The sequence below is a fragment of the Pristiophorus japonicus genome, chromosome 23 (assembly GCF_044704955.1).
Source record: "Pristiophorus japonicus isolate sPriJap1 chromosome 23, sPriJap1.hap1, whole genome shotgun sequence".
In the NCBI taxonomy this organism is placed as follows: Eukaryota; Metazoa; Chordata; class Chondrichthyes; family Pristiophoridae; genus Pristiophorus; species Pristiophorus japonicus.
Genome location: NC_091999.1, coordinates 59717927 through 59790015, shown reverse-complemented (window position 1 = coordinate 59790015; position 72089 = coordinate 59717927). Strand labels below are relative to the sequence as shown.

Genomic DNA, 72089 nt, shown 5'->3' with positions numbered 1-72089 from the left:
ACACTCTTTTTGGTGCATGGCTGTAGCTCCGCCCCCCGCTGCTTCTCTTATGCTCAGTCCAAAGCAGGCCAGATCACCGTGGAGAATCCCGAGGTAAGTATAAGGCCCACTTTTCCTTCGAGAAAGTCGGCGGACCTCTCGGAGGTGCACCGTTCTACGGGTCAGTCGAAACTTGGCCCCCTAGTTTCCATGGAACATTCTTTCCTCTCTTGTTCTTCCAAAGCTGTAAATCCCTGTCCCACACATTGCCCCTCCTGCTGTGCTGATATTCCAAATCAACACACAATTCTAAACTGTTTCTCCTCCACTCCCAGTTTTCAACACCAATTCTGACTGGGTTCAGAAATACACTCACTGGTACACTTCCTTCTCCTATAGGAGTGGACTCTGGCTGGGTTCACTTGTACACTCACTGGTTCCCCTCCCTTGAAGGTACTGACTCTGGCTGGTTTCAGTTCCACACTCACTGGTTCGCCTCCCCTGAAGGTACTGACTCTGGCTGGTTTCAGTTCTACACTCACTGGTTCCCCTCCCTTGAAGTTGCTGACTCTGGCTGGGATCATTTCCATACTCACTGGCTCCCATCTCCTCCCCTGAAGATACTGACTCGGTCTGGTTTCAGTTCTGCACTCACTGGTTAACATAAGATAAAGGAGCAGCAGTAGGCCATGCGGCCCCTCGAACCTGCTCCGCCATTTAATACGATCATGGCTGATCCGATCATGAACTCGGGTCCCTTCCCTGCCCGCTCCCCATAACCCCTTATCGTTTAAGAAAGTGTTTATTTCTGATTTAATTTATACAATGTCCCAGCTTCCACAGTTCTCTAAGGCAGTGAATTCCACACATCCACATCCCTCAGAAAATAAATTTCTCCTCATCTCAGTTTTAAATTGGAGCCCGTTATTCTAAGATGATGCCCTCTAGTTCTACTCTCCTCCATCAGTGAAACATCCTCTCTGCATCCACCTTGTCAAGCCCCCTCATAATCTTATATGTTTCGATAAGATCACTTTTCTATCTTCTGAATTCCAATGAGTAGAGGCCCAGCATATTCAACCTTTCCTCCTAAGTCAACCCCCTCATCTCCGGAATCAACTTTCTGAACCTTCTCTGAATTGCCTCCAAAGCAAGTATATCCTTTCGTAAATAAGGAAACCAAAACTGCACGCAGTATTTCAAGTGTGGACTCACCAATACCCTGCACAACTGTAGCAAGACTTCCCAGCTTTTATACTCCATCCTCTTTGTAATAAAGGCCAAGATTCCATTGGCCTTCCTGATCACTTGCTGTACCTGCATACTGATCTTTTGTGTTTCATGCACAAGTACCCCCAGGTCCCGCTGTACAGTTGCACTTGGTAATCTTTCTCAATTTTAAATAATAACTTGCTCTTTGATTTTTTTTTCTGCCAAAGTGCATGACCTCACACTTTCCAACATTATACTCCATCTGCCAAATTTTTGCCAACTCACGTAGCCTGTCAATGTCATTTTGCAGATTTTGTGTGTCCTCCTCACACATTGCTTTTCCTCCCATCTTTGTATAGTCAACAAACTTGGCTACACTACACTTAGTCCCTTCTTCCAAGTCGCTAATATAGATTGTAAACAGTTGTGGTCCCAGCACTGATCCCTGCGGCAACCCGCTAGTTACTGATTGCCAAACTGAGAATGAATCATTTATCCCGACTGAATATTTCCTTATAAGTCAACCCTCTCATCACCGGAATCAACCTCATGAACCTTCTCTCAACTGCCTCTCCTTTCCTCCCCTGAAGATGCTGAAACTGTTTGGTTTCAGTTCTGCACTCACTGGTTCCCCTCCCTCCCCTCTGTCCCCGCACCTTAAGGTGCTGTCTCGGGCTGGAATCCGTTCTACACACACTGGTTCCCCTCTCATCCATTGAAGATGCTGACACTGGCCGGGTTCAGTTCGACACTCACGGGTTTCCCTCCATCTCTTCCCCTGAAGGGACTGACTCTGGCTGGGTCCAGTTCTACACTCACTGGTTCCCCTCCCCTGAAGGTACTGACTCTGGCTGGGTTCAGTTCTCCACTCACTGGTTCCCCTCCTTCTCCTCACCTGATGGCGCTGACTCTGGCTGGGCTCAGTTCTACACTCACTGGTTCCCCTCCTCTGAAGTTACTGACTCTGGCTGGGTTCAGTTCTGCACTCAGTGGTTCCCCTCCCTCTCCTCACCTGAAGGTGCTGACTCTGGCCGGGTTCAGTTCTCCACTCACTGGTTCCCCTCCCTCTCCTCACCTGATGGTGCTGACTCTGCCTGGGTCCAGTTGTATACTCAGCCGTCCCCCTCCCTCCCATCTGCCCCATCCCTTAAGGCGCTAACTCTGGCTGTGTTCAATTCCACGCTCACTGTTTCCCCTCCCTCCCCTCTGCTGCAGGCAGAGGTTAGGAAGTTAGAAGAGAGATTAAAAAGCAGGACCTCAAAAGGTAGTAATCTCCGGATTCCTCCCGATGTCACGAGCTAGTGAGTACAGAAATAGGAGGATAGAGCAGATGTATGCGTGGCTGGAGAGATGGTGCAGGCGGGAGGGCATTAGTTTCCTGAGGCACTGGGACCGCTTCTGGGGGAGGTGGGACCGGTACAAGCCGGACGGGTTGCACCTCAACAGAACCGGGACCAATAACCTCGCGGGGGCGGGTGTTGCTCGTGCTGTTGGGGAGAGTTTAAACTCGCTTCGCAGAGGGATGGGAACCTGAAAATAGATTCAGTAGGGAGGGGAGTAAAGCTGGAATTAGAAAGCAAAAAGAAAGAAAGTGAGTTTGAAGCAGAGAGGAACAAGCAGTAAAAAAACAAACTTAACGGCACTTTGTCTAAATGCACGTAGCATTTGTAACAAAATAGATGAGTTAACGGCACAAATAGATACAAATGGGTATGATTCGATAGCCATTACAGAGACGCGGTTGCAATGTGACCAGGACTGGGAACTAAATATTCAGCGGGACTGGACAATCCGGAAGGACAGACAGAAAGGAAAAGGAGGTGGATTCGCTCTATTGATAAAGGATGGAATCACTGCAATAATAAGAAATGATATTGACTCAAATGATAAGGATGTTGAAACAGTTTGGGTGGAGATAAGGAACAATAAGGGGAAAAAGTCACTGGTGGGTGCAGTCTAAAGGCCCTGTAACAATAGGTACTCTGTTGGTCAGCGCATAAACCAGGAAATAGTGGGGGCTTGTAAAAAGGGAACAGCAATAATCATGGGTGATTTTAACCTCCATATTGATTGGATAAATCAAATTGGTCAGGGCAGCCGTGAGGAGTTGTTCATAGAGTGCATAAGGGACGGGTTCCTTCAGCAGTATGTAACGGAACCAACCAGGGGGCAGACTATCTTAGATCTGGTCCTGTGTAATGAGACAGGATTAATAAATAATCACCTAGTAAATGATCCCTTGGAATGAGTGATCATAGCATGATCTGAATATGAAATTCAGATGGTGAGTGAGAAAGTTGGATCTCTAACCAGCGTACTAATCTATAATAAAGGAGATTATGTTGGTATGAGGGCAGAGTTGGGTAAAGTGGACTGGGAAAATAGATTCAAGTGTAGGACGGTTGATGAACAGTGGTGTACATTTAAGGAGATATTGCACAACTCTCAAGAAAAATATATTCCAGTGAGGAGGAAAGGGTGTAAAAGAAAAGATAGCCATCCGTGGCTAACTAAAGAAATAAAGGACGGAATCCAATTAAAAACAAGGGCATACAAAGTGGCCAAAACTAGTGGGAGGACAGAAGACTGGGAAGCTTTTAAAAGCCAGCAGAGAATGACTAAAACAATGATTAAGAAAGGGAAGATGGACTATGAAAGTAAACTAGCACAAAATATAAAAACAGATAGCAAGAGTTTCTATAGCGACAGAACAAGGAAAAGAGTGGCTAAAGTAAATGTTGGTCCCTTAGAGGACGAGACCGGGGAATTAGTAATGGGGAACATGGAGATGGCAGAAACTCTGTAAAATATATTCCATCAGTCTTTACGGTCGAGGACACTAACAATATCCCAACAGTGGACAGTCAAGGGGCAACAGGGAAAAGGAACACAATCACTAAGAAGGTGGTACTCAGTAAGATAACGGGACTAAAGGCGGATAAATCCCCTGGATCTGATGGCTTGCATCCTAGGGTCTTAAGAGAAGTCGCAGCAGGGACAGTGGATGCATTGGTTGTAATTTACCAAAATTCTCTGGATTCTGGGGAGGTCCCAGCGATTGGAAAACTGAAAATTTAACGTCCTTATATAAAAAAGGAGGCAGAAAAAAAGCAGGAAACTATAGACCAGTTAGCCTCACTTCTGTGGTTGGGAAAATGTTGGAGTCCATTATTAAAGAAGCAGTAGCAGGACATTTGGAAAAGCAAAATTCGGTCAGGCAGAGTCAGCATGGATTTATGAAGGGGAAGGCATGTTTGACAAATTTGCTGGAATTCTTTGAGGATGTAACAACCAGGGTGGATAAAGGGGAACCAGTGAGTGTGGTGTATTTTGACTTCCAGAAGGCATTTGACAAGGTGCCACGTAAAAGGTTACTGCACAAGATAAAAGTTCACAGGTTTGGGGGTAATATATCAGCAAGGATTGACGATTGGCTAACTAACAGAAAACAGAGAGTTGGATAAATGGTGCATTCTCTGGTTGGCAACCAGTAACTAGTGGGGTGCTGCAGGGATCAGTGCTGGGACCCCAACTATTCACATTCTATATGAAAGGACTTGGAAGACGGGACTGAATGTAATGTTGCCAAGTTTGCTGCCGATACAAAGATGGGAGGAAAAGCAATGTGTGAGGACACATAAAATCTGCAAAAGTACATGGACCGGCTAAGTGAATGGGAAAAAATTTGGCAGATGGAGTATAATATTAGAAAGTGTGAGGTCATGCACTTTGACAGAAAAAAAATCAAAGAGCAAGTTATTATTTAAATGGAGAAAGATTGCAAAGTGCTGCAGTACAGCGGGACCTGGGGGTACTTGTGCATGCAACACAAAAGTAGAGTAGACAGGTACAGCAAGTGATCAGGAAGGCGAACGGAATCTTGGCCTTCCTGATCCATGTTTATGAAAGGATATACTTGCTTTGGAGGCAGTTCAGAGAAGGTTTCGGGGATGAGGGGGATGACTTATGAGGAAAGGTTGAGTAGTTTGGGCCCCTACCCATTGGAACTCAGAAGAATGAGAGGTGATCTTATCGAAACGTATAAGATTAAGAGGGGGCGGGACAAGGTGGATGCAGAGAGGATGTTTCCACTGATGGGGAGACTCGAACTAGAGGGCATAATCTTAGAATAAGGGGCCACCCATTTAAAACTGAGATGAGGAGGAATGTCTTCTCTCAAAGGGTTGTAAATCTGTGGAATTTGCTGCCTCAGAGAGCTGTGGAAGTTGGGTCATAGAAACATAGAAAATAGTTGCAGGAGTAGGCCATTCGGTGTTTTTGTGACTGGAAGGCTGTTTCCAGTGGGGTTCTGCAGGGTTCAGTGCTGGGTCCCTTGTTTTTTGTGGTATATATATCAATGACTTGGGCGTCAATGTTGGGGGTATGATTAAGAAGCTTGAAGGTGACACTAAAATAGGCTGTGTGGTTGAGAATTAAGAAGAAAACTGCGGACTGTAGGAAGATATCAATGTACTGGTCAGGTGGGCAGTAAAGTAGTAAATGGAATTTAATCCAGATCAGTGTGAGGTAATACATTTGGGGAGGTCTAACAAGGCAAGTGAATATACATTAAATGCTACAACACTGAAAATTGTAGAGGAACAAAGGGACCTTGGAGTGTAGGTCCACAGATTCCTGAAAGTGGCAGGCCAGGTAGATAAGTTGGTTAAGATGGCATATGGAATACTTACCTTTATTAGTCAAGGCATGGAATGCAAGAGCTAGGAGGTAATGCTTGAACTGGTTAGGCCACAATTGGAATACTGTGTGCAGTTCTGGTCATCACATTACAGGAAAGATGTGATTGTACTGGAAAGGGTACAGAGGAGATTTACACGAATGTTGCCTGGACTGGAGAATTTTGGCTATGAGGAAAGATTGGAGATGCAGAGTCCATTTTCTTTGGATCACAGGACACTGAGGGGAGACCTGATGAAAGTGTATTAAATTATGAGGGGCGTGGATAGAGTGGATAGGAAGGATATGTTTCCCTTGGCAGAGGGATCAACAACAATGGGGCACAGATTTAAAGTAATTGGTTTAGAGGAGATACGAAGGGAATTTTCTCCACCTAGAGGTTTGTGGGGGTCTGGAACTCACTGCCTGAAAGGGTGGTAGAGGCAGAAACACTCAGCACATTTGAAAAATACTTGGATGTGCACTTCAAGTGTCATCACCGACAGGGCTACGGACCGAGAGCTGGAGAGTGGGATTAGTCTGGATAGCTGTTTGTCGGCCGGCACGGACACGGTGGGTTGAAATGGTCTCCTGCCATGCTGTAAATGTCGATGATTGTATGATTAATGACCTAGATGAAGGGACCGAGTGTAATGTATCCAAATTTGCTTCGGATACAAAACTAGGTGGGACATTAAGCTGTGAGAACACAAGAGTCTGCAAGATATACATAGATAGACGATGTGAGTGGGCAGTAAGGTGGCAGATGGAGTATAATGTAGGGAAATGTGAGGTTATTCACTTTGGTAGGGACAACAGAAGAACAGAGTATCTTTTAAATTATGAGAAACTTTTAAACATTGGTGTTTAGAGAGGTTTGGGGTGTCCTTGTGCAAGACACACAGAAAGTGAGCATGCAGGTACGCAAGCAATAAGGAAGGGACATGGTTTGTCCTTTATTGCAAGGGTTTGGAGTATAAGAGTAAGGAGGTCTTGCTACATTTGCACAGGGCCTTGCTGAGACCACACCTGGAGTACTGGGCACAGTTTTGTTTTCTTATCTAAGGACGGAAACACTTGCCTTGGAGACGGTGCAACGAAGGTTCAAAAGATTCCTGGGATGAGAGGGCTGTCTTATGATGAGATAGTGTGTAGAATGGGCCTATACACTATCAAGTTTAGAAATAATGAGAGGTGATCTCATTGAAACATACAAGCTTCTGAAGGGGACTGACAGGTTAGATGCTGAGAGGTTGATTCCCCTGGCTGGACTGTCGAGAACTAGGGGCACAGTCTCAGAATAAGGGGTACACCATTTAAGACAGAGATGAGGAGGAATTTCTTCACTCAGAGGGTTGTGAATCTTTGTCATTCTCTCCCCCAGAGGGCTGTGGATGCTCAGTCTATTCAAGGTTGAGATCGATAGATTTTTGGACTCGAGGTGAATCAAGGGAGATGGAGATCAGGCAGGAAAGTGGTGTTGAGGGCGATGATCAGCCATGATCTCATTGAATGGGGGAGCAGCCTCGAGGGATCTTATGGCCTCCTCCTGCTGCTATTTCTTGTGTTGATATCCAGGGAACTCTAGATTTATTATTCCCACCCTTTTTCTTTAAGGTAACATTCTTCCTCTGAACCCTCATTATCTCCTCCTTGAATGACTCCCACTGCTCTGAGACTGATTTAACTTCAAGATAAGAACATAATATTTCAGAGCAGGAGTATGCCATTCGCCCTTCCAGCGTGCTCTGCCATTCAATGAGATCATGGCTGATCTTCTAACTCAGCTCCACTTTCCTGCACTATTCCATATCCCTTGATTCCCTTAATTTACAAAAATCTATCGATCTCTGTATTAAATATGCTCAAAGGCAGAGCCTCCACAGCCCTCTGGGGTAGAGAATTACAAAGATTAATGAGTGAATACGTTTCTGCTCATCTCAGTCCTAAATGGCCAACCCCTTATTTAGAAACTGTGACCCCTGGTTCTAGACTCCTCAGCCAGAGGAAACATCCTCCCTGCATCTATCCTGTCACGCCTTGTAAGAATTTTGTCTGTTTCAATGAGATCATCTCTCATTCTTCTAAACTCTAGAAAATACATGCCTAGTCTACTCAATCTCTCCTCATAGGACAATCCTCCCACCCCAGGAATTCAGTTTGATGAACCTTCGCTGCCATCCTCAACGGCAAGTACATCCTTCCTTAGGTAAGCAGCCAAAACTGTACACAATACTCCAGCTGCAGTCTCACCAGGGCCCTATATAATTGCAGTAAGACTTCTTTACTCCTGTACTCAAATCCTCTTGTAATAAAGGCCAACATACCATTTGCTTTCTTCGTTGCTTGCTGAAACTGCATATTAACTTTCAGTGATTCGCGTACAAAGACACCAAGGTCCCTCTGAACAACAACGTTTCCCAATCTCTCACCATTTCACATAGCTGTTTCCAGTCCACTTTGGCTAAATCACATCTCAGCTTAGTAAAATTGGCTTTTCCCCAATTGAGAACTTTTATTCCTGGTCTGTCTTTGTCCTTTTCCATAACTACCCTAATTCAAACTGAATTATGATCACTAGCACCAAAATGCTGTCCCATCGATACCCCTTCCACCTACCTAGCTTCAGTCCCTAATACTAAGTCCAGAACTTCCCCCTCTCATTTTGGGCTTGCTACGTACTGGCTAAAACGTTCTGCTGGTTGCTGACCCCTCTGTGAAGGGAAATAAGTCCTTCCTCTCCAATCTTAATAGGCCGTTCATAATTTTATACACGTCATTAAGATCTCCGATCAACCTCCTTTTTTCCAAAGAGGGTTGGTGGGCTGGAGGAGGTTACAGAGATAGCGAAGGGTGAGACCCTGGAGAGAGTTGAACAAGAGAATGCGTATTTTAAAGGCTGATGCCACAAGCCATCACACCCAGCACAGAATGTAACTCACTACCAACAGGAAGGATGTTATTTTAAATACTACGAATGCATAATGTGGGGAAATCAATCTCTGTCCCTTTAACTAACAGCGTCATGGAAAGAGGGAAATCAATGACATTTAAACACCTGATTAACTTGGCACTGATGTGTCTGAAACTCATAATAGGAGCTCCAGGAAAACAAAAAACTGAGCAATGTTACATTGTTTTGTTAACAAAAGAAATCTCGATTTAACTTTTAAAAGATAAATTGTTTAACAGTGGTTCACACAGACTCACCTGACAGGCCGACTCAGGATCCACCCCTCAAGCACTGCGATTAGTTGCAGAACTCGCTGCCCCCTGGGCGCTCCGGCCTCTGACCTCTCTTCCTGTTGGTTCCCAGGGCAATCAATCACTACTCGCCAACATTACACTGCCAGATTAAGTTGAGGGGCTTGGAGGAAGAAATAAAACAAGACCGTGAACCTGAGTGAAGAAATAAAATTAGAGAAGCATGCTGAAATAAACAAGGATAGACAATATAAACTGAAGGGTACAATCCGAAAGGCGGTGCATGAACAGTGAGACCTGCGGGTATATGTGGACAAATCACTGAAGGTGACAGGACAGGTTGGGAAAGCAGGTAAAAAAAAGCTTACAGGATCCTGGGCATCAGAGAGTACAAAAGCAAGGAGGTTATGATGAACCTTTGTAAAACACTGGTTCGGCCTCAACTGGAGCAGTGTGTCCAATTCTGGACATCGCACATTAGGATGTGAAGGTCTGAGAGAGGGTGAAGAAAAGATTGGCAAGAATGATTCACGAGATGAGAGACTTCAGTTCCATGGATTGACTGGAGAAGCTGGGGTTGTTCTCCTTGGAGCAGAGAAGGTTGAGAGGAGAATTGATAGAAGTGTTCAAAATCATGAGAGGTGTGGACAGAGTAGAGAGAGAGATACTGTTCCCACTGGCAGAAGGGTAGAGAATCAGAGGAGATGGATTTAACGTGAATGGCAAAAGAACCAGAGGTGACATCAGAACATCTATTTTACACAGCGAGTGGTTAGGATCCGGAAAGCACGGCCTGAAAGGGTGGTGGAGGAAGACTCAATCACAGCTTACAAAAAAAAAAAGTTGGATAAGTATCTGAAAGAAAACATTTGCAGGGCTGGGGGAAGGGCGGGCAGTGGGACTAGTTGGGAGCAGGCAAGGGTTCGATGGGCCGAACGGCCTTCCGTGCTGTAAACATTCTCTGATTGTGTAAGCAGAACCACTGTTCCCTGAGTCAATCTAAAGCCTTCCTGATTGTGAGCACCTGTTAAACCTGCCCTGCACCTTCACTGCTCCAAGGAGAAACACCCCAGATGCTGCAGCCAACAGCTTATTGAATGGCGGCAGGCTCGAGGGACCAAAGGGCCGATTCATCTCCTATTTCTGATGTTCTCATGTGTTCATGTCACTGGTCCCCATCCTGCACCTTCTCCCTGCAGTAAGATGGCCGCCGCGCATGCTCCCTGCCCTGCAGCGGGACAATGGAAAGTATTGTGACGTCGAGGAAGCCCCGTCCCCCGTGTCGGGTGGCCCCGTGTTGCCCAAAGATGGCGGCCGAACTCACGGCAAACCCCGACAGTAACCAAGGCCCGTCCCTGCGCGAAGGTGCCCCACAGCTGCCACCTGCCGTCTCGGCGGCCAAATCTCACCGCCCGCGAACAATGTGTCGAGCCAGGGTATCCCTGGAGATTGAGCATGCAGTGTCCACCGGTAGACTCGTGGCCTTCCATGAGAGGTGAGCACCAGAGCGACTGGGGTGCATGATTCCAGAGGGAACAAAATTGTAATTTTAATTCATTTGATTTGAGTTGACAAAAGTTACCTTTATGTTGAATTATTAATTTGTGTTTTTGATTCCCCCCCAAAAAACAAGGGGGCACTTTAATGAAAGTTTCTGGAGTGTGACCCCCCTCCACCCTTTAATCAGGAGGAACCTGATTATTGTTCTACTTAAAATAGTTGTGCACAATGTGGCCCACACAATGCAGCTGGTCGAGTGTGGTCAGTGCTTCGATGCTGGGGATGTTAGCCTGATCGAGGAAACACCAGGACTGGTTTGATGAGAATGACCAGGAGATGCAAGAGCTAATTAATCACAAGCACAGGGTATTTCTGAACTTAAAACAACAACCCAACTCGGGAGCAGCAAAGCAGCATTACAGACGGCTTGAGGTTGAGGTCCAAGAAAAAAACCTGTGACCGAAAGCATAGATGGTGGGTGGAGAAATCACAGGAGTTTCAGCAGCTGGCCGACAGCCATTATGTGCGAGGATTCTTCATCGCAGTCAAGGCCACCTATGGTCCAAGCACCCAAGGCACCGCCCCACTGCTGGCCAAGAATGGAGAAACACTCATCAAGGACACTGAGGCAGCCAGGATCCGCTGGAAGGAGCACTTCGAAGATGTCCTTAACCGAGACTCTGCCTTTGACTCGAGTGTCCTCGACTCCATCCTGCAGCATGCTACCCGCCAACATCTCAGCAAAACCTCAGCCCTGCACGAGGTAGAAAAGGCCATCCGCCAGCTCAAGAACAACAAGGCAATGGGAGCAGATGGAATCCCTGCTGAGGCACTAAAGTATGGTGGAGAGGCAATATTGGCATGGATGCATGACCTCATCTCTCTCATCTGGAAGGAGGAGAGCAGGCCTGGAGATCTCAGAGATGCAGTAATTGTGACCGTCTTTAACAAAGGGGACAAGTCCGACTGTGGCAATTACAGATGAGTCTCCCTGTTCCCAGCCACTGGGAAAGACATCGCTAGAATCCTCCTCAACCGTCTTCCTCTGTGGCTGAGGAGCTCCTCCTGGAGTCACAATGTGGATTTCGTCCTCTACGGAGTACAATGGACATGGAGTAGATACAGATTAAAACTCCCTCTACACTGTCCCATCAGACATTCCCAGGGCAAGTACAACATGGGTTATGTTATGTATGCAACCCTATGTAACCAGCAATCTACCGCCATCAGAGGGCATATATGTTGGAGTCCCAAGGGATCCCAGCATCCCTTGGGAGCACTGTATATAAGCAGGTCTCCCATGCTGTACGTGCAATCTGGAGTTATAAAAACGAGATCAAGATCACACTTACTCATGTCTACAGTACTCAATCACGTTACTTTATTCTGGACATAACAATTGGCGACGAGATAATGAACGATCATGTCAAAATGCAGAGAACTGTTGGTATCCTGGAGACATTCTCAGAAGGGGACGATTGGGAGGTCTTCATGCAGCTACTCGACTAATACTTCATGGCCAACGAGCTGGCAGGGAATGTGAATGTTGCCAAACAAAGGGCAATCCTCCTCACTCTCTGCGGGGCAACAACCTATGGCCTCATGAAGAATTGTCTTGCTCCGGTGAAACCAACAACCAAATCGTATGAAGAACTGTGTACACTGGTCCAGGAGCGCCGAAATCCGAAGAAGAGCATTCTGATGGCAAGGTATCGATTTTACACATGTCAACGGTCTGAAGGCCAGGAAGTAGCGAGCTACGTCGACGAAATAAGGCACCATGCAGGATATTGCGAATTTGATGGATGCCTGGAGTAAATGCTGAGAGATGTTTTGTGCTTTGCATGGGGCATTAGGATATCCTTCGCAAACTATTGACTGTTGAAACACTGCACCTGATCAAAGCCATAACGATAGCCTAGGCGTTTATGTCCACCAGCGATAACATCAAACAGAGTTCGCAGCGTACAGATGTTTCGGCAAGTACTGTACACAAAGTAACATCGTTTTCAGGCAGGAATGCATATGGCAGAATGTGCACACCTGCAGCTGCATGATCTCAGATGACTCAGAGTCTGACATCAAGCATTAATGCGAGGCAGTTAACAGCTTGTTGGCACTGCGGAGCTGATCATCGAGCCCATCAATGCAGCCTCAAACACTATGCGTGCAAAGGCTGTGGAACAATGGGACACCTCCAGCGAATGTGCAGATGAGCTGCAAACACTGCAAAGCAGCACATCGCAGTGGAAGACCGATCCATGGTGGATCAAACTGAATTAGAGACTCAATCCGAGGAGGCAGAAGTGTATGGGGTACACACCTTAATCAGGAAATGTCCACCGATCATTTAAATAATGAACTGAATGGAATTCCAGTATCCATGGAATTGGACATGGGTGCGAGTCAGTCCATCTTGGCAAAAGGGCCTTCGAATTTTAAAAGATAAATTGTTTAACAGTGGTTCTCACAGACTCACCTGACAGGCCGACTCAGGATCCACCCCTCAAGCACCGCGATTGGTTGCAGAACTCGCTGCCCCCTGGGCACTCCGGCCTCTGACCTCTCTTCCTGTTGGTTCCCAGGGCAATCAATCACTACTCGCCAACATTACACTGCCAGATTAAGTTGAGGGGCTTGAAGGAAGAAATAAAACAAGACCGTGAACCTGAGTGAAGAAATAAAATTAGAGAAGCATGATGAAATAAACAAGGATAGACAATATAAATTGAAGGGTACAATCCGAAAGGGGGTGCATGAACAGTGAGACCTGCGGGTATATGTGGACAAATCACTGAAGGTGACAGGACAGGTTGGGAAAGCAGGTAAAAAAGCTTACAGGATCCTGGGCATCACAGCGTACAAAAGCAAGGAGGTTATGATGAACCTTTGTAAAACACTGGTTTGGCCTCAACTGGAGCAGTGTGTCCAATTCTGGACATCGCACATTAGGATGTGAAGGCCTGAGAGAGGGTGCAGAAAAGATTGAAAAGAATGATTCACGAGATGAGAGACTTCAGTTCCATGGATTGACTGGAGAAGCTGGGGTTGTTCTCCTTGGAGCAGAGAAGGTTGAGAGGAGAATTGATAGAAGTGTTCAAAATCATGAGAGGTGTGGACAGAGTAGAGAGAGAGATACTGTTCCCACTGGCTGAAGGGTAGAGAATCAGAGGAGATGGATTTAAGGTGAATGGCAAAAGAACCAAAGGTGACATCAGAACATCTATATTACACAGCGAGTGGTTAGGATCCGGAAAGCACGGCCCGAAAGGATGGTGGAGGAAGACTCAATCACAGCTTTCAAAAAAAAAAAGTTGGATAAGTATCTGAAAGAAAACATTTGCAGGGCTGGGGGAAGGGCGGGCAGTGGGACTAGCTGGGAGCAGGCAAGGGTTGGATGGGCCGAACGGCCTTCCGTGCTGTAACCATTCTCTGATTGTGTGAGCAGAACCACTGTTCCCTGAGTCAATCTAAAGCCTTCCTGATTGTGAGCACCTGTTAAACCTGCCCTGCACCTTCACTGCTCCAAGGAGAACCACCCCAGATGCTGCAGCCATCATCTTATTGAATGGCGGCAGGCTCGAGGGGCCAAAGGGCCGATTCATCTCCTATTTCTGATGTTCTCATGTGTTCATGTCACTGGTCCCCATCCTGCACCTGCTCCCTGCAGTAAGATGGCCGCCGCGCATGCTCCCTGCCCTGCAGCGGGACAATGGAAAGTATTGTGACGTCGAGGAAGCCCCGTCCCCCGTGGCGGGTGGCCCCGTGTTGCCCAAGGATGGCGGCCGAACTCACGGCAAACCCCGACAGTAACCAAGGCCCGTCCCTGCCCGAAGGTGCCCCACAGCCGCCACCTGCCGACTCGGCGGCCAAATCTCACCGCCCGCGCGTGTCCGTGAGAATGTGGGTCCTCAGGGAGGCTGAGCGTACTGCCCAGGCTGCTCATCCATCCTCCGCGTGGGGGCAAAACATCGTCCGTTCGCAGCTAATCTCCCACAATAGACTGGCCCCACGCCTGGGCACAACTCCGCCTCGCATCACCTGGGCCCGAGCTCAAAGGCTGCGAGCGGAGCCCACCAACAACCCCCGCAACACTCAGCCCGCAGCCAATGGCGTGGCGGCGCGGGGCACCAGCTCAACCAGCGCGCTGCTCCGCGCCAATCAGTGGCGGGGGTGGGGGGCCGCGGCACCAATCAATCACTGGTCCCTGAAGGTACTGACTCTGGCTGGGTTCAGTTCTACACTCACTGGTTCCCCTCCCCTGAAGGTACTGTCTCTGGCTGGGTTCAGTTCTACACTCATTGGTTCCCCTCCCCTGAAGGTACTGACTCTGGCTGGGTTCAGTTCTACATTCACTGGTTCCCCTCCCCTGAAGGTACTGACTCTGGCTGGGTTCAGTTCTGCACTCACTGGTTCCCCTCCGCTGAAGGTACTGACTCTGGCTGGGTTCAGTTCCAGACACTGACATCATTCACTTTGTTCCTGCACCAAGATGGCCGCGCATGCGCGGTGCTACTCACTGAATCAAAATGGCTGAGCGCTGAACCTGTCTTCCTGCACGAAGATGGCCGCCGTCAGCCTGGACTTGTGACAGGGAGAAAGCCCCGAAGTTGCAACCGCCGATATTTCCGTTATTATTCCGAGCTTGCGGCGGGCACCGGTTGTTTATGAAACCTCCGCGACTCTCTGCTGGTCGATTACTCCCCTCTGCCCCGCCGAAATGGACAATTCTCAGGAACCTCTGAAAAACTTTTCCCTCCGCCATTAACTGCACCGCGCATGCTCCAAACACTGTCTGGGCCCGCGCCTGCGCACTGAATTCCTGTAGTCTGGGTACGGCACATTCTCCCCCGCGGGGCATGCTGGGTACATAGGACCATGAGAAATCGGAGCAGGAGTGGGCCAGATTCTGCACGGTTATATACAGAGTAAAGCTCCCTCTATGCTGTCCTAAAGAATCCCAGGGCAGGTATAGCACGGGTTAGTTACAATTTAAAGCTTACTGTACGCTGATTCATCAAACACTCCCTGGGCAGGTGCAGCACATATTAAATACTCATCAAGGATCCATCTGCACTGTCCCACCAGGTATTCCCAGGGTAAGCACAGCACAGGTTCGACACAGAATAAAGCTCACTCTGCACTGTCCCAAGAAACAATCCCAGGGCAGGTACATCACAACTATTTTGTTGTTGACCTGTAAATCAAAAGAATCCTGATTAAAGGAGGGAGGGTAACTAAATCTATTAAGCTTTGGAGGGTAAACTTAAATCAAATTAAAATTTTGCTTGCTGGAGGTGATGATGCACTCCAGTCCCTCCGGTGCTGACCTCTTACAGAAGGCGGCAAGCGTACTGGTGGCAGGTACAGCACATGTTAGATTCAGAGTAAAGCTCCCTCTACAGTGACCTATCTAACACTCCCAGGGCAGGTACAGCACGGGTTAGATACAGAGTAGAGCTCCCTCTGCACTGTCCCATCAAATACTGCCAGGGTATGTACAGCACATGTTAGATACAGAGTGAAGTTCCATCTACACTGTCCCATCAAACACTCCCAGGGCAAGTACAGCATAATTTAGATGCGGGGTAAACCTCTCTCTAAACAGCCAATCCAAAAATGCACAGGACAAGCACAACACAGGTTAGGTACACATCATCATCATCACAGGCAGTCCGTCAAAATCGAGGAAGACTTGCTTGCACTCTAAAGGTGAGTTCTTACGTGACTAAACAATCCAGTATGGGAATTACAGTCTCTGTCACAGGTGGGACAGCCAGTCGTTGAAGGAAAGGGTGGGTGGGATTGGTTTGCCGCATGCTCCTATGCTTGGTTTCTGCATGTTCTCGGCGATGAGACTCGAGGTGCTCAGAGCCTTCCCGGATGCACTTCCTCAACTTAGGGCGGACGTTTGTCAGGGACTCCCAGGTATCGGGGTTTGTTGAATTTTATCAAGGAGGCTTTGAGGGTGTCGTTGAAAGGTTTCCTCTGCCCACTGTAGGCTCGCTTGCCATGTAGGGGTTCCGAGTAGAGCCTTGCTTTGGGAGTCTTGTGTCAGGCAGGTGAACAATGTGTCGAGCCAGGGTATCCCTGGAGATTGAGCATGCAGTGTCCACCGGTAGACTCGTGGCCTTCCATGAGAGGTGAGCACCAGAGAGACTGGGGTGCATGATTCCAGAGGGAACAGAATTGTAATTTTAATTCATTTGATTTGATTTGACAAAAGTTACCTTTATGTTGAATTGTTAATTTGTGTTTTTGATTCCCCAAAAAAACAAGGGGGCACTTTACTGAAAGTTTCTGGAGTGTGACCCCCCTCCACCCTTTAATCATGGGGAACTTGATTATTGTTCTACTTAAAATAGTTGTGAACAATGTGGCCCACCCAATGCAGCTGGTCGAGTGTGGTCAGTGCTTCGATGCTCGGGATGTTAGCCTGATCGAGGAAACACCAGGACTGGTTTGATGAAAATGACCAGGAGATGCAAGAGCTAATTAATCACAAGCACAGGGTATTTCTGAACCTAAAACAACAACCCAACTCGGGAGCAGCAAAGCAGCATTACAGACGGCTTAAGGCTGAGGTCCAAGAAAAAAACCTGTGACCGAAAGCATAGATGGTGGGTCGAGAAATCACAGGAGTTTTAGCAGCTGGCCGACAGCCATGTTGTGCGAGCATTCTTCATCGCAGTCAAGGCCACCTATGGTCCAAGCACCCAAGGCACCGCCCCACTGCTGGCCAAGAATGGGGAAACACTCATCAAGGACACTGAGGCAGCCAGGACCCGCTGGAAGGAGCACTTCGAAGATGTCCTTAACCGAGACTCTGCCTTTGACTCGAGTGTCCTCGACTCCATCCTGCAGCATGCTACCCGCCAACATCTCAGCAAAACCTCAGCCCTGCACGAGGTAGAAAAGGCCATCCGCCAGCTCAAGAACAACAAGGCAATGGGAGCAGATGGAATCCCTGCTGAGGCACTAAAGTATGGTGGAGAGGCAATATTGGCATGGATGCATGACCTCATCTCTCTCATCTGGAAGGAGGAGAGCAGGCCTGGAGATCTCAGAGATGCAGTAATTGTGACCATCTTTAACAAAGGGGACAAGTCCGACTGTGGCAATTACAGATGAGTCTCCCTGTTACCAGCCACTGGGAAAGACATCGCTAGAATCCTCCTCAACCGTCTTCCTCCGTGGCTGAGGAGCTCCTCCTGGAGTCACAATGTGGATTTCGTCCTCTACGGAGTACAATGGACATGGAGTAGATACAGATTAAAACTCCCTCTACACTGTCCCATCAGACATTCCCAGGGCAAGTACAACATGGGTTATGTTATGTATGCAACCCTATGTAACCAGCAATCTACCGCCATCAGAGGGCATATCTGTTGGAGTCCCAAGGGATCCCAGCATCCATTGGGAGCACTGTATATAAGCAGGCCTCCCATGCTGTACGTGCACTCTGGAGTTAGAAAAACGAGATCAAGATCACACTTACTCATGTCTACATTACTCAATCACGTTACTTTATTCTGGACATAACAATTGGCGACGAGATAATGAACGATCATGTCAAAATGCAGAGAACTGTTGGTATCCTGGAGACATTCTCAGAAGTGGACGATTGGGAGGTCTTCATGCAGCTACTCGACTAATACTTCATGGCCAACGAGCTGGCAGGGAATGTGAATGTTGCCAAACAAAGGGCGATCCTCCTCACTCTCTGCGGGGCAACAACCTATGGCCTCATGAAGAATTGTCTTGCTCCGGTGAAACCAATAACCAAATCGTATGAAGAACTGTGTACACCGGTCCAGGAGCACCTAAATCCGAAGGAGAGCATTCTGATGGCAAGGAATCGATTTTACACATGTCAACGGTCTGAAGGCCAGGAAGTGGCGAGCTACGTCGACGAAATAAGGCACTTGCAGGATATTGCGAATTTGATGGATGCCTGGAGTAAATGCTGAGAGATTTTTTGTGCTTTGCATTGGCCATGAGGATATCCTTCGCAAACTATTGACTGTTGAAACACTGCACCTGACCAAAGCCATAACGATAGCCTAGGCATTTATGTCCACCAGCGATAACATCAAACAGATTTCGCAGCGTACAGATGTTTCGGCAAGGACTGTACATAAGTAACATCGTTTTCAGGCAGGAATGCATATGGCAGAATGTGCACACCTGCAGCTGCATGATCTCAGAAGACTCAGAGTCTGACATCAAGCATTAATGCGAGGCAGTTAACAGCTTGTTGGCACTGCGGAGCTGATCATCGAGCCCATCAATGCAGCCTCAAACACGATGCGTGCAAAGGCTGTGGAACAATGGGACACCTCCAGCGAATGTGCAGATGAGCTGCAAACACTGCAAAGCAGCACATTGCAGTGGAAGACCAATCCATGGTGGATCAAACTGAATTAGAGACTCAAACCGAGGAGGCAGAAGTGTACGGGGTACACACCTTAATCAGGAAATGTCCACCGATCATTTAAATGTAGAACTGAACGGAATTCCAGTATCCATGGAATTGGACATGGGTGCGAGTCAGTCCATCATGGGAAAAGGGCCTTCGACAGGCCCAAGCTGAGCCCCATTCACACCAAATTGAAAACTTACACTAAAGAGCTGATTCCTGTAATCGTCAGCACAGTATTAAAAGTCTCTTATGATGGAACCGTACACGAACTACCACTAAGAAGAGATTCAGTAGATGGCCCCACACTATTCGGCAGAAGCTTGCTGAGAAAAATACGCTGGAACTGGGAGGACATCTGAGCGCTTTCATCCACCGATGATGCCTCATGTGCCCAACATCTGAGCAAGTTTCCATCGATGTTTGAGCCAGAGATCGGAAGTTTCTTGAGGGCGAAAGTGCAGATCCAATTGATTCCCGGAACATGACCCCTCCATCACAAGGCAAGGGCAGTGACATCTATGATGCGAGAGGAAGTGGAGATCGAGTTCGACAGGCTGCAACGAGAGGGCATCATCGCACTGGTGCAGTTCAACGAGTGGGCCAGTCAGGTTGTTCTGGTTCTCAAGGGAGATGTCACGGTCAGAATTTGCGGGGACTATAAAGTAATGATTAACCATTTTTCGCTGCAGGACCAGTACCCTCAACCAAAGGCAGACGAACTATTTGTGACACTGGCAGGAGAAAAGACATTCACCAAGTTGGACCTGACCTCGGCCCACATGATGCAGGAGCTGGCGGAATCTTAAAAAGGCCTCACCTGCATCAACACGCACAAAGGTCTGTTCATCGACATTAGATGCACATTTGGAATTCGATCGACCGTGGCTATTTTTCAAAGGGAAATGGAGAGTCTGCTAAAGTCGGTTCTGCACATCGTGCTTTTCCAGGATTTTATACTGGTCACAGGTCGGGACACCATCGAGCACGTGGAGAACGTGGAAGAGATTCTAAGTCGGCTAGGTCATGTGAGACTCAGTTTGAAACATTCGAAGTGTGTTTTCCTGGCGACAAAGCTCGAGTTTTTAGCGAGAAGAATCGTGGCAGATGGCATCAGACGCACTGACAGCAAGATGGAGGCAATCAAGAACGCGCCGAGACCACAGAACGTGACGGAGCTGCGGTCGTTCCTGGGTCTCCTCAAGTATTTTGGTAATCTCCTACCCGGGTTAAGCACCTTGCCAGAACCTCTACATATATGGCTGCACAAGTGAGATTATTAGGCATGGGGAAGATCAAAAGAGACTGCTTTTGAGAAAGCCCAAAATCTGTTATGTTCCAACAAAATGCTTGCCTTTATGATCCATGAAAACGTTTAGTGCTAGCTTGCGATGCATCTTTGTACGAGCTCGGGCGTGTGTTACAATATGCAAACGAATTGGGAACATTGCAACCGGTCGCCTATGCGTCCAGGAGATCGTCCACGGCCGAAAGGACCTACAGCATGATTGGAAAAGAAGCTCTGGCATGCGTTACGGGGTGAAAAAATGCACCAGTATCTGTTTGGACTTAAGTTCGAGTTAGAAACTCACCATAAGCCGCTCATATCGCTATTCACAGAGAGCAAAGGTATTAATACAAATGCTTCTGCTCGCATCCAAAGATGGGCGCTCACGCTGTATGCATATACGTATGTAATTCACCACTGGCCAGGCACAGAGAACTGCGCTGATGCCCTCAGTCGGCTACTTTTCCCACCACCGGGTGGAAATGGCACAGCCTGCAGACTTGCTCTTGGTGATGGATACATTTGAAAATGAAAAGTCACACATTACGGCCGCTAGATGAGGACCTGGACCAGCCAGGATCCTTTACTGTCCCTTGTAAGAACTGTGTCCTCCATGGGAGCTAGTGCTGCGCCCCAGCGGAGATGCATGAAGAGATCAAGCTGTTCCAGCAGTGTAAAGACGAAATGTCCATACAGACGGACTGTCTTTTCTGGGGTAATCACGTGGTTTTGCCCACGAAAGGCAGGGAAATGTTCAAACGCGACCTACACTGTGCCCACCCAGGCATAGTAATGATGAAATCTATAGCCAGACCACATGTGTGGTGGCCCGAAATAGACTGAGATTTGGAGTCTTGCGTGTGCCAATGCACCACTTGCTCACAACTGAGCAGTGCACCTAGGGCACCCAAGTTTGTGGTCATGGCCCTCCAAACTGTGGTCTCTTATCCACGTTGACTTTGCCGGCCCATTTCTAGGCAAAATGTTCTTCGTTCTTGTGGATGTTTATTCTAACTGGATTGAGTGTGTAATAATGTCTGTAAGCACGTCCACTGCCACCCTCGAAAACCTACGAGCCACGCACGGCCTGCTGATGTCCTTATCAGCGACAACGGGCCATGCTTCACCAGGGCTAAATTCATGGAATTCATGACACGCAATGGGATCAGGCACATCACATATGCCCCATTAAAGCCCGCATCCAAATACCAGACAGAACGTGCAGTCCAAACCATCAAGCAAAGCTTGAAACACATGTCAAAAGGCTCCCTGCAGACCCACCTGCCCCGAGTCCTGCTCAGCCACTGCACCAGACACCATTCTCTCACCGGGGTTCCCCAGCTGAGCTGCTCCAGAAAAGGATGCTCAAAATAAGGCTTTCTCTCGTTCACCCTGATCTCCATGATCAAGTCGAGGGCAGGCGGCATCAACAAAGCATGTACCGTGATCGCACAAATTTGTCACGCAATATTGAAGTCAATGACCCTGTATTTGTACTTAACTATGGATCTGGTCCCAAATAGCTTGCTGGCACTGTCATAGCCAAATAATGGAGGAGGATGCTTCAGGTCAAACTCGCAAATGGAATAACTTGCAGAAAGCATTTGCACCAAACCAAACTGCGATTCACAGACAGCCACAAGCAACCAACTTCGACCATTCGACACACACACAAGTGGCAACCAACATCATGGTTGACCACGAAGCTGAACTCATCATCCCCAGCAGCCCAGCAAGGTCAGCTGCGCAGCAGACCAACGAAGAACCAACCAACTCACCTGCACCTGCATTTGTACCGAGACGATCGACTCGGGAGCGAAAAGCCCCAGATCGACTCAACTTGCAAATAAGTGTACTATTGACTTTGGGAGGGAGTGATGTGATGTATATAACCCGATGTAACCAGAATTCTACCACCACCACAGGGCGTATCTACTGGACTCCCAGTGGATCCCAGTGTCCCTTGGGAGCACTGTATATAAGCAGACATTCCATGTTGTACGTGCACTCTGAAGTTAGAATAAAGAGACAGGTCACACTTACTCACGTCTACAGTACTCAATCACATTACGTTTTCTGGACTTAACAGGTTAAATATAGAATAAAGCTCCCTCTATACTGTTCCATCAAACGTTTCCAGTGCAAGTACAGCACAGGTTAGAAACAGACTACATCTCCCTCTAACTTGTCCCAGCCATTCCAGGGCAGATACAGCATCTGTTTGATGTCGAGAAAATCTCCCTCTACACTGTTCCAGTGGATATTCGCGGAGCAGGTGTAGCACGGGTGAGAAACAGAGTAAATCTCCCTCTACACTGTCCCATCAAACACTCCCAGGACAGACACAGCATGGGTTAGAGACAGAGTAAAGTTTCCTCTACACTGTCTCAGTAACCATTCCCTGGGCAGGTACAACCAAGCTCATGGTCGACAGGGCTGCAGTAATACCCGCCCTCCTGTATGGCTCAGAGGCATGGACACTGTGCAGTAGACAAGTTTTCTCGCTGGAGAAATATCACCAATGAAGTCTCCGCAAAATCCTACAAATCACCTGGCAGTACAGGCACACCAACATCAGCGTCCTCGTCCAGGCTAATGTCCCCAGCATTGAAGCACTGAGTACACTCGATTAGCTCCGCTACGCAGACCACATAGTTCGCATGCCAGACACGAGACTCCCAAAGCAAGTGCTCTATGCGGAGTTTCTTCACGGAAAATGAGCCAAAGGTGGGCAGCGGAAACGTTACATGGACACCCTCAAAGCCTCCCTGATAAAGTGCGATATCCCCACTGACATCTGGGAGTCCCTGGCCAATGACCACCCTAAGTGGAGGAAATGCATCCGGGAGTCTCATCGACAAGAGCATGCAGAAAACAAGTGCAGGCAGTGGAAAGAGCGCGCTGCAAAGCAGTCCCAGCCACCCCTTCCTTCAACGACTACATGTCCCTCCTGTGACAGAGTCTGTGGCTTTCGTATTAGACTGTTCAGCCACCAAATAATTCACTTCAGGTGTGGAAGCAAGTTTTCCTCGATTCCGAGGGACTGCCTATGATGATGATGACGACAACACAGGTTAGATGCAGAGTAAAGCTCCCTCTACAATGTCTCACCAGACATTCCCAGGCTGAGACAGCTTTGGTTTTTGAAGTTTAAATCTCCCTCTAACCTGTCCCAAACACTCCCAGGGTTGGTACAGCATTGGTTAGATACAGAGTTAATCTCCCTCTACACTGTCCCATCAAGCACTCGCACAATAGGCACAGCATGGGTTAGTCAGAGCGTAAAGCTCTCCATAGACTCATCCATCAAACATTCCCATCGCAGTTACGGCATGGGTTAGATATAGAGTACAACTCCTGCGACATTGTCCCATCAAACACTCCCAGCGCAGGTACAGCACAGATTACATACACTGTAAAGCTCCCCCGACACTGTCCATCAAACAATTCCAGGACAGGTAAAGCACGGGTTAGATACAGAGTAAATCTCCCTGTACACCGTCCCATCAGACATACCCAGGGGAGGAACAACACGGGTTAGATACTGAATAAAGCTCACCCTACAAACTCCTATCAAACACTCCATGGAAAGATGCAGCACGGATTAGATAAGAGAGAAAAGCTTGCTTTACACTATCGCATCAAGAACTGCCAGATCAGGTACAGCATGGGTGAGACAGAAAGGTTTAGGCTGGGTTTTCCAGAACTTGGGGCCTGGGCAACAAAAGGCACAGCCACCATTTATAATCAGGGATGCTCAGGAAGACAGATGTTTCATAGGCTGTGTGGGGTGTGGGGGGGGTGGTGGCTGGTGGCGGTGTGGTGCTGGTTGGGGCTGGAGGAGTTTACAGAGCCAGGGACGGGCGAGGCCATCGAGAGTTTTGAAAATAAGTGTTAGAATTTTGAAATCATGGCATTGCTGAACCAGAGGCCAGTGTAGTTCAGCGAGCACAGGGCTCATGGGTGAGCTGGAATTGGTGAGAGTTAGGGCACGGGCAACCTAATTTTGGATCAACTCCAGTTTATGCAGGTGAGAATGTGTCAGGACTGCGTTGGAATAGTCAAGTCCAGAAATAACAAAGGCAGCGATGAGGGGTCAGCAGCGGGTGAGCTGAGGCAAGGGCGATGTTACAGAGGTGCAAATATTCATTCTTAATTATGGTGTGGATATGTGGTCAAAAACATACTTCAGGGTTAAGTATGGCACCATGATTGCAAACAGTCCGGTTCAGGCACAGACACAAGTTGGGGAGAGGGATTGAGTTGGTGGCCAGGGAACTCAGTTTGAGGTAATGAAAATTGCAAATTCAGAATATTTCACAGACTATCACGTGCAAAATGTGTGGATGCATTTTAAAATTCAATCGGTTCCAAAACCAGGTTACAGAAAGTAACGGATTTCAAATCTTATGCAAGGCAGTTCAATAAAGGGGCGGTTCAAAGGATTTCAGCTGAGTTTAAAGTAAGACACTGCAGTTACGTCTACTACAACTACAACTCGTGTACTCAAACGGAACAAGTTTGGGGTTTGATATAATAGAAGGTGAACTAGGTGAGAAGTGATGTAAGTGAGATTAAGAAAAAGCCCTAAAATGGAACAGTCGGTAACAGAACATCAATTAGTCTCCTCTGATCATGCAGGAATCAAATATTCGACACAATGTGTTTGAAACGAAGACATTTTGTTCAACGTTTAGACAAGATGTTAATCTCCAGCCCATATATAGGGGTTATTAAGATAATCAGAAACAAACAAGAGCTGCCACAATGAACATGGTTCAGTGCCCAAAGCAATCCCAGTAAATCTTGTTCCAGTTACAAATGCAGCTTTTCTCCTCAGACCATTTAAAACTGAGATGAGGAGGAATTTCTTCTCTCAGAGGGTTGTAATCTGTGGAATTCTCTGCCCCAGAGAGCTGTGGAGGCTTGGTCATTGAATATATTTAAAGCTGATGTAGACAGGTTTAACTGAGGTGCTCACACTTAGGAAGGCTTCAGATTGAGTCAGGGAACAGAGTGGTTCTGCTCACACAATCAGAGAATGGTTACAGCACGGAAGGCCATTCGGCCCGTCGAGCCCTTGCCGGCTCCCAGCTAGTCCCATTGCCCCGCCCTTTCCCCCCGGTCCTGCAAATGTTTTGTTTCGGATACTTATCCAATTCCCTTTTGAAAGCTGTGATTGAGTCTGCCTCCACCAACCTTTCAGGCCGTGCATTCCAGATCCGAACGACTCACTGCATAAAATAGATTTTTCTTACACTGTCTTTGGTTCTTCTGCTCATCCACCTTAAATCGGTCTCCTCTGGTTCTCGACCCTCCACCAATGCGAACAGTATCTCTCTATCTACTCTGTCCGGACCCCTCATGATTTTGAACACCTCTATCAATTCTCCTCTCAACCTTCTCTGCTTCAAGGAGAAAAACCCCAGCTTCTGCAGTCAATCCACGTAACTGAAGTCCCTCATCTCGTGAATCATTCTTGTCAATCTTTTCTGCACCCTTTCTCAGGCCTTCACATCCTAATCTGCGGTGCCCAGAATTGGACACAACGCTCCAGTTGAGACCGAACCAGTGTTTTACAAAGGTTCATCATAACCTCCTTGTTTTTGTACTCTGTGATGCCCAGGATCCTGTAAGCTTTTTTACCTGCTTTCCCAACCTGTCCTGCCACCTTCAGCGATTTGTCCACATATACCCGCAGATCTCACTGTTCATGCATCCCCTTTAGGATTGTACCCTTTCGTTTATATTGTCTCTCCTCGTTCATTTAATCATGCTTTTCTAATTGTATTTTTCAACTCAGATTCACGGTCTCATTTTATTTCTTCCTCCGAGCCCCTCAACTTTATCTGGCAGTGTAATGTTGGCGAGTGGTGATTGATTGCCCTGGGAACCAACAGGAAGAGAGGTCAGAGGCCGGAGGGCCCAGGAGCAGCGTGTTCTGCAACCAATCGCGGTGCTGAGGGGTGGAACCTGAGTCGGCCCATCGGGTAAGTATGTGTCAACCTCTGTTAAACAATTTATCTTTTAAAAGTTAAATCGAGATTTCTTTTATCAACAAAACAGTTCAACATCTGTCAGTATTTTATTTCCATTTATGAGTTCCTATTATGAGTTTCATACACTTCAGTGCCAAGTGGACCAGGTATTTAAAGGTCATTCATTTCCCTCTTTCCATGCCGCTGTTAGTTAAAAGGAGAGAGATTGATTTCCTCTCATTGTGCATGCGTAGTAGTAAACGTAACATCCTTCCGGTTGGTATTGAGTTACATTCTGTGCTGGGCGAGATGGCTGGTGGCATCAGCCTTTAAAATACACATTCTCTTTTTCAAATCTCTCCAGGGTCTCACCCTTCCCTATCTCTGTAACATCCTCCAGCCCACCAACCCTCTTAATAGTTTGTTTTCTTTGGAAGAGAGGAGGCTGAGGGCAGACGTTAATGAGGTGTATAAAATTATGAGAGGCCTAGATAGAGTGGATAGGATGGACCTATTTCCCTTTGCAGAGGGGTCAGCAACCAGCTGAACCTTTTAGCCAGTACGTAGCAAGCCCAACAAGAGAGGGGGCAGTTCTGGACTTAGTATTAGGGACTGAAGCTGGGCAGGTGGAATGGGTATCATTGGGAGAGCATTGGTGCTAGTGATCGTAATTCAGTTAGATTTAGGGTAGCTATGGATAAGGACAAAGATAGACCAGGAATAAAAGTTCTCAATTGGGGAAAAGCCAATTTTACTAAACTGAGATGTGGTTTTGCCAAAGTGGATTGGAAACAGCTACTTGAAATGGTGAGAGATTAGGAAATGTTCGTGTTCAGAGGGAACTTGTGTCGTTGTACACGAATCACTGAAAGTTAAAATGCAGGCACAGCAAGCAATTAAGAAAACAAATGGTATGTCGGCCTTTATTACAAGAGGAGTTGAGGATAATAGTAAACATAAGAAAAGGAACATGAGAAATAGGAACTGGGATAGGCCATACCATCGAGCCTGCTCCTCCATTCAATCAGATCATGGCTGATCTGATCATAGACTCAGCTCCACTTACCCGCCCGCTCTCCATAACCCCTTATCCCCTTATCATTTAAGAAACTATTTCTGTCTTAAATTTATTCAATGTCCCAGCTTCCACAGCTCTCTGAGGCAGCAAGTTCGACAGATTTACAACCGTCTGAGAGAAGAAATTCCTCCTCATCTGTTTTAAATGGGCGGCCCCTACTTCGAAGACCATGCGCTCTAGTTCGAGTCTCCCCCCATCAGTGGAAACATAAGCTCTGCATCCACCTTGTTTCGATCAGATCACCTCTCATTCTTCTTAATTCCAATGAGTCGAGGCCCAAACTACTCAACCTTTCTTCATAAGTCAACCTGCTGATCCCTTATAACAACCTAGTGAACCTTCTCTGAACTGCCTCCAATGTAATTATATCCTTTCGTAAATATGGAAAACAAACCTGCATGCAGTATTCCATGTGTGGCCTCACCAAAACCTTATATAGCTGTAGCAAGACTTCCCCACTTTTATACACCATCCCCTTTGCAAAAAAGGTCAAGATACATTGGCCTTCCTGATCACTTGCTGTACCTGCATGCTATCCTTTTGTGTTTCATGCACAAGTAACCCCAGGGCCTGCTGTACTGCGGCACTTCGCAATCTTTCTCAATTTAAATAATAGCTTGCTCCTAGACATCTTGCTGCAATTATATAGGACCCTGGTGAGACTACACCTGGAGTATTGTGTACAGTTTTGATTGCTTACCTAAGGAAGGATGTACTTACTATTGAGGATGGCAACGAAGGTTCACCAAACTGATTCCTGGGATGGGGCATTATCCTTTGAGGAGAGATTGAGTAGATTAAGCCTATATTCTGTAGAGGATAGAAGAATGAGAGGTGATCGCATTTTAAAAAACACAAAATTCTTACGGGGCTTGACATTGTAGATCAGAGGTGTCAAACATACGGCCCGTGGGCCGGACACGGTCCCGCAAGCCCCTTCCTCTGGCCGCCACGTGTTTTAATTTATGTGACCCCCATCCCCCCCGGCCCCAGCCCCGATATTTTGCTTGCTGACTGGAACACAACCCAAATTTGTCGGCCGTCACGTAACAGGAGGAGGGCGGCGGAGGCACGGGGAAGGTCAGTCGGTGTCCACGGGGAGCAATTCTGGGACAACGAGGGCACTCACATGGATTGTCAATGGGAGATAAGCTTTGAGTGAGGCAGTGAGTAGATAAGTACCGAGAGAGAGGGGGAGGAGTGTCGCTGGAACTCCCGGTGATTTAACAGATGATGGGGGTTAATGCAGGGTAGGTAGTGAGGGGGTTGTGTTCCTGCACTTCTCCCCCCTGCCCGGCCCCAGTGAGGCGCTGATTTTGAAATTCTCAGCATCCTGTTCACACCCCTCGATGGCCCCGCCCCTCCCTATCTCCTAAACCTCCTCCAGCCCCTACACCCCTTCCTCTCTCTGTAACCTTCTCCAGCCACTACACCCCTCCGTTTCTCTGCAACCTCCTCCTGTCCCTACACCCCTCCCTATCTCTGTAACCTCCTCCAGTCCCTACACCCCTCCCTATCTCCGTAACCTCCTCCAACCCTACACCCCTCCCTATCTCTCTAACCTCTTCGAGCCCCGACAGCTCTCCCTATCTCTCTAACCTTGTTAGGGTTAACTTGCAACCACCACTAGGATTCTGTTAGCCTTAAAGTAAATGCAGGTTTTATTAATACAAGCCGGCAGGGGAGCTATCCTTGAAGGAATGCACGAAGATACTGCCAGAGACATCATACTTTATACAGTTTCAGATTATAGCATTAAGTAATTACGCAAGTTACAATTAATTCATGCCGATTGATTAATAAATTATTGATTGGTACAGCGCTTCCTCCAATTTGGCATCTATATGCCTTAATTGGCAATTACAAATACATGTTGTTATGATTCTTTTATGTAACTCTTTTTTTTGTTATATAATTCCAATTCCATGTTATCTGTGTCCATGCCCAGCTCTCAAGGCCTTTGGTCTATGAATTTGAACATCTGCTCCTCTGTGGAAGGCATCCCACACATGCTTCCCTCAAAAAACAGGCTGTGGGTTCCATTTTAAAAACCTGTTAACTCCATTTTAAAACATCGCAATTATTATTATAAATTGTAATTACAATTTGTAATCTGCCCTTTCAGTCCCTCCTGTTGGTCCCTGATTATTTCTAAATAATCAGCTGACCACATATATGTTCTGAGCCATCTGCTGGAAATGGTGATATCAAGTCCATATCGCTGGGATCACTTGCAGTTCCATATTTTGCGGAGTCTTTACATTCTACCTCTGACCATTTCCTTGGGATATTGGCACATCACTTATATTTCTTTTTGTACATACAGTGCATAAGCTCGGGGTCTTGGTTGTTTCCCTAACGCTTTACAAAGGCACTCGCCTCCCTATCATGCCTACATTACATAATTAACAAGGCTGATCGCTGTTCGGCTAGAACCACGTGGTTGTATATCTCTCTGATCTTACACATCAGATATAGTTGGATCACGATACATATCCCTTCCACTATCATTATTACCACAATTGAATTCCACATCAATTTGAGGACTGCGTAGGCTTTAGGTGATCAGCACTTAAAAAACCCACCATGGACAACAATTTTCATTTCCCTGCCTTATCCTGTCCTGATTCCTATTTCTCCCGCCTCCGTTTCGTTGGTCAGGCGACAGGCTTGGGACACTCATGACTCAGATCAGGTATTCATGCCGTCTTTTTGTTTGATTAACCCTCTTTGGATCTAGCAAAGGCTTTCTGCGTTCTTGGTTACGGGACTTAGCCAATCTCTTCTTTCTTCGTCTCTTGTATCTGCCTGTACAGTCTCCCAGGAGCATCAACACCACTATCAGCTGCACTAGAACTAACACATGGGATATAATTCTAATCCCTATCTTTTAACTTTGCTCGGGTAAGCCTCGCCTGTCTTTGCACTTGTTACATAACATCACCAACCAACTCAAGGCTATTACTATCTGTATTGCCACTCGGGTATGGGAAAGGATCCTTATCCAGTGATGTATAATCTCAAGTACCAAGGCGGGTTTTTCAGGTTATCCTTTATTTCACTTCCAGTTCTTCAGCTTTCTCCTTCAGCTCTTAATATCTTTTAAGGTTATTTCTTGAGCTAGTTAAATCTTCAAGTAACAGGGGAATTGATTCTGCTTGCTCTTCCATGTAAACATCAATATCTTGCTTAATCTCATCACTTATATTTCATGTCATTGTCTTCCTGGCATGTCATGCGTGCTGTTCCCGCTGCCACCGACAGTCTTGGAGTAACGTAATTCCCAGGCTAGTTACCACACAATATTCTCCTCGCCCTTGATACGTGTAATGTAGGTTCGGGCAGGTTTTATTCCAATGACGCATCCTTCCGTAGTATTGTCAAACCCGCCTCTATCCTTGCTCCCGTCTCCCACTGGATGAGGACCTATAGTTAGGCTTCCTCCTCTCCGGCACACGGATGAAGATATTCCCCTTATATTTCCATTCTTTTTGATCTCATACTGGTCCATCGCGGATGTACTCTTCCCCTCGTATTATGTTTGTTTCCCCTCACATCCTCCTGTAACTGCATACACCCTTGTCATTCCTTTCAAAAAGGGCCACATTACAGCAAAAGTCTAAAGGGACAAAGTGTGTTAAAAAGATAAGCCTGAAGGCTCAGTGCATCAATGCGAGGAGTATTCGTAATAAGGTGAATGAATTAACTGCACAGGTAGCAATTAATGAATATGATATAATTGGCACCACGGAAAGAGGGCTATCCCACGGCTCTGTGCCCTGGTTCTGGACTTCCCCAACATCGGAACAAGTTACCTGCATCTAACCTGTCCCGTCCCGCCAGAATCTTTATGTTTCTACGAAATCCCCTCTCATCCTTCTAAACTCCAATGTAAAAAACCCAGTTGATCCAGTCTCTCCTCATATGAAAGTCCAGCCATCCCGAGAATCAATCTGGTGAACTTTTGCTTCACTCCCTCAATAGCAAGAACGTCCTTCATCAGATTAGGAGACCAAAACTAAACACACTATTACAGGTGAGGCCTCACCAAGGCCCTGTACAACTGCAGTAAGAATCTGTTGAATCTGCATTTTACTGCAATTCTATGACATTCTGAACAGATAAAGAAATGGAATCGTTTTCTCAGTCTCTGCCTCACTCACTACCTCTGTCTCTTTAGAGATCTGTGCATGTGTTTGCGTGTTTGAGCCTTTGTCTCCCTTACTCTGCCTCTCTCTGACTCACTCTGTCTCTCCCTGTTTCCCTGTTTGTCTCGGTCTCTCAATCTGCCCGTGTCTTTCACACAGTGTCCAGTTCTGTTGCAATGGGATTCTCTCAGTCTCTCTGTCTGACTGTCTCTATCTTTCCCATCATTACCGTCTGTCTATGTCTCTGCCTGCCTGTCTCTCTTTGCCTGTCTCTGTTCGACCCTGTCTCTAACCTGCTGAGTATTTCCTTCATTTTCTGTTTTTATCTCTATCTCTCGCTCTCTCTATCTTCTCTCTCACTATCTCTCTCTCTCTCTCTTTGTCGCTTTCTTTGTCCATGTCTTTGTCTTTACACGCACCATTCAAAATTTACACGCACCAACGGGCATGCACAGATGCCTTAGACATCTCGAGGGATAGACAGGCTGAATCACTGTCGCAACTTTGACTGATTGTTGCGATTATTTCAACGGATGTGTCGTGAATATTTCAGATTAATAAAAATGAGAACAAATGTCAGTGTTGAAAAGTGTGGGATGTTATACCATTTATCACATGATCAGTTTGGAACTGGTTCGATTGTGAAATGGAATGAAAAATGCTAAGAATCGCAGTCGGCAGGATTCGAACCTGCGCGGGAAAATCCCAATGGATTTCTAGTCCATCGCCTTAACCACTCGGCCACGACGACTGTGTCGCTGGCTTTTTAAACGTTACTCAGAAAAAGCTCAGTCATCCATCTCTGTGCAGCAGACGGCCAAAGAATCCTGAAAAAGTCTCCGCTTGCTAAAAATCTGGAAGAGGCAAACTCCTCGACCTGTATTTTTACAATTCGATTTCGCTCTGGAATTTTTAATATGTGTCTCTACCAAGAAACAGAAGTAAAAATCAATATTTTGAAACATCTACCTCCCAGCGGGGAATTGAACCCCGGTCACCCGCGTGACAGGGGGAATACTCACCACTATACGAACGAGGAACTGACGGGTAGCTGCTCTGTCGGAGCAGGAATCGAGCTGTGAACAGAACTGGACACCATGAGAAGTCGACAGACACATTGAGAGACAGAGACAAACCGACAAACAGGGAGAGACAGACACCGAAATAGAGACAACGAGAGACAGAAAGTGTGAGACTGAGAAGGAGAGGCAGATTGGGTGAGAAAAAGACTCAAACAAATACAGAGACAGAGATGTGTGTGTGTGATCTATTAAGAGAGAAAGGGAAAGAGTGAGAGAAAGACAATGATAAAGCCAGTGACAAGGAGAGAGACAGATAGAGAGAAAGAGATAGAGACTAAAACAGAAAATGATGGAAATACTTCTCAGGTTAGAGGCATGGACTAACAGAGACAGGCAAAGAAATGGACAGACCGAAATGATGGGAAAGAGAGAGCCAGTCAGACAAAGAATCTGAGAGAATCCCATTGGAACAGACGTGGGCACCGTGAGAAAGAGAGAGATTGAGAGACTGACACAAACGGAGAAACAGGGACAGACAGAGTGAGTCAGACTGAGAGAGACAAAGACTCAGACATACAATCACATACACAGCTCTGTGGAGAGAGAGAGAGAGGCAGAGACCGAGCGACACAGATACATTTCACAATTTCATTTCATTATCGGTTCAGAGTGACACATATTTAGAGAAAATTGTTGATTCAACCGATGAAAATCGGACATCACTGATCAGAATCTGAGGAAATCTGTGTTAAAATGAATAGAAACCAGGAGTGGGGAAGAACCCACGGTGGAAAAACCCTTTGAAGTTTAAGGCCAACGACTTAACCACTCGGTTATCCTGGCTCTGTGAGAGCTTGGATTCTGTCTCTGTGACAAATTGGGCTTCAACCCCAACCCCACATACAAACACATGCACATAGTCTTTTAGTGAGCATTTACGAACATTTTTAGGAATATTGACACGGGGGCAACTCTCCTACTCTGTTTCGAGTCATGCTCTGGGACCTTTCATATCCACCCGAGGGTGCAGACGGAGCTTCAATTTAACTTTTCATCCGAAAGTCAACAGCTTCAACATTGCAAAATTCCCCAAGTGCTGCACTTGAGTGTTAGCCAAGATGATATGCTCAAGTCCAAGGAGTGCGACTTGAACACACAAACTCCTGATTCAGTCGAGAATGCTGCCACTGAACCAAAGCCGATACAAAAGTTCACAACCGTATTATTTTCCCTAAGTCTTTTTTATAAGTTCCCGGACATACCAAATTCATGGTGATGATTTCCACTGACAGTTGCACATACACAGAGACAAAAATAGAGATAGACAGACACAGAGACACACATAACCAAAAATTTACACGCACCAACTGGCATGCACAGATGCCTCAGACATCTCGAGGGATAGACAGGCTGAATCACTGTCGAAACTTTGACTGATTGTTGCGATTTTTTAAACGGATGTATCGTGAATATTGCAGATTAATAAAAATGAGAACAAATGTCAGTGTTGAAAGGTGTGGGACGTTATTCCATTTATCACATGATCAGTTTGGCAGAGAACTGGTGAAATTGTGAAATGGAATGAAAAATGCTGAGAATCGTAGTCGGCAGGATTCGAACCAGCGCAGGAAAATCCCAATGGATTTTTAGTCCATCGCTTTAACCACTCGGCCACGACTACTGTGTTGCTGGCTTTTTATAAGTTACTCAGAAAAAACTCAGTCATCCATCTCTGTGCAGCAGATGGCCAAAGAATCCTGAAAAAGTCCCAGTTTGCTAAAAATCTGGAAGAGGCAAACTCCTCTACCTGTATTGTCACAGTTCGATTTCGATCTGGAATTTTTAATATGTATCTCTACCAAGAAACAGAAGTAAAAATCAACATTTTGAAACATCTGCCTCCCCGTCGGTGAATTGAACCCCGGTCTCCCGCGTGGATACTCATCACAAAACTAACGAGGAACTGACGGATAGCTGCTCCGTCGGAGCAGGAATCGAGCTGTGAACAGAACTGGACACCATGAGAAGTCGACAGACACATTGAGAGACAGAGACAAACCGACAAACAGGGAGAGACAGACACCGAGATAGAGACAACGAAAGACAGAAAAGGAGAGGCAGATTGGGTGAGAAAAAGACACAAACGCATACAGAGACTTAGATTTGTGTGTTTGATCTATTAAGAGAGAAAGGGAAAGAGTGAGAGAAAGACAATGATAAAGAAAGTGACAAGGAGAGAGACAGATAGAGAGAAAGAGATAGAGATTAAAACAGAAAATGATGGAAATACTTCTCAGGTTAGAGGCAGGGACTAACAGAGACAGGCAAAGAAATGGACAGCCCGAAATGATGGGAAAGAGAGAGCCAGTCAGACAAAGAATCTGAGAGAATCCCATTGGAACAGACGTGGGCACTGTGAGAATGAGACAGATTGAGAGACTGACACAAACGGAGAAACAGGGACAGACAGAGTGAGTCTGACTGAGAGAGACAAACACTCAGACATACAAACACATACACAGCTCTGTGGACAGAGAGAGAGAGGCAGAGACCGAGCGACACAGATACATTTCACAATTTCATTTCATTATCGGTTTAGAGTGACACATAGTTAGAGAAAATTGTTGATTCAACCGATGAAAATCGGACATCACTGATCAGAATGTGAGGAAATCTGTGTTAAAATAAATAGAAACCAGGAGTGGGGAAGAACCCAGAGGGAAAAACCCTTTGAAGTTTAAGGCCAACGACTTAACCACTCGGCTATCCTGGCCCTGTGAGAGCTTGGATTCTGTCTCTGTGACAAACTGGGCTTCAACCCCAAGCCCACATACAAACACATGCACATAGTCTTTTAGTGAGCATTTACGAACATTTTTAGGAATATTGACCCGGGGGTAACTCTCCTGCTCTGTTTCGAGTAATGCTCTGGGTCCTTTCATATCCACCCGAGGGTGCAGACGGAGCTTCAATTTAACATTTCATCCGAAAGTCAACAGCTTCAACACTGCAAAATTCCCCAAGTGCTGCACTTGAGTGTTAACCAAGATGATATGCTCAAATGCAAGGAGTGCGACTTGAACACACAAACTCCTGATTCAGTCGAGAATGCTGCCGCTGAACCAAAGCCGATACAAAAGTTCACAACCGTATTATTTTCTCCAAGTCTTTTTTATAAGTTCCAGGACATACCAAATTCATGGTGATGATTTCCACTGACAGTTGCACATACACAGAGACAAAAATAGAGATAGACAAACACAGAGACACACATAACCAAAAATTTACACGCACCAACTGGCATGCACAGATGCCTCAGACATCTCGAGGGATAGACAGGCTGAATCACTGTCGAAACTTTGACTGATTGTTGCGATTTTTTAAACGGATGTATCGTGAATATTGCAGATTAATAAAAATGAGAACAAATGTCAGTGTTGAAAGGTGTGGGACGTTATTCCATTTATCACATGATCAGTTTGGCAGAGAACTGGTGAAATTGAATGAAAAATGCTGAGAATCGTAGTCGGCAGGATTCGAACCAGCGCAGGAAAATCCCAATGGATTTTTAGTCCATCGCTTTAACCACTCGGCCACGACTACTGTGTTGCTGGCTTTTTATAAGTTACTCAGAAAAAACTCAGTCATCCATCTCTGTGCAGCAGATGGCCAAAGAATCCTGAAAAAGTCTCAGTTTGCTAAAAATCTGGAAGAGGCAAACTCCTCTACCTGTATTGTCACAGTTCGATTTCGATCTGGAATTTTTAATATGTATCTCTACCAAGAAACAGAAGTAAAAATCAACATTTTGAAACATCTGCCTCCCCGTCGGTGAATTGAACCCCGGTCTCCCGCGTGGATACTCATCACAAAACTAACGAGGAACTGACGGATAGCTGCTCCGTCGGAGCAGGAATCGAGCTGTGAACAGAACTGGACACCATGAGAAGTCGACAGACACATTGAGAGACAGAGACAAACCGACAAACAGGGAGAGACAGACACCGAGATAGAGACAACGAAAGACAGAAAAGGAGAGGCAGATTGGGTGAGAAAAAGACACAAACGCATACAGAGACTTAGATTTGTGTGTTTGATCTATTAAGAGAGAAAGGGAAAGAGTGAGAGAAAGACAATGATAAAGAAAGTGACAAGGAGAGAGACAGATAGAGAGAAAGAGATAGAGATTAAAACAGAAAATGATGGAAATACTTCTCAGGTTAGAGGCAGGGACTAACAGAGACAGGCAAAGAAATGGACAGCCCGAAATGATGGGAAAGAGAGAGCCAGTCAGACAAAGAATCTGAGAGAATCCCATTGGAACAGACGTGGGCACTGTGAGAATGAGACAGATTGAGAGACTGACACAAACGGAGAAACAGGGACAGACAGAGTGAGTCTGACTGAGAGAGACAAACACTCAGACATACAAACACATACACAGCTCTGTGGACAGAGAGAGAGAGGCAGAGACCGAGCGACACAGATACATTTCACAATTTCATTTCATTATCGGTTTAGAGTGACACATAGTTAGAGAAAATTGTTGATTCAACCGATGAAAATCGGACATCACTGATCAGAATGTGAGGAACTCTGTGTTAAAATAAATAGAAACCAGGAGTGGGGAAGAACCCAGAGGGAAAAACCCTTTGAAGTTTAAGGCCAACGACTTAACCACTCGGCTATCCTGGCCCTGTGAGAGCTTGGATTCTGTCTCTGTGACAAACTGGGCTTCAACCCCAAGCCCACATACAAACACATGCACATAGTCTTTTAGTGAGCATTTACGAACATTTTTAGGAATATTGACCCGGGGGTAACTCTCCTGCTCTGTTTCGAGTAATGCTCTGGGTCCTTTCATATCCACCCGAGGGTGCAGACGGAGCTTCAATTTAACATTTCATCCGAAAGTCAACAGCTTCAACACTGCAAAATTCCCCAAGTGCTGCACTTGAGTGTTAGCCAAGATGATATGCTCAAATGCAAGGAGTGCGACTTGAACACACAAACTCCTGATTCAGTCGAGAATGCTGCCGCTGAACCAAAGCCGATACAAAAGTTCACAACCGTATTATTTTCTCCAAGTCTTTTTTATAAGTTCCAGGACATACCAAATTCATGGTGATGATTTCCACAGACAGTTGCACATACACAGAGACAAAAATAGAGATAGACAGACACAGAGACACACATAACCAAAAATTTACACGCACCAACGGGCATGCACAGATGCCTTAGACATCTCGAGGGATATACAGGCTGAATCACTGTCGCAACTTTGACTGATTGTTGCGATTTTTTAAACGGATGTATCGTGAATATTGCAGATTAATAAAAATGAGAACAAATGTCAGTGTTGAAAGGTGTGGGACGTTATTCCATTTATCACATGATTAGTTTGGCAGAGAACTGGTTAAATTGTGAAATGGAATGAAAAATGCTAAGAATCGCAGTCGGCAGGATTCGAACCTGCGCGGGAAAATCCCAATGGATTTCTAGTCCATCGCCTTAACCACTCGGCCACGACGACTGTGTCACTGGCTTTTTAAACGTTACTCAGAAAAAGCTCAGTCATCCATCTCTGTGCAGCAGACGGCCAAAGAATCCTGAAAAAGTCTCCGTTTGCTAAAAATCTGGAAGAGGCAAACTCCTCGACCTGTATTTTTACAATTCGATTTCGCTCTGGAATTTTTAATATGTGTCTCTACCAAGAAACAGAAGTAAAAATCAATATTTTGAAACATCTACCTCGCAGCGGGGAATTGAACCCCGGTCACCCGCGTGACAGGGGGAATACTCACCACTATACGAACGAGGAACTGACGGGTAGCTGCTCTGTCGGAGCAGGAATCGAGCTGTGAACAGAACTGGACACCATGAGAAGTCGACAGACACATTGAGAGACAGAGACAAACCGACAAACAGGGAGAGACAGACACCGAAATAGAGACAACGAGAGACAGAAAGTGTGAGACTGAGAAGGAGAGGCAGATTGGGTGAGAAAAAGACTCAAACAAATACAGAGACAGAGATGTGTGTGTGTGATCTATTAAGAGAGAAAGGGAAAGAGTGAGAGAAAGACAATGATAAAGCCAGTGACAAGGAGAGAGACAGATAGAGAGAAAGAGATAGAGACTAAAACAGAAAATGATGGAAATACTTCTCAGGTTAGAGGCATGGACTAACAGAGACAGGCAAAGAAATGGACAGACCGAAATGATGGGAAAGAGAGAGCCAGTCAGACAAAGAATCTGAGAGAATCCCATTGGAACAGACGTGGGCACCGTGAGAAAGAGAGAGATTGAGAGACTGACACAAACGGAGAAACAGGGACAGACAGAGTGAGTCAGACTGAGAGAGACAAAGACTCAGACATACAATCACATACACAGCTCTGTGGAGAGAGAGAGAGAGGCAGAGACCGAGCGACACAGATACATTTCACAATTTCATTTCATTATCGGTTCAGAGTGACACATATTTAGAGAAAATTGTTGATTCAACCGATGAAAATCGGACATCACTGATCAGAATCTGAGGAAATCTGTGTTAAAATGAATAGAAACCAGGAGTGGGGAAGAACCCACGGTGGAAAAACCCTTTGAAGTTTAAGGCCAACGACTTAACCACTCGGTTATCCTGGCTCTGTGAGAGCTTGGATTCTGTCTCTGTGCCAAATTGGGCTTCAACCCCAACCCCACATACAAACACATGCACATAGTCTTTTAGTGAGCATTTACGAACATTTTTAGGAATATTGACACGGGGGCAACTCTCCTACTCTGTTTCGAGTCATGCTCTGGGACCTTTCATATCCACCCGAGGGTGCAGACGGAGCTTCAATTTAACTTTTCATCCGAAAGTCAACAGCTTCAACATTGCAAAATTCCCCAAGTGCTGCACTTGAGTGTTAGCCAAGATGATATGCTCAAGTCCAAGGAGTGCGACTTGAACACACAAACTCCTGATTCAGTCGAGAATGCTGCCACTGAACCAAAGCCGATACAAAAGTTCACAACCGTATTATTTTCCCTAAGTCTTTTTTATAAGTTCCCGGACATACCAAATTCATGGTGATGATTTCCACTGACAGTTGCACATACACAGAGACAAAAATAGAGATAGACAGACACAGAGACACACATAACCAAAAATTTACACGCACCAACTGGCATGCACAGATGCCTCAGACATCTCGAGGGATAGACAGGCTGAATCACTGTCGAAACTTTGACTGATTGTTGCGATTTTTTAAACGGATGTATCGTGAATATTGCAGATTAATAAAAATGAGAACAAATGTCAGTGTTGAAAGGTGTGGGACGTTATTCCATTTATCACATGATCAGTTTGGCAGAGAACTGGTGAAATTGTGAAATGGAATGAAAAATGCTGAGAATCGTAGTCGGCAGGATTCGAACCAGCGCAGGAAAATCCCAATGGATTTCTAGTCCATCGCTTTAACCACTCGGCCACGACTACTGTGTTGCTGGCTTTTTATAAGTTACTCAGAAAAAACTCAGTCATCCATCTCTGTGCAGCAGATGGCCAAAGAATCCTGAAAAAGTCTCAGTTTGCTAAAAATCTGGAAGAGGCAAACTCCTCTACCTGTATTGTCACAGTTCGATTTCGATCTGGAATTTTTAATATGTATCTCTACCAAGAAACAGAAGTAAAAATCAACATTTTGAAACATCTGCCTCCCCGTCGGTGAATTGAACCCCGGTCTCCCGCGTGGATACTCATCACAAAACTAACGAGGAACTGACGGATAGCTGCTCCGTCGGAGCAGGAATCGAGCTGTGAACAGAACTGGACACCATGAGAAGTCGACAGACACATTGAGAGACAGAGACAAACCGACAAACAGGGAGAGACAGACACCGAGATAGAGACAACGAAAGACAGAAAAGGAGAGGCAGATTGGGTGAGAAAAAGACACAAACGCATACAGAGACTTAGATTTGTGTGTTTGATCTATTAAGAGAGAAAGGGAAAGAGTGAGAGAAAGACAATGATAAAGAAAGTGACAAGGAGAGAGACAGATAGAGAGAAAGAGATAGAGATTAAAACAGAAAATGATGGAAATACTTCTCAGGTTAGAGGCAGGGACTAACAGAGACAGGCAAAGAAATGGACAGACCGAAATGATGGGAAAGAGAGAGCCAGTCAGACAAAGAATCTGAGAGAATCCCATTGGAACAGACGTGGGCACTGTGAGAATGAGACAGATTGAGAGACTGACACAAACGGAGAAACAGGGACAGACAGAGTGAGTCTGACTGAGAGAGACAAACACTCAGACATACAAACACATACACAGCTCTGTGGACAGAGAGAGAGAGGCAGAGACCGAGCGACACAGATACATTTCACAATTTCATTTCATTATCGGTTTAGAGTGACACATAGTTAGAGAAAATTGTTGATTCAACCGATGAAAATCGGACATCACTGATCAGAATGTGAGGAAATCTGTGTTAAAATAAATAGAAACCAGGAGTGGGGAAGAACCCAGAGGGAAAAACCCTTTGAAGTTTAAGGCCAACGACTTAACCACTCGGCTATCCTGGCCCTGTGAGAGCTTGGATTCTGTCTCTGTGACAAACTGGGCTTCAACCCCAAGCCCACATACAAACACATGCATATAGTCTTTTAGTGAGCATTTACGAACATTTTTAGGAATATTGACACGGGGGTAACTCTCCTGCTCTGTTTCGAGTAATGCTCTGGGTCCTTTCATATCCACCCGAGGGTGCAGACGGAGCTTCAATTTAACATTTCATCCGAAAGTCAACAGCTTCAACACTGCAAAATTCCCCAAGTGCTGCACTTGAGTGTTAGCCAAGATGATATGCTCAAATGCAAGGAGTGCGACTTGAACACACAAACTCCTGATTCAGTCGAGAATGCTGCCGCTGAACCAAAGCCGATACAAAAGTTCACAACCGTATTATTTTCTCCAAGTCTTTTTTATAAGTTCCAGGACATACCAAATTCATGGTGATGATTTCCACAGACAGTTGCACATACACAGAGACAAAAATAGAGATAGACAGACACAGAGACACACATAACCAAAAATTTACACGCACCAACGGGCATGCACAGATGCCTTAGACATCTCGAGGGATATACAGGCTGAATCACTGTCGCAACTTTGACTGATTGTTGCGATTTTTTAAACGGATGTATCGTGAATATTGCAGATTAATAAAAATGAGAACAAATGTCAGTGTTGAAAGGTGTGGGACGTTATTCCATTTATCACATGATTAGTTTGGCAGAGAACTGGTTAAATTGTGAAATGGAATGAAAAATGCTGAGAATCGTAGTCGGCAGGATTCGAACCTGCGCGGGAAAATTCCCAATGGATTTCGAGTCCATCGCCTTAACCACTCGGCCACGACTACTGTGTCGCTGGCTTTTTAAACGTTACTCAGAAAAAATTCAGTCATCCATCTCTGTGCAGCAGACGGCCAAAGAATCCTGAAAAAGTCTCCGTTTGCTAAAAATCTGGAAGAGGCAAACTCCTCCACCTGTATTTTCACAGTTCGATTTCGCTCTGGAATTTTTAATATGTATCTCTACCAAGAAACAGAAGTAAAAATCAACATTTTGAAACATCTGCCTCTTCGTCGGGGAATTGAACCCCTGTCTCCCACGTGACAGGCGGGGATACTCACCACTATACTAACGAGGAACTGACGGATAGCTGCTCTGTTGGAGCAGGAATCGAGCTGTGAACACAACTGGACACTATGAGAAGTCGACAGACACATTGAGAGACAGAGACAACGAGAGACAGAAAGTGTGCGACTGAGAAGGAGAGACAGATTGGTTGAGAATAAGACTCAAACACATACCGAGACAGAGATTTGTGTGTTTGATCTATTAAGAGAGAAAGGGAAAGAGTGAGAGAAAGACAATGATAAAGACAGTGTCAAGGAGAGAGACAGATAGAGAGAAAGAGATAGAGACTAAAACAGAAAATGATGGAAATACGTCTCAGGTTAGAGGCAGGGACTAACAGAGACAGGCAAAGAAATGGACAAACCGAAATGATGGGAAAGAGAGAGCCAGTCAGACAAAGAATCTGAGAGAATCCCATTGGAACAGACGTGGGCACCGTGTGAAAGAGACAGATTGAGAGACTGACACAAACGGAGAAACAGGGACAGACGGAGTGAGTCAGACTGAGAGAGACAAAGACTCAGACATACAAACACATACACAGCTCTGTGGAGAGAGAGAGAGAGGCAGAGACCGAGCGACACAGATACATTTCACAATTTCATTTCATTATCGGTTCAGAGTGACACATAGTTACAGAAAATTGTTGATTCAACCGATGAAAATCGGACATCACTGTTCAGAATGGGAGGAAATCTGTGTTAAAATAAATAGAAACCAGGAGTGGGGAAGAACCCACGGTGGAAAATCTCTTTGAAATTTAAGGCCAACGAGTTAACCATTCGGTTATCCTGGCCCTGTGAGAGCTTGGATTCTGTCTCTGTGACAAACTGGGCTTCAACCCCAACCCCACATACAAACACATCCACATAGTCTTTTAGTGAGCATTTACGAACATTTTGAGGAATATTGACACGGGGGCAACTCTCCTACTCTGTTTCGAGTAATGCTCTGGGACCTTTCATATCCACCCGAGGGTGCAGACGGAGCTTCAATTTAACATTTCATCCGAAAGTCAACAGCTTCAACATTGCAAAATTCCCCAAGTGCTGCACTTGAGTGTTAGCCAAGATGATATGCTCAAATGCAAGGAATGCGACTTGAACACACAAACTCCTGATTCAGTCGAGAATGCTGCCACTGAACCGAAGCCGATACAAAAGTTCACAACCGTATTATTTTCCCCAAGTCGTTTTTATAAGTTCCAGCACATACCAAATTCATGGTGATGATTTCCACAGCCAGTTGCACATACACAGAGACAAAAATAGAGATAGACAGACACAGAGACACACATAACCAAAAATTTACACGCACCAACGGGCATGCACAGATTCCTTAGACATCTCGAGGGATAGACAGGCTGAATCACTGTCGCAACTTTGACTGATTGTTGCGATTTTTTAAACGGATGTATCGTGAATATTGCAGATTAATAAAAATGAGAACAAATGTCAGTGTTGAAAGGTGTGGGACGTTATTCCTTTTATCACATGATCAGTTTGGCAGAGAACTGGTGAAATTGAATGAAAAATGCTGAGAATCGTAGTCGGCAGGATTCGAACCTGCGCGGGAAAATCCCAATGGATTTCTAGTCCATCGCCTCAACCACTCGGCCACGACTACTGTGTCGCTGACTTTTTAAACGTTACTAAGTAAAAGCTCAGTCATCCATCTCTGTGCAGCAGACGGCCAAAGAATCCTGAAAAAGTCTCCGTTTGCTAAAAATCTGGAAGAGGCAAACTCCTCTACCTGTATTTTCACAGTTCGATTTCGCTCTGGAATTTTTAACATGTATCTCTACCAAGAAGCAGAAGTAAAAATCAATATTTTGAAACATCTGCCTCCCGGCGGGGAATTGAACCACGGTCTCCCGCGTGACAGGCGGGGATACTCACCACTATACTAACGAGTAACTGATGGACAGCTGCTCTGTCGGAGCAGGAATCGAGCTGTGAACAGAACTGGACACCATGAGAAGTCGACAGACACATTGAGAGACAGAGATAAACCGACAAACAGGGAGAGACAGACACCGAGATAGAGACAACGAGAGACAGAAAGTGTGAGACTGAGAAGGAGAGGCAGATTGGGTGAGAAAAAGGCTCAAACACATACAGAGACTGAGATTTGTGTGTTTGATCTATTCAGAGAGAAAGGGAAAGAGTGAGAGAAAGACAATGATAAAGAAAGTGACAAGGAGAGAGACAGATAGAGAGAAAGAGATAGAGACTAAAACAGAAAATGATGGAAATACTTCTCAGGTTAGAGGCAGGGACTTACAGAGACAGGCAAAGAAATGGACAGACCGAAATGATGGGAAAGAGAGAGCCAGTCAGACAAAGAATCTGAGAGAATCCCATTAGAACAGTCGTGGGCACCGTGAGAAAGAGACAGATTGAGAGACTGACACAAACGGAGAAACAGGGACAGACAGAGTGAGTCAGACTGAGAGAGACAAAGACTCAGACATACAAACACATACACAGCTCTGTGGAGAGAGAGAGAGAGAGGCAGAGACCGAGCGACACAGATACATTTCACAATTTCATTTCATTATCGGTTCAGAGTGAAACATCGTTAGAGAAAATTGTTGATTCAACCGATGGAAATCGGACATCACTGATCAGAATGGGAGGAAATCTGTGTTAAAATAAATAGAAACCAGGAGTGGGGAAGAACCCACGGTGGAAAAACCCTTTGAAGTTTAAGGCCAACGACTTCACCACTCGGTTATCCTGGCCCTGTGAGAGCTTGGATTCTGTCTCTGTGACAAATTGGGCTTCAACCCCAACCTCACATACAAACACATGCACATAGTCTTTTAGTGAGCATTTACGAACATTTTTAGGAATATTGACACGGGGGCAACTCTCCTACTCTATTTCGAGTAATGCACTGGGACCTTTCATATCCACCCGAGGGTGCAGACGGAGCTTCAATTTAACATTTCATCCGAAAGTCAACAGCTTCAACATTGCAAAATTCCCCAAGTGCAGCACGTGAGTGTTAGCCAAGATGATATGCTCAAGTCCAAGGAGTGCGACTTGAACACACAAACTCCTGATTCAGTCGAGAATGCTGCCACTGAACCAAAGCCGATACAAAAGTTCACAACCGTATTATTTTCCCCAAGTCTATTTTATAAGTTCCAGGACATACCAAATTCATGGTGATTATTTCCACAGACAGTTGCACATACACAGAGACAAAAATAGAGATAGACAGACACAGAGACACACAAAACCAAAAATTTACACGCACCAACGGGCATTCACAGATGCCTTAGACATCTCGAGGGATAGACAGGCTGAATCACTGTCGCAACTTTGACTGATTGTTGCGATTTTTTAAACGGATGTATTGTGAATATTGCAGATTAATAAAAATGAGAACAAATGTCAGTGTTGAAAGGTGTGGGACGTTATTCCATTTATCACATGATCAGTTTGGCAGAGAACTGGTTAAATTGTGAAATGGAATGAAAAATGCTGAGAATCGTAGTCGGCAGGATTCGAACCTGCGCAGGAAAATCCCAATGGATTTCTAGTCCATCGCCTTAACGACTCGGCCACGACTACTGTGTTGTTTGCTTTTTAAAAGTTACTCAGAAAAAACTCAGTCATCCATCTCTGTGCAGCAGATGGCCATCGAATCCTGAAAAAGTCTCCGTTTGCTAAAAATCTGGAAGAGGCAAACTCCTCTACCTGTATTTTCACAGTTCGATTTCGATCTGGAATTTTTAATATGTATCTCTACCAAGAAACAGAAGTAAAAATCAACATTTTGAAACATCTGCCTCCCCGTCGGTGAATTGAACCCCGGTCTCCCACGTGGATACTCATCACAAAACTAACAAGGAACTGACGGATAGCTGCTCCGTCGGAGCAGGAATCGAGCTGTGAACAGAACTGGACACCATGAGAAGTCGACAGACACATTGAGAGACAGAGACAAACCGACAAACAGGGAGAGACAGACACCGAGATAGAGACAACGAGAGACAGAAAGTGTGAGACTGAGAAGGAGAGGCAGATTGGTTGAGAATAAGACTCAAACACATACAGAGACAGAGATTTGTGTGTTTCATCTATTAAGAGAGAAAGGGAAAGAGTGAGAGAAAGACAATGTTAAAGACAGTGACAAGGAGAGAGACAGATAGAGAGAAAGAGATAGAGGCTAAAACAGAAAATGATGGAAATACTTCTCAGGTTAGAGGCAGGGACTAACAGAGACAGGCAAAGAAATGGACAAACCGAAATGATGGGAAAGAGAGAGCCAGTCAGACAAAGAATCTGAGAGAATCCCATTGGAACAGACGTGGGCACCATGAGAAAGAGACAGATTGAGAGACTGACACAAACGGAGAAACAGGGACAGACAGAGTGAGTCAGACTGAGAGAGACAAAGACTCAGACATACAATCACATACACAGCTCTGTGGAGAGAGAGAGAGAGGCAGAGACCGAGCGACACAGATACATTTCACAATTTCATTTCATTATCGGTTCAGAGTGACACATAGTTAGAGAAAATTGTTGATTCAACCGATGAAAATCGGACATCACTGATCAGAAGGGAGGAAATCTGTGTTAAAATAAATAGAAACCAGGAGTGGGGAAGAACCCACGGTGGAAAAACTCTTTGAAGATTATGGCCAACGACTTAACCACTCGGTTATCCTGGCCCTGTGAGAGCTTGGTTTCTGTGTCTGTGACAAACTGCGCTTCAACCCCAACCCCACATACAAACACATTCACATAGTCTTTTAGTGAGCATGTACGAACATTTTTAGGTGTATTGACACGTGGGCAACTCTCCTACTCTGTTTCGAGTAATGCTCTGGGAGCTTTCATATCCACCCGAGGGTGCAGACGGAGCTTCAATTTAACATTTCATCCGAAAGTCAACAGCTTCAACATTGCAAAATTCCACAAGTGCTGCACTTGAGTGTTAGCCAAGATGATATGCTCAAATGCAAGGAGTGCGACTTGAACACACAAACTCCTGATTCAGTCGAGAATGCTGCCACTGAACCAAAGCCGATACAAAAGTTCACAACCGTTTTATTTTCCCCAAGTCTTTTTTATAAGTTCCAGGACATACCAAATTCATGGTGATGATTTCCACAGACAGTTGCACATACACAGAGACAAAAATAGAGATAGACAGACACAGAGACACACATAACCAAAAATTTACACGCACCAACGGGCATGCACAGATGCCTTAGACATCTCGAGGGACAGACAGGCTGAATCACTGTCGCAACTTTGACTGATTGTTGCGATTTTTTAAACGGATGTATCGTGAATTTTGCAGATTAATAAAAATGAGAACAAATGTCAGTGTTGAAAGGTGTGGGACGTTATTCCATTTATCACATGATCAGTTTGGCAGAGAACTGGTGAAATTGTGAAATGGAATGAAAAATGCTGAGAATCGTAGTCGGCAGGATTCAAACCAGGGCGGGTGAATCCCAATGGATTTCTAGTCCATCGCCTTAACCACTCGGCCACGACTACTGTGTCGCTGGCTTTTTAAACGTTACTCAGAAAAAGCTCAGTCATCCATCTCTGTGCAGCAGACGGCCAAAGAATCCTGAAAAAGTCTCCGTTTGCTAAAAATCTGGAAGAGGCAAACTCCTCTACCTGTATTTTCACAGTTCGATTTCGCTCTGGAATTTTTAATATGTATCTCTACCAAGAAGCAGAAGTAAAAATCAATATTTTGAAACATCTGCCTCCCGGCGGGGAATTGAACCACGGTCTCCCGCGTGACAGGCAGGGATAATCACCACTATACTAACGAGGAACTGACGGATAGCTGCTCTGTCGGAGCAGGAATCGAGCTGTGAACAGAACTGGACACCATGAGAAGTCGACAGACACATAGAGAGACAGAGACAAACCGACAAACAGGGAGAGACAGACACCGAGATAGAGACAACGAGAGACAGAAAGTGTGAGACTGAGAAGGAGAGGCAGATTGGGTGAGAAAAAGACTCAAACACATACAGAGACTGAGATTTGTGTGTGTGATCTATTAAGAGAGAAAGGGAAAGAGTGAGAGAAAGACAATGATAAAGACAGTGACAAGGAGAGAGACAGATAGAGAGAAAGAGATAGAGACTAAAACAGAAAATGATGGAAATACTTCTCAGGTTAGAGGCTGGGACTAACAAAGACATGGACAGACCGAAATGATGGGAAAGTGAGAGCCAGTCAGACAAAGAATCTGAGAGAATCCCGTTTGAACAGACGTGGGCACCGTGAGAAAGAGACAGATTGAGAGACTGAGACAAACGGAGAAACAGGGACAGACAGAGTGAGTCAGACTGAGAGAGACAAAGACTCAAACATCCAAACACATACACAACTCTGTGAAGAGAAAGAGAGAGGCAGAGACCGAGCGACACAGATACATCTCACAATTTAATTTCATTATCGGTTCAGAGTGTCACATAGTTACAGAAAATTGTTGATTCAACCGATGAAAATCGGGCATCACTGATCAGAATGGGAGGAAATCCGTGTTAAATTAAATAGAAACCAGGAGTGGGGAAGAACCCACGCTGGAAAAACCCTTTGAATTTTAAGGCCAACGCTTTAACCACTCGGCTATCTGGTCCTGTGAGAGCTTGGATTCTGTCTCTGTGACAAACTAGGCTTCAACCCCAACCCCACATACAAACACATGCACATCGTCTTTTAGTGAGCATTTACGAACATTTTTAGGAATATTGACACGGGGGCAACTCTCCTACTCTGTTTCGAGTAATGCTCTGGGACCTTTCATATCCACCCGAGGGTGCAGACAGAGCTTCAATTTAACATTTCATCCGAGAGTCAACAGCTTCAACATTGCAAAATTCCCCAAGTGCTGCACTTGAGTGTTAGCCAAGATGATATGCTCAAGTCCAAGGAGTGCGACTTGAACACACAGACTCCTGATTCAGTCGAGAATGCTGCCACTGAACCAAAGCCGGTACAAAAGTTCACAACCGTATTATTTTCCCCAAGTCTTTTTTATAAGTTCCAGGACATACCAAATTCATGGTGATGATTTCCACAGACAGTTGCACATATGGAGAGACAAAAATAGAGATAGACAGACACAGAGACACACACACACATAACCAAAAATTTACACGCACCAACGGGCATGCACAGATGCCTGAGACATCTCGAGGGATAGACTGGCTGAATCACTGTCGCAACTTTGACTGATTTTTGCGATGTTTTAAACGGATGTATCGTGAATATTGCAGATTAATAAAAATGAGAAACAAATATCTGTGTTGAAAGGTGTGGGACGTTATTCCATTTATCTCATGATCAGTTTGGCAGAGAACTGGTTAAATTGTGAAATTCAATGAAAAATGCTGAGAATCGTAGTCGGCAGGATTCGAATCTGCGCGGGAAAATTCCAATGGATTTCTAGTCCGACAGCAGAGAGAGACAGAGAGCGACATAGAGACAACGAGAGACAGAAAGTGTGAGACAATGAAGGAGTGGCAGACTGAGTGAGAAAAAGACTCAAATACATACATATACAGAGATGCGTGTGTGTGATTTATGAAGAGAGAGAGGGAAAGAGTGAGAGAAAGACAATGATAAAGACAGTGACAAGGAGAGAGACTGATCGAGAAAGAGAGATAGAGACTAAAAGAGAAAATGATGGAAATATTCAGCAGGTTAGAGACAGAGCAAAGAAGGATAGCAGGCAGCGACATAGACAAATAGAGAGAGACAGTCAGACAGAGAGGGATGATGGGAAAGAGAGAGCCAAATAGACAGGGAGACTGAGAGAATCCCATTGGAGCAGAACTTTGACACCGTGAGAAAGTAAGAGACAGATTGAGAGATAGGGACAAACAGAGAAACATAGAAAATATGTGTAGGAGTAGGCCATTCCGGCTTTCGAGCCTGCACCACCATTCAATCAGATCATGGCTGATCATTCAGCTCACTACCCCTTTCCTGCTTTCTCTCCATACCTCTTGATGCCTTTAGCCTTAATAGTCATATCTAACTCCCTCTTGAATATAGCCAATGGACTGGCATCAACAACTCTCTGCGATAGGGAATTCCACAGGTTAACAACTCTCTGAGTGAAGAAGTTTCTCGTCACTTCGATCCTAAATGGCCTGCCCCTTATCCTTAGACCGTGTCCCCTAATATTGGACTTCCCCAACATCGGGAACGTTCTTGCTGCATCTAACCTGTAAAGTCCCGTCAGAATTTTTTATGTTTCTATGAGATCCCCTCTCTTACTTCTAAACTCCAGTGAAAACAAGCCCAGTCGATCCAGTCTCTCCTCATATGTCAGTCCTGTCATCCCGGGAATCAGTATGGTGAAACTTCGCTGCACTCCCTCAATAGCAAGAAAGTCCTTCCTCAGATTACGAGACCAAAACTGAACACAATATTCCAGGTGAGGTCTCACAAAGGCCCTGTACAACTGCAGTAAAACCCCTAGCTATAAAGGTCAACATACCATTTGCCTTCTTCACCGCCTGCTGCAACTGCATGTCAACTTTCAATGACTGGTGTACCACGACACGCAGCTCCCATTGCACCTCCCCTTTTCCTAATCTGCCGCCATACAGATAATATTCTGCCTTCGTGTTCTTGCCACCAAAGTGGATAACCTCTCATTTATCCACATTATACTGCATCTGCCATGCATTTGCCCACTAACCTAACCTGTCCAAGTCACCCTGCAGCCTCTTAGCGTCCTCCTCACAGCTCACACCGCCACCCGATTAGTATCATCTGCAAACTTGAAGATATTACACTCAATTCCTTCATCTAAATCATTCATGTATATTGTAAATAGCTGGGGTCCCAGCACTGAGCCCTGCGGCACCCCACTAGTCACTGCCTGCTTTTCTGAAAAGGACCCGTTTATCCCGACTCTCTGCTTCCTGTCTGCCAACCAGTTCTCTATCCACGTCAGTACATTACCCCCAATACTATGCACACCAATACGTGTGTGGGAATTTGTTGAAAGCCTTTTGAAAGTAATTACACCACATGCACTGGTTCCCCTTGTCCACTATACTAGTTACATCCTCAATAAATTCCAGAAGATTTGTCAAGCTTGATTTCCCTTTCATAAATTCATGCGGCTTGGACCGATCCTGTCACTGCTTTCCAAATGCACTGCTATTTCATCTTTAATAATTGATTCCTACATTTTCCCCTCTACTGATGTCAGGCTAACCGGTCTCTAATTATCCATTTTCTATCTCCCTCCTTTTTTAAAATGTGGTGTTACATTAGCTAATCTCCAGTCCATACGAACTAATTTAGAGTCCATGGACTGTTGGAAAATGATCACCAATGAATCCGCTATTTCTAGGGCCACTTCCTCAAGTACTTTCCAATGCAGACTATCAGGCCCCGGGGATTTATCGGTCTTCAATCCCATCAATTTCCCTAACACAATTACCTGACTGATAAGGATTTCCTTCAGTTCCTCCTTCTCGCTAGATCCTTGGTGCCCTCGTAATTTTGGAAGGTTATGCGTGTCTTCCTTCGTGAAGACAGAACCAAAGTAATTGTTCAACTGGTCTACCATTTCTTTGTTCCCCATTATAAATTCACCTGAATCTGACTGCAAGGGACCTACGTTTGTCTTCTCTAATCTTTTTGTCTTCACATATCAATAGAACTTTATTATGTTTCCAACAAGCTTCCTCTCATAATCCAATTTCCCCCTCCTAATTAAACCCATTGTCCTCCTCTGCTGAATTCTAAATGTCTCCCAGTCCTCAGGTTGCGGCTTTTTCTGGCCAATTTATATGCCTCTTCCTTGCACTATCCTTAATTTCCCTTGTTAGCTACGGTTGAGCCACCTTCCCCGTTTTATTTTTACTCCAGACAGGGCAATACAATTGTTCAAGTTCGTCTATGTGATCTTTAAATGTTTGCCATTGCCTATCCACCGTCAACCCTTTAAGTATCATTCGTCAGTCTATTCTAGCCAATTCACGTCTCATATTATCGAAGTTACCTTTCCTTAAGTTCAGAACCCAAGTCTCTGAATTAACTGTGGCACTCGCCACCTTAATAAAGAATTCTACCTTATTATGGCCACTCATCCCAAGGGGCCTCGCACAACAAGATTGCTAATTTGTCCTTTCTCATTACACACCACCCAGTCTAGGATGGCCAGCCCTCTAGATGGTCCCTCGAGTTAATGGTCGAGAAAACCATCCCTAATACGCTCGAGGAAATCCTCCTTCACCGTATTGCTTCCTGTTTCATTAGCCCAATGTACATTTAGAGCAAGGTCGTCCTTGATAACTGCTGTATCTTTATGGCACGCATCCCTAAATTTCTTGTTTGATGCTGTCCCCAACCTCACTACTACTGTTTGCTGATCTGTACACAACTCCTCTCGCGTTTTCTTCCCTTTGGTATTCCGCAGCACCACCCATACATGTTGCACATCATCCAAGCTAATGCCGTTCCTTACTATTCCTTAATTTCCTCTTTAACCAGCAACGCTACCCCAACACCTTTTCATTTCTGTCCATGCTTCCTGAATGTTGAATTCCCAGCCTTGGTCATCCTGGAGCTATGTCTCCGTCATGCCAATTATATCATATTCAGTAATTGCTGCTTGTGCAGTTAATTCATCCGCTTTATTACGAATGCACCTCACAATGAGGCACAGAGCCTTCAGGCTTGTTATTGTAGCACATTTTGACCCTTTAGAATTTGGCTGTAAAGTGGCCCTATTTGATTTTTGCTGTGGGATTCTCTGCCCTCCACCTTTACTTTTAATCTTTCGTTCTGTGCCCATTCGACTTCCCTCTGTCTCCCGTCGCCCTGCCATATTACTTTAAACCCTCCCCAATAACACTAGCAAACACTCCCCCTTGGACATTGTTTCGGGTCCTGCCCAGGTGCAGACCTTCCGGTTTAGTTCTGGTCCCACCTCCCCCAGAACCGGTTCCAAAGTCCCATGAACTTGAATCCCTCCCATCTGCACCACATTTCAAGCCACGTATTCATCTGAGCTATCCTGCGATTCGTGCTCCGACTAGCAGGTCGCACTGGTAGCAATCCTGATTTTGCGACCATTGAGGTCCTACTTTTTAATTTAACTCCGAGCTCCATGAATTCAGCTTGTAGGTCCTCAGACAGAGTTAGTCAGAGAGTGACAGAGACTCAAACACATAAAGATATACAGGGCTCTCGAAAGACAGAGAGTGAGAGGCACAGATACATTTCACAATCCCATTTCTTTGTCAGTTGAGAGTGTGACAGAGTTACAGATTCAACAGAAGGTATTCGGGTAACACTGAGCAGGATGGAAGAAAATCGGTGCAAAATTCAAGAGCTACGCAGAGTGGGGTTCGAACCCACGCGGGTATAAACCCATTAGAGCCTAAATGCAATGACATATACACTCAGCCATTCTGGACTTGCGAACCTTCACATTCTGTCTCGATGAGAATCTGGGCTTGAGCTCCACCCTCACAGACAGACGCATACACACAGGTTTTCAGTGAGCATTTCAGAATATTTATATAAAAGTGACACGGGGACAACTCACGACTCTTTTTCGAATAATGCTGTGGGAACTTTCGCATTCACCGGAGAGAGCAGACGGAGCTTCAATTTAACATTTCATCCAAACGTCAACAGCTTCAACAATGCAAAATTCCGCAAGTACTGCACTTTGAGTGTCAGCCAAGATTATATGCTCAAGTCTCAGGAGTGGGACTTGAAGTCGAAAATGCTGCCGCTGAACCAAAGCCGATATCAAATGCCACAACTATCTTATTTTCCCCAAGTCTTTTTAAAAAGTTCCAGGACATACCAAATGCATGGTGATGATATCCACAGACAGTTGCACATACACAGTGACATACATACAGATAGACAGACACAGAGACACAAACACACACAACCAAAAATATACACGCACCAATGGACATACACAGAGTGCCTTCGACATAAAGAAGGTTAGACAGGCTGAATCACTGTCGCTAATTTGGCTGATTTTTGCGTTTTTCTATCCGTATGTATCGTGAATATTGCAAATTAATGAACATGAGAAAAAAATGTCAGTGTTGCAAGGTGTGGGACGTTATTCCACCGAACTCAGGATCCGTTTTGCAGGGATCTGGTTAAATTGTGAAATGGATTGAAAAATGCTGAAATCGGTAGTGGACAGGATCGAACCTGCACGGTGAAACCCCAATCAGTTTTTTGGTCCATCGCCTTAATCACCCAGGCAAGACTACTGGGTTTCTACCTCTTTAAATGTTACTCACATAAAACTCAATCATCCATCTCTCTGCATCAGAACGCCGCAGAGTCCTGAAAAAGTTTCCGTTTCCTAAAATTCTGGAAGAGCCAATCTCCTCTTGCTGTATTTTTACTCTTCTATGTTGCTCTGGAACTGTTAATATGAATCTATACCGAATAACAGAGGTACAATTCTACATTTCGAAAATGATTCCTTTCGCGTGACAGGCGGGGATACTCACGACTATACCAATGAGGGACTGACGGGTGTAGATTTTGAGACAGCAGGAATCGAGCTGTGAAAAGAAGTGGACATCATGAGAAAGAGACAGACACTGAGAGACAGACACAAACAGAGAAACAGGGAGAGACAGACAGCGAGCGAGAGAAATAGAGAGAGATCAAGTGTGAGACTGAGAGGGATAGGGAGACAGAGTGAGACAAAGACTCAAACACACACATACACAGAGATGTGTGTGTGTGTGTGCTCCATAAAGAAAGAGAGACAAATAGTAATGGAAAACCAGAGACAAAGAAAAAGACATGGACAAAGAAAGCGACAAAGAGAGAGAGAGATAGAGAGAGAGAAGATAGAGAGAGAGAGACAGAGATAAAAACAAAAAATGATGGAAATACTCAACAGGTTAGAGACAGGATCGAACAGAGACAGGCAAAGAGAGACAGGCAGGCAGAGACATAGACAGACAGTAATGATGGGAAAGAGAGAGACAGTCAGACCGAGAGACTGAGAGAACCCCATTGCAACAGAACTGGACACTGTGAGAAAGACACTGGCAGATTGAGAGACCGAGACAAACAGAGAAACAGGGAGAGACAGAGTGAGGGAGACAAAGACTCAAACACGCAAACACATGCACAGATCTCTAAAGAGACAGAGTTAGAGAGTGAGGCAGAGACTGAGAGACACGATTCCATTTCTTTATCGGTTCAGAATGTCATAGAATTGCAGTAAAATGCAGATTCAACAGATTCTTACTGCAGTTGTACAGGGCCTTGGTGAGGCCTCACCTGGAATATTGTATTTAGTTTTGGTCTCCTAATCTGAGGAAGGACGTTCTTGCTATTGAGTGAGTGAAGCGAAAGTTCACCAGATTGATTCTCGGGATGGCTGGACTGTCATATGAGGAGAGACTGGATCAACTTGGTTTTTATACATTGGAGTTTAGACGGATGAGAGGGGATTTCTTAGAAACAGAAAGATTCTGGCGGGACGGGACAGGTTAGATGCAGGTAGCTTGTTCCCGATGTTGGGGAAGTCCAGAACCAGGGGACACAGCCTCAGGACAGCCATGTCTCCGTGGTGCCAATTATATCATATTCATTAATTGCTACCTGTGCAGTTAATTCATCCACCTTATTACGAATACTCCTCGCATTGAGGCACAGAGCCTTCAGGCTTGTCTTTTTAACACACTTTGTCCCTTTAGACTTTGCTGTAATGTGGCCCTTTTTGAAAGGAATGACAAGGGTGCATGCGGTTACAGGAGGATGTGAGGGGAAACAAACATAATACGAGGGGAAGAGTACATCCGCGATGGACCAGTATGAGATCAAAAAGAATGGAAATATAAGGTGAATATCTTTATCCATGTTCCGGAGAGGAGGAAGCCTAACTATAGGTCCTCATCCAGTGGGAGACGGGAGCAAGGATAGATGCGGGTTTGACAATACTACGGAAGGGTGCGTCATTGGAATAAAACCTGCCCGAACCTACATTACACGTATCAAGGGCGAGGACAATATTGTGTGGTAACTAGCCTGGGAACTTACGTTACTCCAAGACTGTTGGTGGCAGGGGGAAGAGCACGCATGGCATGCCAGGAAGACAATGTAAGCGATGAGATTAAGCAAGATATTGATGTTTACATGGAAGAGCAAGCACAATCAATTCCCCTGTGACTTGAAGATTTAACTAGCTCAAGAAATAACATTAAAAAATATTAAGAGCTGAAGCAGAAAGCTGAAGAACTGGACAGTGAAATAAAGGATAACCTGAAAAACCCGCCTTGGTACTTGAGATTATACATCCCTGGATAAGGATCCTTTCCCATACCCTAGTGGCAATACAGATAGTAATAGCCTTGAGTTGGTTGGTGATGTTATGTAACAAGTGCAAAGACAGGCGAGGCTTACCCGAGCAAAGTTACAAGATAGGGATTAGAATTATATCCCATGTGTTAGTCCTAGTGCAGCTGATAGTGGTGTTGATGCTCCTGGGAGACTGTACAGGCAGATACAAGAGGCCCAGAAAGAAGAGATTGGCCAAGACCCGTAACCAAGAACGCAGAAAGCCTTTGCTAGATCCAAAGAAGGTTAATCAAACAAAAAGACGGCATGAATACCTGATCTGAGTCATGAGTGTCCCAATCCTGTCGCCTGACCAACGAAACGGAGGCGGGAGAAATAGGAATCAGGTAAGGATAAGGCAGGAATGGAAAATTGTTGTTCATGGTGGGTTTTTTAAGGGCTGATCACCTAAAGCCTACGCAGTCCTCAAATTGATGTGGCATTCAATTGTGGTAATAATGGTAGTGGAAGGGATATGTATCGTGATCCAACTATATCTGATGTGTAAGATCAGAGAGATATACAACCACGTGGTTCTAGCCGAACAGCAAAATGCCTTGTTAATTATGTAATGTAGGCATGATAGGGAGGCGAGTGACTTTGGAACGCGTTAGGGAAACAACCAAGACCCCGAGCTTATGCACTGTATGTACAAAAAGAAATATAAGTGATGTGCCAATATCCCAGGGAAATGGTCAGGGGTAGTATGTAAAGACTCCGCAAAAGATGGAACTACAAGTGATCTGAGGGATATGGACTTGATATCACCATTTCCAGCAGATGGCTCAGAACATATATGTGGTCAGCTAATTATTTAGAAATAATCAGGGACCAACAGGAGGGACTGAAAGGGCAGATTACAAATTGTAATTACAATGAATAATAATAATTGTGATGTTTTAAAATGGAGTTAACAGGTTTTTAAAATGGAACCGACAGCCTGTTTTTTGTGGGAAGCATGTGTGGGATTCCTTCCACAGAGGAGCAGATGCTCCAATTCGTAGACCAAAGGCCTTGGGAGCTGGGCATCGACACAGATAACATAGAATTGGAATTGTATAACAAAATAAGAGTTAAATAAAATAATCATAACAACATGTATTTGGAATTGCCAATTAAGGCATGTAGATGCCAGATTTGAGGAAGCGCTGTACCAATCAATCATGTATTAATCAATCAGCATGAAATAATTGTAACTTGCGTAATTACTTAATGCTATAATCTGAAACTGTATAAAGTAAGATGTCTCTGGCAGTATCTTCGAGCATTCCTTCAAGGATAGCTCCCCTGCCGGCTTGTATTAATAAAACCTGCATTTACTTTAAAGCTAACAGAATCCTAGTGGTGGTTTGAAGTTAACCCTAACAAGGTTAGAGAGACAAGGAGAGCTGTCGGGGCTCGAAGAGGTTAGAGAGATAGGGAGGGGTGTAGGGCTGGAGGAGGTTACGGAGATAGGGAGAGGCGTAGGGACTGGAGGAGGTTACAGAGATAGGTAGGGGTGTAGGGACTGGAGGAGGTTACAGAGAAAAGGAGGGGTGTAGTGGCTGGAGAAGGTTACAGAGAGAGGAAGGGGTGTAGGGGCTTGTGGAGGTTACAGAGATAGGGAGGGGCGGGGCCATCGAGGGGTGTGAACAAGAGATGCTGAGAATTTCAAAATCAGCGCCTCACTGGGGCCGAGGATAGCGGAGAATTTCAGGAACACAACCCCCTCACTACCTATGCTGCACTAACCCCCATCATCTGTTATATCACCTGGAGTTCCAGCGACACTCCTCCCCTTCTCTCTCGGTATTTATCTACTCACTGCCTCACTCAAAGCTTATCTCCCATTGACAATCCATGTGAGTGCCCTCGTTGTCCCAGAATTGCTCCCCGTGGACACCGACTGACATTCCCCGTGCCTCCGCCACCCTCCTCCTGTTCCGTGACGGCCGACAAATTCAGGTTGTGTTCCAGTCAACAAGCAAAATGTCGGGGCTGGGGGAGGGGGTCACATAAATTAAAACACGTGGCGGCCGGAGGAAGGGACTTGCGGGATCGTGTCCGGCCCGCGGGCCGTATGTTTGACACCTCTGATCTACACTGTCAAGCCCCGTCAGAATTTTGTATATTTTAAAACGAGATCACCTCTCATTCTTCTATCCTGTACAGAATATAGGCTTAGTCTACTCAATCTCTCCTCAAAGGATAATGCCCCATCCCAGGAATCAGTTTGGTGAACCTTCGTTGGCATCCTCAATAGTAAGTACATCCTTCCTGAGGTAAGCAATCAAAACTGAACACAATACTCCAGGTGTATTCTCACCAGGGTCCTATATAATTGCAGTAAGATGTCTAGGAGCAAGCTATTATTTAAATTGAGAAAGATTGCAAAGTGCCGCAGTAGAGCAGGCCCTGGGGTTACTTGTGCATGAAACACAAAAGGATAGTATGCAGGTACAGCAATTGATCAGGAAGGCCAATGGTATCTTGACCTTCTTTGCAAAGGGGATGGAGTATAAAAGTGGGGAAGTCTTGCTACAGCTATATAAGGTTTTGGTGAGGCCACACCTGGAATACTGCATGCAGTTTTGTTTTCCATATTTACGAAAGGATATAATTGCTTTGAAGGCAGTTCAGATTAGTTTCACTAGGTTGATATAAGGGATGAGCAGGTTGACTTGTGAGGAAAGGTTGAGTAGTTTGGGCCTCGACTCATTGGAATTAAGAAGAATGAGAGGTGATCTTATCGAAACAAGGTGGATGCAGAGCTGATGTTTCCACTGATGGGGGGAGACTCGAACTAGAGGGCATGATCTTCGAAGTAGGGGCCGCCCATTTAAAACAGTTGAGGAGGAATTTCTTCTCTCAGAGGGTTGTAAATCTGTCGAACTCGCTGCCTCAGAGAGCTGTGGAAGCTGGGACATTGAATAAATTTAAGACAGAAATAGTTTCTTAAATGATAAGGGGATAAAGGTTTATGGAGAGCGGGCGGGTAAGTGGAGCTGAGTCTATGATCAGATCAGCCATATCTGATTGAATGGCGGAGCAGGCTCGATGGGTATGGCCTGCCCCAGTTCCTATTTCTCATATTCCTTTTCTTATGTTTACTATTATCCTCAACTCCTCTTGTAATAAAGGCCGACATACCATTTGTTTTCTTAATGGTTTGCTGTGCCTGCATTTTAACTTTCAGTGATTTGTGTACAACGACACAAAGGTCCCTCTGAACACCAACATTTCCAAATCTCTCACCATTTCAAGTAGCTGTTTCCAGTCCACTTTGGCTAAACCACATCTCAGTTTAGTTAAATTGGCTTCTCCCCAATTGAGAACTTTTATTCCTGGTCTATCTTTGTCCTTTTCCATAACCACCCTAAATCTAACTGAATTACGATCACTAGCACCAATGCTCTCCCAATGATACCCCTTCCACCTGCCCAGCTTCAATCTCTAATACTAAGTCCAGAACTTCCCCCTCTCTTGTTGGGCTTGCTACGTACTGGCTGAAAGGTTCAGCTGGTTGCTGACCCCTCTGCGAAGGGAAATAGGTCCTTCCTCTCCACTCTACCTAGGCCTCTCATAATTTTATACACCTCATTAACGTCTGCTCTCAGCCTCCTCTGTTCCAAAGAAAACAAACTATTAAGAGGGTTGGTGGGCTGGAGGAGGTTACAGAGATAGGGAAGGGTGAGACCCTGCAGAGTTTTGAACAAGAGAATGTGTATTTTAAAGGCTGATGCCAGCAGCCATCTCGCCCTGCACAGAATGTAACTCAATACCAAGCGGAAGGATGTTACGTTTACTACTACGCATGCAGAATGAGAGGAAATCAATCTCTGTCCCTTTAACTAACAGCGACATGGAAAGAGGGAAATGAATGACCTTTAAATACCTGGTCCACTTGGCACTGAAGTGTCTGAAACTCATAATAGGAACTCATAAATGGAAATAAAATACTGACAGAAGTTAAACTGTTTTGTTGACAAAAGAAATCTCGATTTAACTTTAAAAGATGAATAGTTTAACAGGGATTCACACAGATTCACCTGATCGGCCGTCTCAGGATCCACCACTCAAGCACCGCGATTGGTTGCAGAACACGCTTCACCCTGGGCCCTCCGGCCTCTCACCTCTCTTCCTGTTGGTTCCCAGGGCAATCAATCCCCACTCGCCAACATTGCACTGCCAGATAAAGTTGAGCGGCTCGGAGGAAGAAATAAAATGAGGGCGTGAATCTGAGTTGAAAAATACAATTAGAAAAGCATGATTAAATGAACGAGGAGAGACAATATAAACTAAAGGGTACAATCCTAAAGGGGATGCATGAACTGTGAGATCTACGGGTATATGTGGACAAATCGCTGAAGGTGGCAGGACAGGTTGGGAAAACATTCAAAAAAGCTGACAGGATCCTGGTCATCACAGAGTACAAAAGCAAGTAGGTTATGATGAACCTTTATAAAACACTGGTTCGGTCTCAACTGGAGTGTTGTGTCCAATTCTGGGCACCGCAGATTCGGATGTGATGGCCTGAGAAAGGGTGCAGAAAAGATTGACAAGAATGATTCACGAGATGATGGACTTCAGTTACGTGGATTGACTGGAGAAGCAGGGGTTGTTCTCCTTGAAGCAGAGAAGGTTGAGAGGAGAATTGATAGAGGTGTTCAAAATCATGAGGGGTCCGGACAGAGTAGATAGAGAGATACTGTTCGCATTGGTGGAGGGTCGAGAACCAGAGGAGACGGATTTAAGGTGGATGAGCAGAAGAACCAAAGACAGTGTAAGAAAAATCTATTTTATGCAGTGAGTCGTCCGGATCTGGAATGCACGGCCTGAAAGGTTGGTGGAGGCAGACTCAATCACAGCTTTCAAAAGGGAATTGGATAAGTATCCGAAAGAAAACATTTGCAGGACCGGTGGGAAAGGGCGGTGCAATGGGACTAGCTGGGAGCCGGCAAGGGCTGGACGGGCCGAATGGCCTTCCGTGCTGTAACCATCCTCTGATTGTGTAAGCAGAACCACTCTGTTCCCTGACTCAATCTAAAGCCTTCCTAAGTGTGAGCACCTCTGTTAAACCTGTCTACCTCAGCTTTAAATATATTCAATGACCAAGCCTCCACAGCTCTCTGGGGCAGAGAATTCCACAGATTACAACCCTCTGAGAGAAGAAATTCCTCCTCATCTCAGTTTTAAATAGTGTGAGGAGAAAAGCTGCATTTGTAACTAGAACAGGATTTACTTGGATTGCTTTGGGCACTGAGCCATGTTCATTGTGGCAGCTCTTGTTTATTTCTGATTATCTTAATAACCCCTATATATGGGCTGGAGATTAATATCTTGTATAAATGTTGAACAAATTGTCTTCGTTTCAAACACAGTGTGTCGAATATTTGATTCCTCCATGATCAGAGGAGACTAATTGATGTTCTGTTACCGACTGTTCCATTTTAGGGCTTTTTCTTAATCTCACTTACATCACTTCTCACCTCGTTCACCTTCTATTATATCAAACCCCAAACTTGTTCCGTTTGAGTACACGAGTTGTAGTTGTAGTAGACTTAACTGCAGTGTCTTACTTTAAACTCAGCTGAAAACCTTTGGACCGCCCCTTTATTGAACTGCCTTGCATAAGATTTGAAATCCGGTTCTTTCTGTAACCTGGATTTGGAACCGATTGAATTTAAAAAGCATCCACACATTTTGCACATGATAGTCTGTGAAATCTTCTGAATTTGTAATTTTCATTGCCACAAACTCAGTTCCCTGGCCACCGACTCAATCCCTCTCCCCAACTTCTGTCTGTGCCTGAACCGGACTGTTTACAACAATGGTGCCATACTTAACCCTGAAGTATGTTTTTGACCACATATCCACACCATAATTAAGAATGCATATTTGCACCTCTGTAACATCGCCCTTGCCTCAGCTCATCCGCTGCTGACCCCTCATCCCTGCCTTTGTTACTTATGGACTTGACTATTCCAACGCAATCCTGACACATTCTCACCTGCATAAACTGGAGTTGATCCAAAATTAGGTTGCCCGTGCCCTAACTCTCACCAATTCCAGTCACCCATGAGCCCTGTGCTCGCTGACCTACACTGGCTTCTGGTTCAGCAACGCTTTGATTTCAAAATTCTAATACTTATTTTCAAAACTCTCTATGGCCTCGCCCCTCCCTGGCTGTGTAAACTCCTCCAGCCCCAACCAGCACCACACCGCCACCAGCCACCACCCCCCCCCCACCCACCACACCGCCTATGAAATATCTGTCTTCCTGAGCATCCCTGATTATAATTGGTGGCTGTGCCTTCTGTTGCCCAGGCCCCAAGTTCTGGAAAACCCAGCCTAAACATTTCTGTCTCACCCAAGCTGTACCTGCTCTGGCAATTATTGACGCGATAGTGGAAAGCAAGCTTTTCTCTCTTATCTAATCCGTGCTGTATCTTTCCATGGAGTGTTTGATAGGAGAATGTAGGGTGAGCTTTACTCAGTATCCAACCCGTGTTGTTCCTCACCTGGGTATGTCTAATGGGACGGTGTAGAGGGAGATTTACTCTGTATCTAACCTGTGCTTTACCTGTCCTGGAAGTGTTTGATGGACTGTGTCCGGGGAGCTTTACAGTGTATGTAACCTGTGCTGTACCTGCGCTGGGAGTGTTTGATGGGACAATGTCGCAGGAGTTGTAATCTATATCTAACCCATGCCATAACTGCGATGGGAGTGTTTGATGGATAAGTCTATGGAGAGCTTTACTCTCTGACTATTGTGCGAGTGTTTGATGGGACAGTGTAGAGGGAGATTAACTCTGTATCTAACCAATGCTGCACCAACCCTGGGAGTGTTTGGGACAGGATAGACGGAGAGTTAACCTTCAAAAACCAAAGCTGTCTCTGCCTGGGAATGTCTGGTGAGACATTGAAGAGGGAGCTTTACTCTGCATCTAATCTGTGTTGTCATCATCATCATCATAGGCAGTCCCTCGGAATCGAGGAAGACTTGCTTCCACACCTGAAGTGAATTATTTGGTGGCTGAACAGTCTAATTCGAAAGGCACAGACTCTGTCACAGGTGGGACAGATAGACGTTGAAGGAAGGGGTGGCTGGGACTGCTTTGCAGCACGCTCTTTCCACTGCTGCACTTGTTTTCTGCATGCTCTTGGCGATGAGACTCACGGATGCATTTCCTCCACTTAGCGTGGTCTTTGGCCAGGGAATCCCAGATGTCAGTGGGGATATCGCACTTTATCAGGGAGGCTTTGAGGGTGTCCTTGTAACGTTTCCGCTGCCCACCTTTGGCTCATTTTCCGTGAAGAAGCTCCGCATAGAGCACTTGCTTTGGGAGTCTCGTGTCTGGCATGCGAACTATGTGGTCTGCGTAGCGGAGCTAATCGAGTGTGGTCATTGCTTCAATGTTGGGGACGTTAGCCTGGACGAGGACGCTGATGTTGGTGTGCCTGTACTGCCAGGTGATTTGTAGGATTTTGCGGAGACATCATTGGTGATATTTCTCCAGCGAGAAAAATTGTCCACTGCACATTGTCCATGCCTCTGAGCCATACAGGAGGGCGGGTATTACTACAGCCCGGTAGACCATGAGCTTGGTTGTACCTGCCCAGGGAATGGTTACTGAGACGGTGTAGAGGAAACTTTACTCTGTCTCTAATCCATGCTGTGTCTGTCCTGGGAGTGTTTGATGGGACAGTGTAGAGGGAGATTTACTCTGTATCTCACCCGTGCTACAATTGCCCCACGAATATCCGCTGGAACAGTATAGAGGGAGATTTTCTCGACATCTAACAGATGCTGTATCTGCCCTGGAATGGCTGGGACAAGTTAGAGGGAGATGTAGTCTGTGTCTAACCTGTGCTGTAAATGCACTGGAAACGTTTGATGGAACAGTATGGAGGGAGCTTTATTCTATATTTAACCTGTTAAGTCCAGAAAACGTAATGTGATTGAGTACTGTAGACGTGAGTAAGTGTGACCTGTCTCCTTATTCTAACTTCAGAGTGCACGTACAACATGTAATGTCTGCTTATATACAGTGCTCACAGGGGACGCTGGGATCCCTTGGGACTCCAACAGATACGCCCTGTGGTGGTGGTAGAATTCTGGTTACATAGGGTTGTATACATAACATCACTCCCTCCCAAAGTCAATAGTACACTTATTTGCAAGTTGAGTCGATCTGGGGCTTTTCGCTCCCGAGTCGATCGTCTCGATATAAATGCAGGTGCAGGTGAGTTGGTTGGTTCTTCGCTGGTCTGCTGCACAGCTGACCTTGCTGGGCTGCTGGGGATGATGAGTTCAGCTTCGTGGTCAACCATGATGTTGGTTGCCACTTGTGTGTGTCGGATGGTCGAAGTTGGTTGCTTGTGGCTGTCTGTGAATCGCAGTTTGGTTTGGTCCAAATGCTTTCTGCAAGTTATTCCACTTGCGAGTTTGACCTGAAACATCCTCTTCCCTTCTTTTGCTACGACAGTGCCAGCAAGCTATTTGGGACCAGGTCCATAGTTAAGTACAAATACAGGGTCATTGACTTCAATATTGTGTGACAAATTTGTGCGATCACGGTACATGCTTTGTTGATACCGCCTGCCCTCGACTTGATCATGGAGATCAGGGTGAACGAGAGAAAGCCTTGTTTTGAGCACCCTTTTCTGGAGCAGCTCAGCTGGGGAACCCCGGTGAGAGAATGGTGTCTGTTGCAGTGGCTGAGCAGGACTCGGGACAGGTGGGTCTGCAGGGAGCCTTTTGACATATGTTTCAAGCTGTGCTTGATGGTTTGGACTGCACGTTCTCTCTGGCCATTGGATGCGGGCTTGAACGGTGCAGATGTGATGTGCTTGATCCCATTACGTGTCATGAATTCCTTGAATTCAGCGCTGGTGAAGCATGGCCCATTGTCGCTGACAAGGATATCAGGCAGGCCGTGCGTGGCTCGTAGGTTTTCGATGGTGGAAGTGGACGTGCTTACAGACATTATTACACACTCAATCCAGTTAGAATAAACATCCACAAGAACGAAGAACATTTTGCCTAGAAATGGGCCAGCAAAGTCAACGTGGATCCTAGACCACGGTTTGGAGGGCCATGACCACAAACTTGGGTGCCCTGGGTGCATTGCTCAGTTACAAGCAAGTGGTGCATTGGCGCCCACAAGACTCCAAATCTGAGTCGATAACGGGCCACCGCACATGTGGTCTGGCTATAGCTTTCATCATTACTATGCCTGGGTGGGCACAGTGTAGGTCGCGTTTGAACATTTCCCTGCCTTTCGTGGGCAAAACTATATGATTACCCCAGAAACGACAGTCCCTCTGTATGGACATTTCGTCTTTCGGCTGCTGGAACAGCTTGATCTCTTCATGCATCTCCACTGGGGCGCTGGACCAACTCCCATGGAGGACGCCGTTTTTACAAAGGACAGTAAAGGATCCTGGCTGGTCCAGGTCCTCATCTGGCGGCCGTAACCGGTGAATTTTCATTTTCAAATGCATCCATCACCAAGAGCAATTCTGCAGGCTGTGCCATTTCCACCCCGGTGGTGGGAAAAGTAGACGACTGAGGGCATCAGCGCAGTTCTCTGTGCCTGGCCAGTGGTGAATTACATACTTATATGCATACAGCGTGAGCACCCATCTTTGGATGCGAGCAGAAGCATTTGTATTAATACCTTTGCTCTCTGTGAATAGCGATATGACCGGCGTATGGTGAGTTTCTAACACGAACTGAAGCCCAAAATGATACTGGTGCATTTTTTCTCCCCGTAACGCATGCCAGAGCTTCTTTTGCAATCATGCTGTCGGTGCTTTCGGCCTTGGACGATCTCCTGGATGCATAGGCGACCGGTTGCAATGTTCCCAATTCGTTTGCATATTGTAACACACGCCCGAGCTCGTACAAGGATGCATCGCAAGCTAGCACTAAACATTTTCATGAATCATAAAGGACAAGCAGTTTGTTGGAACAGAACAGGTTTTGGTCATTCTCAAAAGCAGTCTCTTTTGATCTCCCCCATGCCTAATAATCTCACTTGCGCAGCCATATATGTAGACGTTCTAGCAAGGTGCTTAACCCGGGTAGGAGATTACCAAAATAATTGAGGAGACCCAGGAACGACCGCAGCTCCGTCACGTTCTGTGGTCTCGGCGCGTTCTTGATGGCCTCCATCTTGGTGTCAGTGCGTCTGATGCCATTTGCCACGATTCTTCTCCCTAAAAACTCGACCTTTGGCGACAGGAAAACACACTTCGAACGTTTCAACCTGCGTCTCACATGATCGAGCCGACTTAGAACCTCGTCCACGTTCTGCACGTGCTCGATGGTGTCCCGACCTGTGACCAGTATATCATCCTGGAAAACCACGATGTGCAGAACCGACTTTAGCAGACTCTCCATGTCCCTTTTAAAAATAGCCACGGTCGATCGAATTCTAAACGTGCATCTAATGTCGATGAACAGACCTTTGCAAGTTGATGCAGATGTGACCTTTTTAAGATTCCGTCAGCTTCTGCATCATGTGGGCCGAGGTCAGGTCCAACTTGGTGAATGTCTTTTCTCCTGCCAGTGTCACAAATAGTTCGTCTGCCTTTGGTTGAGGGTACTGGTCCTGCAGCGAAAAATGGTTCATCATTACTTTATAGTCCCCGCAAATTCTGACCATGACATCGCCCTTGAGAACCAGAACAATCTGACTGGCCCACTCGTTGAACTCCACCAGTGCGATGATGCCCTCTCGTTGCAGCCTGTCGAACTCGATCTCCACTTTCTCTCGCATCATAGATGTCACTGTCCTTGCCTTGTGATGGATGGGTCATGTACCGGGAATCAAGTGGATCTGCACCTTCGCCCTCAAGAAACTTCCGATCTCTGGCTCAAACAACGAAGGAAACTTGCTCAGATGTTGGGCACATGAGGCATCATCGATGGATGAAAGCGCTCAGATGCCCTCCCAGTTCCAGCGTATTTTTCTCAGCCAGCTTCTGCCGAATAGTGTGGGGCCATCTACTGAATCTATCCTTAGTGGTAGTTCGTGCACGGTTCCATCATAAGAGAGTTTTAATACTGTGCTGACAATTACAGGGATCAGCTCTTTCGTGTAAGTTTTCAGTTTGGTGTGAATGCGGCTCAGCTTGGGCCTGTCGAAGGCCCTTTTCCCATGATGGACTGACTCGCACCCATGTCCAATTCCATGGATACCGGAATTCCGTTCAGTTCAACATTTAACATGATCGGTGGACATTTCCTGATGAAGGTGTGTACCCCATACACTTCTGCCTCCTCGGTTTGAGTCTCTAATTCAGTTTGATCCACCATGGATCGGTCTTCCACTGCAATGTGGTGCTTTGCAGTGTTTGCAGCTCATCTGCACATTTGCTGGAGGTGTCCCCGTGTTCCACAGCCTTTGCACGCACAGTGTTTGAAGCTGCATTAATGGGCTCGATGATCAGCTCCGCAGTGCCAACGAACTGTTAACTGCCTCGCATTAACGCTTGATGGCAGACTCTGAGTCATCTGAGATCATGCAGCTGCAGGCGTGCACATTGTGCCATATGCATTCCTGCCTGAAAACGATGTTACTTTGTGTACAGTACTTGCCGAAACATCTGTACGCTGCGAAGTCTGTTTGGTGTTATCGCTGGTGGACATAAATGCCGAGGCTATCGTTATGGCTTTGCTCAGGTGCAGTGCTTCAACAGTCAATAGTTTGCGAAGGATATCCTCATGGCCAATGCCAAACACAAAAAATCTCTCAGCATTTACTCCAGGCATCCTTCAAATTCGCAATATCCTGCAAGGTGCCTTATTTCGTCGACGTAGCTCGCCACTTCCTGGCCTTCAGACCGTTGACATGTGTAAAATCGATACCTTGCCATCAGAATGCTCTCCTTCGGATTTAGGTGCTCCTGGACCAGTGTACACAGTTCTTCATACGATTTGGTTGTTGGTTTCACCGGAGCAAGAAAATTCTTCATGAGGCCATAGGTTGTTGCCCCGCAGAGAGTGAGGAGGATCACCCTTTGTTTGGCAGCCTTCACATTCCCTGCCAGCTCGTTGGCCATGAATTATTAGTCGAGTCGCTGCATGAAGACCTCCCAATCGTCCCCTTCTGAGAATGTCTCCAGGATACCAACAGTTCTCTGCATTTTCACATGATGGTTCATTATCTCGTCGCCAGTTGTTATGTCCAGAATAAAGTAACGTGATTGACTACTGTAGACATGAGTAAGTGTGATCTTGGTCTCGTTTTTCTAACTCCAGATTGCACGTACAGCATGGGAGGCCTGCTTATATACAGTGCTCCCAAGGGATGCTGGGATCCCTTGGGACTCCAAGAGATATGCCCTCTGATGGCGGTATATTGCTGGTTACACAGGGTTGCATACATAACATAACCCATGTTGTACTTGCCCTGGGAATGTCTGATGGGACAGTGTAGAGGGAGCTTTAATCTGTATCTACTCCATGTCCGTTGTACTCCGTAGAGGACGAAATCCACATTGTGACTCCAAGAGGAGCTCCTCAGCCACAGGGGAAGACGGTTGAGGAGGATTCTAGCGATGTCTTTCCCAGTGGCTGGTAACAGGGAGACTCATCTGTAATTGCCACAGTCGGACTTGTCCCCTTTGTTAAAGATGGTCACGATTACTGCATCTCTGAGATCTCCAGGCCTGCTCTCCTCCTTCCAGATGAGAGAGATGAGGTCATGCATTCATGCCAATATTGCCTCTCCACCATACTTTAGTGCCTCAGCGGGGATTGCATCCGCTCTCATTGCCTTGTTGTTCTTGAGCTGGCGGATGGCCTTTTCTATCTCGTGCAGGGCTGAGGTTTTGCTGAGATGTTGGCGGGTAGCATGCTGCAGGATGGAGTCGAGGACACTCGAGTCAAAGGCAGAGTCTCGGTTAAGGACATCTTCGAATTGCTCCTTCCAGCGGGTCCTGACTGCCTCAGTGTCCTTGATGAGTGTTTCCCCATTCTTGGCCAGCGGTGCCTTGGGTGCTTGGACCATAGGTGGCCTTGACTGCGATGAAGAATCCTCGCACATCATGGCTGTCGGCCAGCTGCTGAAACTCCTGTGATTTCTCCACACACCATCTATGCTTTAGGGCACAGGTTTTTTCTTGGACCTCAGCCTTAAGCCGTCTGGAATGCTGCTTTGCTGCTCCCGAGTTGGGTTGTTGTTTTAAGTTCAGAAATACCCTGTGCTTGTGATTAATTAGCTCTTGCATCTCCTGGTCATTCTCATCAAACCTGTCCTGGTGTTTCCTCGATCAGGCTAACATCCCCAGCATCGAAGCACTGACCACACTCGACCAGCTGCATTGGGTGGGCCATATTGTTCACAACTATTTTAAGTGGAACAATCATCAGGTTCCTCCTGATTAAAGGGTGGAGGGGTGTCACACTCCAGAAACTTTCATTAAAGTGCCCCCTTGTTTTTTTGGGGGGATTCAAAAACACAAATTAACAATTCAACATAAAGGTAACTTTTGTCAAATCAATTCAAATGAATTAATATTACAATTCTGTTCCCTCTGGAATAATGCACTCCAGTCTCTCTGGTGCTCACCTCTCATGGAAGGCCACGAGTCTACCGGTGGACACTGCATGCTCAATCTCCAGGGATACCCTGGCTCGACACATTGTTCACCTGCCTGACACAAGACTCCCAAAGCAAGGCTCTACTCGGAACTCCTACATGGCAAGCGAGCCTACAGTGGGCAGAGGAAACCTTTCAACGACACCCTCAAAGCCTCCTTGATAAAATTCAACAACCGCCCGATACCTAGGAGTCCCTGAGAAACGTCCGCCCTAAGTTGAGGAAGTGCATCCGGGAGGGCTCTGAGCACCTCGAGTCTCATCGCCGAGAACATGCACAAACCAAGCGTAGGAGCATGCGGCAAACCAGTCCCACCCACCCTGTCGTTCAACGACTGGCTGTCCCACCTGTGACAGCGTTTGTAATTCCCGTACTGGATTGTTTAGTCACGTAAGAACTCACCTTGAGAGTGTAAGCAAAACTTCCTCGATTTTGACGGACTGCCTTTTCTGTTTATATCTTTGTCTCTCTCTCTATCTTTCTCTCTCTCTCTCTATCTGTCTCTCTCCTTGTCATTGTATTTATCACTGTCTTTCTCTCACTCTTTCCCTCTCTCTCTTTATAGAGCACACAAATATATCTGTGTATATGTGTGTGTTTGAGGCTTTTTCTCACTCAGTCTGCCTCTCCTTCTCAGACTCACACTTTCTGTCTCTCGTTGTCTCTATCTCGCCAACTGTCTCTCCCTGTTTGTCGGTTGGTCTCTGCCTCTCAATGTGTTGTTCGGCTTCTCATGATGTCCAGTTTTGATCACAGCTCGATTCTGGCTCTGACAGCATCCATCTCTGTCAATTCCTCGGTAGTATAGTGGTGAGTATCCCCACATGTCACGCTGGGGAGCGGGTTTCAATTCCCTGACGAGAAGGCAGTTATCTTAATATGAAGAGTTTTACTTTTGTTTCTTGGCATAGATTCATGTTGAAAAGTTCCAGAGTAACATAGAACAGTAAAAATACAACAAGAGCAGATTGCCTCTTCCAGATTTTTAGCAAACGGAGATTGTTTCAGGGTTCTGTGGCCGTCTGCTGCACAGAGATGGATGACTGAGTTTTATCTGAGTAACATTTAAATAGGTAGCTAACCAGTGGTCGTGGCCGAGTGGATAAGGTGAAGGACTGCAAATCCATTGTGGTTTTCTGGCACATATGCGAATCCTGTTGACGACGTATCTCAGCATTTTTCATCCCATTTCACAATTTAATCAGGTCCTGCAAAACTGATCCTGAGTTTGGTGGGATAACGTCCCACACATTTCAACACTGACATTTTTTTTCTGATTTTCATTAATCTGCAATATTCACGATACATAGGGATAGAAAAACGCAAAAATCAGCCAAATTAGCGACAGAGGTTCTGGCTGTCTATCACTCTGTATGTCTAAGGCACTCTGTGCATGTCCGTCGGTGCGTGTATATTTCTGGTTTTGTGTCTGTGTGTGTGTCTCTGTGTCTGTCTCTCTGCATGTATGTCACTGTCTATGTGCAACTGTCTGTGGATATCATCACCATGAATTTGGTATGTCCTGGAACTTTTTAAAAATAATTGTGTAAAATAATATGGTTGTGAACTTAGCTATCGGCATTGGTTCAGTGGCAGCATTCTCGACTGAATCTTGAGGTTGTGTGTTCAAGTCCCACTCCTGAGACTTGAGCATATAATATTGGCTGACACGCAAATGCAGTACGTTGGGAATTTTGCATTGTTGAAGCTGTTGACTTTCGGATGAAATGTTAAATTGAAGCTCTGTCTGCACCCTCGGGTGGATGTGAAAATTCCAAGAGCGTTAATCAGAGACATAGAAAAATAGAAAATAGGTGCAGGAGTAGGCCATTCTGCCCTTCGAGCCTGCACCACATTAAATGAGTTCATGGCTGAACATGCAACTTCAGTACCGCATTCCTGCTTTCTCGCCATACCCCTTATACCCCTAGTAGTAAGG

General features: G+C 45.7%; 7 non-coding genes across 7 annotated transcripts; all 7 read right to left on the bottom strand.

Annotated features, from left to right (window-relative positions):
* Window positions 1-32152: 32152 nt before the first annotated feature.
* On the bottom strand, window positions 32153-32234 carry trnas-aga (transfer RNA serine (anticodon AGA)). Its single transcript has one exon. It is a non-coding gene; the product is annotated as a tRNA-Ser (tRNA).
* Window positions 32235-34104: 1870 nt separating this feature from the next.
* On the bottom strand, window positions 34105-34186 carry trnaf-aaa (transfer RNA phenylalanine (anticodon AAA)). The gene has a single exon. It is a non-coding gene; the product is annotated as a tRNA-Phe (tRNA).
* Window positions 34187-36026: 1840 nt separating this feature from the next.
* Window positions 36027-36108, bottom strand: trnaf-aaa (transfer RNA phenylalanine (anticodon AAA)). The gene has a single exon. It is a non-coding gene; the product is annotated as a tRNA-Phe (tRNA).
* A 1848-nt stretch (window positions 36109-37956) lies between these two features.
* Window positions 37957-38038, bottom strand: trnas-aga (transfer RNA serine (anticodon AGA)). Its single transcript has one exon. It is a non-coding gene; the product is annotated as a tRNA-Ser (tRNA).
* A 3800-nt stretch (window positions 38039-41838) lies between these two features.
* trnas-cga (transfer RNA serine (anticodon CGA)) lies at window positions 41839-41921 on the bottom strand. The gene has a single exon. It is a non-coding gene; the product is annotated as a tRNA-Ser (tRNA).
* Window positions 41922-43745: 1824 nt separating this feature from the next.
* Window positions 43746-43827, bottom strand: trnas-aga (transfer RNA serine (anticodon AGA)). Its single transcript has one exon. It is a non-coding gene; the product is annotated as a tRNA-Ser (tRNA).
* Window positions 43828-45700: 1873 nt separating this feature from the next.
* On the bottom strand, window positions 45701-45782 carry trnas-aga (transfer RNA serine (anticodon AGA)). Its single transcript has one exon. It is a non-coding gene; the product is annotated as a tRNA-Ser (tRNA).
* Between the last annotated feature and the right edge of the window lie 26307 nt (window positions 45783-72089).